The sequence below is a fragment of the Pteropus medius genome, unplaced genomic scaffold (genome assembly GCF_902729225.1).
Source record: "Pteropus medius unplaced genomic scaffold, Ma_sr-lr_union100, whole genome shotgun sequence".
NCBI classification, from domain to species: Eukaryota; Metazoa; Chordata; class Mammalia; order Chiroptera; family Pteropodidae; genus Pteropus; species Pteropus medius.
Genome location: NW_024349797.1, coordinates 4,625,138 through 4,696,175, shown reverse-complemented (window position 1 = coordinate 4,696,175; position 71,038 = coordinate 4,625,138). Strand labels below are relative to the sequence as shown.

At 46.7% G+C, this 71,038-nt stretch overlaps 1 protein-coding gene and 1 long non-coding RNA gene across 6 annotated transcripts; both read right to left on the bottom strand.

Annotated features, from left to right (window-relative positions):
* Positions 1-13,869: 13,869 nt before the first annotated feature.
* On the bottom strand, positions 13,870-29,394 carry CIPC (CLOCK interacting pacemaker). Of its 4 annotated transcripts, none has more exons than XM_039883894.1 (4): positions 29,244-29,394; positions 24,367-24,554; positions 20,508-20,677; positions 16,465-17,358 (listed from the first exon to the last, which is right to left on the bottom strand). In XM_039883894.1, exons 2-4 carry the CDS (start codon positions 24,500-24,502, stop codon positions 16,465-16,467), a joined length of 1,200 nt encoding a protein of 399 aa, XP_039739828.1. In that variant the 5' UTR covers positions 24,503-24,554; positions 29,244-29,394. The 4 variants fall into 4 exon arrangements, with proteins under 4 accessions (XP_039739827.1, XP_039739828.1, XP_039739829.1 ...); XM_039883895.1 differs by lacking the exon at positions 29,244-29,394 and adding an exon at positions 29,043-29,212; XM_039883896.1 differs by lacking the exon at positions 29,244-29,394 and adding an exon at positions 26,711-26,817.
* Positions 29,395-57,737: 28,343 nt separating this feature from the next.
* On the bottom strand, positions 57,738-62,102 carry LOC120619541 (uncharacterized). Of its 2 annotated transcripts, XR_005657542.1 has the most exons (5): positions 62,021-62,100; positions 61,694-61,832; positions 59,822-60,055; positions 59,602-59,713; positions 57,738-58,920 (listed from the first exon to the last, which is right to left on the bottom strand). It is a non-coding gene; the product is annotated as an uncharacterized LOC120619541 (long non-coding RNA). The 2 variants fall into 2 exon arrangements; XR_005657543.1 differs by lacking the exon at positions 61,694-61,832 and having other exon boundaries at positions 62,021-62,102.
* Positions 62,103-71,038: the final 8,936 nt, after the last annotated feature.

Sequence of the window (71,038 nt, the reverse complement as noted above, 5' to 3'; positions counted from 1 at the left end):
ATCCCAAGATTCTAGTGTCTTCTTCATGATTGTCAGGTCCAGAAGCAAGATCTGTAGGGATGCTTATTATTTGCTTTTATGGAGGGTGGGCTGGTCATGGAGGGGTCTGAAAATCATGATGCAAACTTTCAGGACCCTACCAGCCACCGAAGAGAGAGTCTCTAAAGAGACAGGACTACCCGGGTGTTATTCCTAGTTGAAGGGGCTGGCATTTGAGGACAGGCAAATGGAGCAGTATGAGGGGCAGGTGGGGGCAGTGGTGGAGAGAACAGAACTAGAAGGTCATGCTCAACTCTGAAGGGTGAGATTGGTAGAGCTGAGGCTGTGGAATGAGGGAAACCAGAACATAGAGGTGCAATTGGCAGACCCGCTTATCTGACTGGCTCTGAATAGGAGCACTGTTACGTGTTCTGAAACACAGAGGACCAGCCTCCTGGGGCATATGAAGGAGTGAGTACAACACAAGTGCCCTTTCCTGACACAAGTCTGCTATCCATGCAGACAGCAGAGCTGAAGCCCACACCCTACAGTGTCCTGCTGGTGGCCACAGCTAGCCCAGCTGTTGCCACACTACGTCCTGAGTTCTTGTGCAGAGCTTGAAAGGCCTTTTCCTCGGTTCTACCTTCCTGCCCCCTAGAGGGCTAATGTAGTAATGGCTCTACCAGCTCATACTTCTCCCTCTCATATTCCTTCATTCAAATATGCTACATATATTTATTGAATGCCAACTATGTGCCCTTTCAGGCACTGGTTATACAGTGAACAAAACAATGAGGTTCCTGCCATCAGAGCATCTTGTCACTGCCTTCATGCACTGACTGTAACCCCCAGAAAAATGGTCACTCTGCCATCTTAGTGGTCAGCAGGGCAGGTTACTTGGAGGGAAAGGATGGGGCAGAGAGGGCTGAAAGAGAGACCAGGCTGCCTGGATGGTGGAGTCATTGGGCAACATCCTCACTCCCAGTTCTGGCCAAACCTAGGTAGTGGGAGTGGAAGGGGAAGGGGAGAAGCTGTGGGCGATCCAGGCCTTAGCTCTCTCCTGACCCCAAAGCTCAAGCTTGGAAGCCAGCCCAGCATTCCCAATCTCCTGGAGCCTTAGTACTACGAGGCAGGATGTTGAGGGAGAGAGCCAAATGGAGACCCACAGGGGTCAGCTCCTGGCAGATTGGGCAGTGGGGGGTAAAGGTGGGGAGGTTGCTAGATATGGGACTTGCATTTGTACACATGGCCCTGTACTGTCGATGAAGAACGTTAATAAAATATGTGGTTTTAAATTGGATTTGATGTGATTGTATGGGCACCGTGGTTGGCAGCAGGGCTAGAATGCACTGATGTAGTCATAATAGTTGTTAAAATATTTAAGGTAAGTATCAAAAATACTTCTGTTCAAGTAGGTATATCACCTTTGTCTAGACTGCTACTGCCTGCCCCAACTGCTCCTGCTCCTCCCCTGGGCCCCCTGGCTCACTTGGTAATCCAGCAATTACAAAGGCATCTGTGTGGGACCCCTAGGACCCTGCTCCAGTATTTCAGCCAGTGTCCATTGTGATGGGTCAGCATTATGCTGTGTGGTTGGTAAATGTGTGGATATCACCCCTGGTCAGCAGCACTGGGATCTGTGGACACACGAGACCAGGGATGGACCTGGGAACTCTTTTCCTCTTCTCCCGCCTCTTTCCATTCCAGAGGACAGGTGGGGAGAGGATGAAGGGGGTAATACACCTGCTCCTCCATCACAGCCAGAGATGACCACCCCAAGGATCATCCAGGCCCCTTGTTCTTTCAGCCCCTACAACATCTAGAGAACTTGGGCTGCCCAGCCCTGGGGACAGCCAGAGGGGTTTGAGCCTTGCAGGGGGTGGTCCCCGAGCAAGTGAATGAGCATGACCTCTGATGCATCCTAAAGATGTGCAGGCCTGGTCCGATGGAGAACCAGAGACCCCTACACCTCTCTCTCTGGGCCCATAGAGGGGCTCCTGGGAGCTCCCCATCAGTCTTTCCTGCCCATGCAGCTGCAAAGTGCTGATTCTACTTGGGCTGTTGAAGAAGCTTCAGCCTATGCCAGTGTTGTATGTGGGTCTGCATTCCCTGGACACAGGTCAATGGGCGGCAGCCCCCAAATGTGCAGGGAGGTGGGGAGGGGATGAATGGAAATGTGGCTAATCCCTTCATACTCAGCTAATGCTTACACATTCTAGAACATGGGCTGTCTACATGCCGCAGTGAAGACACACCTGCAGGGAGTCGTCCCTGTATCCTGGATACAAAGGCAGATAGGAGGTGCTCAATAAATACTGACTGAACGAATGTACCAATTTTGTGCTGATCTACCCAGCACTGTGCTCTGCACATTGTGAGGCTAGAAGACAGATGAGACAACTCTGTTCTCAAGGGGCTCACTTCCTGGGAGAAGTTACCGAGAGTACTCAGAGGACAAGAGCATGTCTAGCTTCCTTTTGAGCAAGGAAGGATGGATGAGGTCTCAGCAGATGGAGATTGACAGGGAGGGCTTTCCAGGTAGAAGACACTGGTCTGAGCCTTGGAACGGTGAGCATAGAGGACACCATAGAGAAGCAAGAGAGTTAAGGCGAACAGTTAGAACCTGAGCAGCGGGGCTTTGAATGCTAAGCTGAGGTCAGGATTGAATCTGGCAGGTAATAGAGAAAATCGTGACCAAGAGAGCTACATGATTTGAACTAGATTTCAGAAAATGGAGCCTACAGGTGGACTGGAAGTGGTAGGGACCCAATAAGAGGCATTTGCTATGATCTAAGTGTGACGTACCCAGAGTTTGGGTGGGAATACTGGCTGTGGGCTGGTCAGGAGGGGAAGAAATCAGAGCCACTTCACAGATGTGGAATGTGACTAGAAGGGTGCTGAGGAGAGGGCCCAATGTGATCCTGAAGGTTGAGACAGAGAAGTAAGAGTGACCTCAAAGGACAGGCCATCAGGAGCTCTGGGATAGGGAGCATGACCCTCGGGTTTAGGATCACCTAAAGCACTCTCCTCTGACACTGGTCCATTGGTTGGCCGTTGATAGTTTCCTTCCTAACTAACCACTCTGCCACCTCACGAGGAGGAAGGGATCAGGGCAGTCTGCGTGTCATGCTTTGCAGCACAACACTCTGGCCCCCAAAGCCGAGGTGAATCATCTGTCTGTGAGAGTCTAAGTCATGGGTCCTCTGGCCCACATATCCGCGCCAGATAGAGGGAGACACTTGGCTTCCCAGTGCCTCGATATTCCCATCTGGAAAGTGGGCATTCTGCTTTGGCTTATGTTCTAGTGTTGGGTTAGGCAAAATATGAACCGCCTCACTCTGGGGTTCAAGAACCAAAGGAGCTTAGGAAAGAGGATGAGCTCAGAGGAACTTCGATCACACCCCTACTCTTCGATAATGAGGCAACCAATTCTTAGGTCCCAAGGCTCATCTTCTAGACAGTCTCCTTTCCTAAGGATATGGTTGTCCCTGCCACTCATGCATTTGTCTGCCAAGTGCTCTGGTTCCTCTCTGTACCCTGTGTCCTCCAACTGGCCTCATTTTTCCCCTTATTCCCCTCCTGCCCATCCCTGGGTGTGCTTTCATGGATGCTTGGGAGGCAGCCCCTCCTGTCAGGGGGAAAAGGAGAGGGATGAGCAGGGAACAAGGATGCCTTGTTGTGCCCTGTCTGAGATGCTTTAGAGGTGAGGCATCAGCTAGGGTGGTCACCAGCTAAGGTGGACCTGGTCACCAGCTAGGGTGGGCCTACTGGTGGAGCTCAGGGTGTCTTCCTTGACGTTGGCCTCTGCCCTCGTTTCCCTCTCTGTAGATGATGCTGACCCAGGTCCTCTATTCATTCCTCAAACAGTCATTGATGCCGACTAGATGCCAGGCATGATGCCAAGAACCAGGAATGCAAAGATGAGCGAGACCCATTACCTGACTTTGGGGAGCTCACAGGGAAAAGGACCAATTGTACACTGTGTGACTCAGTTGCTGATGAGAAAGAGAAGGACTGGGTGCTAAGAAAGCCCAGAGGAGAGCACACACTTGGCTGTGGGTAGGCTGGAAGACTTCCCAGAGGGAGCAACATCGGGGTTATGCAGGATGAATAGGAGTTGGCCAGGCAGAAAAGCAGGGCCATGGGTGAAAGTGGGGATAGGACAGACTGTGCAGAGGCAGGGATTCCAGGTGATTTCTGGGATTTGGAGTCTCCATTTAGAAGTGATGAGGCATGAATATACATACTGCAACCATAGTTGGAGGAGATTTCAGTCCTCAGGCCACACTTCCCATCGACTCTTCTTCCTCTTTCTGATCACTACTTACCAAACCCTGACTCACCCTAGTTCAAGGGCGTTCCTCTTAGGTGAGTCAAGCACAGACTGACCTCTAGTTTTTCTAATAGTCAGCAGGGTCTTCCAGGTTGGAGACCACAGGTAGAGTCACATTCATTTCCCAGGGAATCAGTTCTACGCACATCAGAGACCCCTACACCTCTCTCTCTGGGCCCATAGAGGGGCTCCTGGGAGCTCCCCATCAGTCTTTCCTGCCCACACAGCTTTAGCAAATGGGGTTAGAAGGAAACCATTTCTACCAAGATGGCGTCCAAAAACAAAGATAGAATTGAAAAGGCTAGAGACCCTGAAATGTAGGGATGACCTTTCATGATGTGCAATCCACCCACCCTGACTGGTGCGGCCTGCATCCCCTTCATGGCCCTCTACACCCAGATGGGCATTTCCCGACCCCTCATAACCTAGTGGTCCCAACATGCCTCTTCCTTCAGCCTAGGCCTCTCCCAGACTCTGTACATCCCACGTCTCCAAGGGCCTTTCCTAGTGAGGTCCGGCCCCAGGGGGAGTCGTCCTCTACACTCAGCAGTGATCCATTGCTCTGACTCCTTCCCCACTGTGTGGGTTTTATCTCTCTGTTCTACTGTAAACCTTGGAGGGCAGGAATGGCAGTGGCGGAGTCCTCTGGGTTCCCGTATACCTACAACATAGTGAAGGGCATGACACTATCCTTGATGCTGTAATTCTACCATGAGTAATAATGACTGACATTTCCTGAACATTCACTTCATGCCAGGCCCTTGTCATATACACACTTTATCTGTATTAACTATTTATTCTCATGGCAACCCTTGAGGTATGCTTTATTACTACCTGTTTTTTTCCCGGTGAAGAAACTGAGGCACAGAAAGGTTATATAACTTGCCCAAAGCCTTGTGGGTAGTAATGGGCAGAGCTAGGATTACTGCCTGCTTCTGAATTTATCATTTGAACCCAGACACCGGACTATCTTTCTATTGAGGACTATTGTAGACACTCAATCAATCCCCTGCTGAAAAGTAATAAGAAGTCAAGTTTTCATTCATGAATTGATTCATTCATTTAACACATTTATTGAGCACCTACCATACAGTAGGAATTGGTGGAGACAGAGAAAAGAACTAGGCTCAGCCTCCGCAGCTTTCTCAGAGCTGACAGTCAGCTGCTGAAGGTGACTCTGCAGGTGAAAACAGGCTGGCTTCAGGACCTACAAGGTATATCTGGTCCCTCACAGGCTGATAATCATGAACAAATTGCCCTGCATGAAAAGTTTCTTTTGGAAGATGATTGTGGAGGTCTGTGTGAAGACAGCCCAGGCTCGGGACCCTACCCCGGAGCTCAATGACGATGCCTAGACAGGAAAAAAGACCTGAGCTATATCTGGGCTGCTGCCCTCCTGGGCAGTGTCAGGGTGCCTGCAAGAGGGGACCAGACACTATCAGAGGACTGAGCACGGCTGAGCATGGCTCCACACTCACTCCCTCCTGGAATCTAGGGAAGGGAGGCACCAAAGACCCTAAAATGGAGTGGGCTCTGAGAAGAAAACATCTGCCAAAGATCCTCCAGGACATGTGGGTAAAGAGAAGCCTCCAGAGGGGCCAAAGGGATGGCTGGTACAGCAGGGGACACGTTAGTGTCCTCCCCACTGAAGGCAGCATTAGCGCCAAGCTCTGCAGGCTGCGATCAGGGTGCTGACCTGGAACCCTGAGTCCAGAGCAGCAGAGGGCTGGTGCTGTGAGGCTTTCCGGAGAGGCAGCAGTCCCTGTGTGGGCTCCTCCCCGAGTCCCTGTTCCTGAATGCCCCCTTTCTGGCCTGCTTGTGATGGCCGAAAGCCCCACCGTTAATATTTTCTTTAAAATAGCAACTTACCCTTTCAAATTCTGGGAGGGATTTGCTTGAGTTGCCTTCTTTTGCTGCCTGACACCTGAGAGTTGGGCCAGTAGCGGTCCAAATGGGGAGTTTTAGATAGAGAAGAGGGGAGAGTGGCATCCAAGGCATTAGGGACTCTGAGGGAGAGGGCGTCCGCACATGAGTAGTGGGAGTGGTGCCAGCCTGGGTAACTCCTCCAGCAAGGGGCAGGAACTAGGCCTCTAACGGGCAGAACTGAGTAGCGGGGCTCACATACCTCATCTAGTAAGTGGCATCTTGGAAAGATCATCACAGTGTGAGACCAGAGTGCCCAGTAAGTAGTTCTGCTACTGAGTCCTTGTGTGACTCTGGGCAAGTTGCTACCATCCTTGGACACTGGACTCACTCTTAGACTTATCGAGAATTGGACACGCTTGGAGCACATTATTTGAGTGACCCCCAAAGGGGCAAGCGTGTTCTATTTTGCCACAGACTCCACCCCTCCCCACTGTCCAACACAGAACTACGCACACTCTTCCCCTGCCCGTTTGGTCCCTGTAGGCTTCGGAATCTGTGATCCCTGAGAGGCTAAGCTTCAGGAGATCTGAGTTCTAGTTTCACTGTGCTCTAGATATGCTGTGTGACTTTTCACAAGCCACTGGGGCCCAGTCTGGTAAACCTGCTGAGGGCACTGTGCTGTGGACTTTAAGGGGGAAGGTAGGAATGGTGCTAAAGCGAAAAAGCAGTGAGGGGTATAATTTCAGAGTTGGAAAGGCAGAGGAGGTGAAATGACATTCGATTTTGATGAATTTGGAGCCAGCAGAGGTCACCAGCTGCAGGGGAGCGGCCCGGGGGTGGGAGGGAAGGTGGGGAAAGGCTGTTCCTGCTTTTACTCAGCCTATGAGGCTTGCTTGCCTGGTCCAGGTGCAAGGAGAGGGCTAAAACCCAAACAGGCAGCGAGGCCCACCCACCTGAGCACGCCTGGCAGCTGAGGCCCAGAAGTCCCTCGCACGTGCTGGGTAATAAATACACAGAGGAGCCGAGGGAGAGGGGACAACGGCTCACCGGAGAAAGGATTTAATTAGCAACGCTTTCAGAAGAGAAAATTAAATTACAGGAAACAAGGATGCCCTCTGAGGAACACGAACCCCCTAAACTGATTCTTCAGACCCCCACGCGCGTCAGGGCCTCAATTCGACTGCCGAGGCCCCACCCGGTGGGACAAGGGCCGCGCGGCGCTGGGGCTCAGCTGCACCTCGGGCTGCGCTTCCCTGTAGCACGTGGTGCCCCGGCACCCTCCAGAGCCCGCTGCCCTGGCTCGCTCCGCCGGAAGGGGGCGCAGCCGGGCCGTGCGCCCGGCTCTCCAGGCACGCGCGCATCCCTGGCAAAAGTTGGGGCACGGGAGGACCTGGGGCGAATTCAAGCCTGGCTTGGAGAAGCTGCTGGGTTTCTTGCCTCGCAGAGCCACAAAGAGCTTCGAGGCACAAAGGGCAAGATTGGAACCCCAGGCTCCACTAATATGCTCTGACCCCAGACTTCAGAAAAGTGGAGAACCGGCCTGATCTAGGGAAATAGGGTCAGGGAGGGCGAAGACAGAGCAGTCTTGTCTACACGCCGGTTCCCGTCATTCACCCCCGTGCATCACCTTCTGGGAGGTCTTCAGAGCTCACAGCCTCACTTCCATCCCTGCAGCCCCTCCGCAGGTACTACGGCGGCAGGTGGCGGAGGCGGGGTGTCCCCCCACTCCACTTTCTCCCTACCACCGGAGAATATTTTTATTTGTAACAATAACTACCATTCTTAAGCTCCTGCTAGATCCAGGCTCCGTGGTGAGTACCTGGCCTAGGGAAATTCATTGAATCATGACCGCAGCCCTGTGCATGTGACTAGCCCAGATCTGCGGAAGATGAAACTGGAGCTCAGAGAGGCTGAAGAAGTCGCCCAGGAACTCTCAACCGGTAAGTGCTGACGTTGACATTCACATCGCTCTCCTCCAGCAGGAAGTGCCCATTTTTGATCCCTAGCTCGGAGCCTCTCACGTAGTAGGTGCTCGGTAGGGTTTGCTGAATGGATGGCAGGTGGTTCTTTGTTGATGAGAGAGAATATTAATAGCTGAGAGGCAGTGAGGATGAAATGAGATGGTGTGTGTAAAACACCTGGTACTGCACTTGGACCACTGTGAGCATCTAATAAAAGCTGGGCCAGTGCTTCTCAAACTTGGTAGTGCATGGGAATCACCTGGGGATCTGGTAAAAAAAAGCAGACTCTGAATCTGGGACCTATGATTCTGCATTTCTAACAAGCTCCACCAGGGATAGTGATGCTACTGATTATTGTGTGGCCTAGTCCCTCCCTTCTCTCTCCTCCCTTCCCCTGCTCTCCATCCCAAACTTTTGCGGTAGTTCTACAAGTTGAAGTAGTCTGCATATTTGCAGTCATCTGAGGTGTTTTAAAAATTACTGATGGGGTGAGGGAGGGGGGAGGTCTTACCTCCCAGAGAATCTGATAGACTTAGTCTGGGCGTGGCCTGGACATGGGGATTTTAAGATCTCCCCAGAAGCTTTCACTGTGCAGCCAAGGCTAGAACTGCAGCTACAGAGGTGCCTGAGGAGCGCAGTAAGAGGATTGAGGAAGTTCACCTGATACAGGTGTGGAGGACAGATCGCATGGGAGACTGGGCCAGGTGTGAGATTAAGGATCCTGGCTAGGGTGGGGCTTGATCCTCAATAGCTCCCCATCCCCTGGCTCTATAGCCCTGAAGAGGGGTGAGGCCTGGGACGCACTGGGGAGCATGCTTGCCAAGTATTCTGTAGGGTGTGTACTAAGGAGGGGCTCTGTTCTGGGTGCAGCAGGGTGTGGGAGGCAGGCAGGGAGCTGGGCTGGTTTGCTGCTCACTGCCTGTAAGTACAAAGTGAAATAGTGACCTTGGACTGAGGCCAGCTTAGCTGGCCCCATCCTCACTCCTCAAATGGCTGCAATAACAATCTTATGATTACTGTTTACTGAGCACTCACCATGTGAGGCCGCTGTACTAGACACTTTACAGGTTATGGCACAGTCATCTTTTAGAGTCGGTAGTAACCTAACAAATGAGGAAACAAGGCCCAGAGAGGTTATGTAACTTGTTGGGATCACACAGAAACTAGATCCAGATCCAAAGCCCTGATATTTCCATCTCACCGTGATGCCTCTGCTTACGTTCTTTGGCTAAAATGCTGCTCCCCTTCCTCTCAACTTATCTAAACTCCACCATCTGCTAAGGCTGAGCTCAAATCTCAACTCACCTTGAGCTCCTTTCAAGGCCTTGGAGCGGTCCTGTAACTCTGATCTGGAGCTGGCACTGGGCACCAGGCTACACTACCTTGTGTCGTTACTTTCCCTGTGAGTCTAGTCTCCTGGCTCAGCAGTGAGGGCTCCAAGGCTGGGACCACATGTGATCTTCTGTAGGTCTGGGGCCTCAGTAAGGGTCTGGTGCTGCCAAGCCCAGGACTAGTGTGAGGCAAGCAAGGTGCCTACTGCAAAACTTCAGGTGCTTATGCTTGGGGTCGTGTGAATACTTCTGCTGGCAGTAGCTGGGAGAAGCCCAAGGAAAGCAGATGCAGGTGTTGCTGTGAGTGAGCTCAGAAGTCTGAAGGTGAGTCACCAAACAGGATAATCTACTTTCAAGAACTCCCTCCTAGTGTGTTTGGGTGTTAGGGCGAACTTACCAACTAATTAATATATTGTGCCTATATCAACACTTATGCTCTCAACTAGAAATTTAACATTAAGGACTCTTGCCTAATCGAAGGATGCTAAACCCAAAGGTTATCAAAATGTTAACTTTAAAATGAAAGTAGAAGTGATTAAGATGTGTCACCTTAACCAGGCTTACGTGCCCAACTTTGGATGTATAAGACCCAGTGAGACCCAAGACATTAAAGCAGTGATTGACTAGTCAGTCAGTGGTCAATGCTACTCTCCCACTAGAATATAAGTAGGGGCCATGTCTGTTTCATTTACCATTTTGTGCCTTACAAGTAAGTAGGTCAGCACCTGGGACATAAATGTGTTGACAACTTTATGTATTTGTTAGCCTGAAGTAACAGTGACAATGACAACGTTTAGTTAGGAAGCATTAAAGTTTTCAGGAACAGTGAAAATGATCAGGGTTTGAGAATAATATAAATTTGAGGTGTGTGCATATGTGAAAAACCAAGTAATGAGGACCAAATATTTGAGGGTTTTTAAAAGTCCCTAAAGTGGTCCCTACCCTGAGGCTGACTGGTGCTATCAGGTCACATTTCCCAGTCCCTTGCAGCTGGCGGACCAGGAGGCCACTCCTCTCACTGCGACCCAACCTGACTAATACCACCAGCAGCATGAGGAACTTATTAGCTAACTAGTAACTAGTTAGGGGCTTTGTAGCCCAACTGGGGCTTGGAAAATGCTTCAAGAATGAAAGGAGCACATTCTTCCAAATACATCTTAACTCGACAAGCATTGACTTAGAAACTTTTAAAAAGGCTTTCACCTTACCTATCCTGGCCCCCTCGGCCTGCCAGAGTGCCAGGGCCACTCGTGAAAGCTTGCTGTCTATACCATGTTTGTAACTTTGTTGTCAGCTGTGGGTATCTGGGCTGCTGGTTTTGGCAGTTCACTGCTCTACCCCTGTGTGTTTTGCTTAAGTGAGCACTCATTTGCCTTTCCGGAGCAATCCAGTGACACTCGAAGAGAAGCCCAGAAGCCTTGCTGGTAGTGGACTCGAGCATCCACTAGGACCATCACATGTCAGAACCAGGCTTTCCAGCATTTGTTCAATGTGATGCAGGGGAAGGTTGTCTATACCACTGAGGGTAAGGTTTTTTATTTGTGGGTATCTTTAAGCTTCTTCTCGTCCTTGACTTTGGGGCAGCTTATTAATTGTATAAGGAAATGATGATTTCAACACAGCTCTCTGTAGGGGTATTATTACGGTTTTACTATCTACGTGTACTAGCAAGTCTTGGTTTTCCTGCCGCTCTCTCAGCCCCAAATGAAGGGCAGGATCCAGGCCAACCACTCCCATCTGCCCACCCAGTGACATTTATCACAACTAGCGAGCACTCCTCCAAAGCCGGTACAACTGAGTCTAGGAAAATTAGAGGCAGCTATTTTTACTCATGCTCTCAAGCCACTGTGAGGCCTCGCTCCACACACTAATCATGGAGCCTGACAGGGGCCCTCATGCGGACTGGCCTCGGATGTTGCTTTCAGTTTTTATTCCCCTTCATTCCTAACAGCTTCCACCCACTCACTGTGTTAACTTCGTACTCCACAGGCTTTTCTCTGTCTTGCTCATCTCCTCCAGCTGCTGTAATTTGAGGCAGGAACCATACAGATTGTTCTTTCAAGTAATTCTCTAATGCCTTGCATAACCATCCTTGAGAGAAAGAGAGGAAAGCCATGTGGTTCTAAGAAAAAGAGGAATTCTGAGAAGAAAAAGCCAAAGTGGTTGGACACACAGAATATCTCCTTTTAGGAAACCAGTCAAAGCACGCGTTGAGATTTGCTCTCTTCCAATTAGCTGTAAATGAGGTTTTGGTAAAAGATAGTCTCATTTATTCCAAGCAAGTGACAACCTTTAAGGTGCAGAATGCCATCACTTGAATTCCATCGCTGGGTTTGTGGGCAGGGAGGCGGCCTTGCTCTGTGGAGCCATTTTAAAATACCTTAGAGACATCGCCTTTTGCACCTCACCATAAGCTCTGGATGTGAAGTGGACAGCAAGTATTACTCCCCTCCTCTTATGATAAAGGAAACTGAGGTAGCAGAGATAAAGCTGCTTCCTGCTGCCTCTTTCTCCCCAGCCATTCTGATCACACTGTGTCTCTCAGGCAGACCTCTTTTCATCTCTAATCTCTCTTCCCATGTGGATGTGACACCCAGAAGGCTGGGGCCAGAATACAGTCCTCACAAGGTACCGCCGCATTTACATAGGCTATGACTATATTTACCTTAGAGATAATGTTAAATCAACCTAAGAATTTCCTTATTATCACATGTAGGAACATCCTCCCTGGTTGTAGGGAGAGACATCAGGAAGGAAATAAAAGCTAAGTGACATACTCTCCAAAACATAAAACCAGTTATATCCTTCATCTCAGATGAAAGAGCTGTTTGCAAATGAGTGACTAGGAAAGGCCATGCTTTGGTTTAACCTCAAGTTATTCTCCTTGGGGGCTAATAATTTTGTGTTTAAGAGTAGTCTTTTAAAGGAGAATTAGTGAGTCCATGTTAGCTGTAACCGGGTAATCATAAAGACAAAACCAATGCAGACTGGCAAAACGCTTCTTCCAGAGTCACCTGTAATAAGTTAAAAATCTGACAGAACACCAATATAAAACCATCTTACCAGAGCACTACCTTACCAGGAACCTACCCTGTAGGCACCCCAGATTTAAAAAAAAAAATTTAATTATTAATCTTAAGGCTCACCTGCAACAGCTAGAGATATTACAAATGGTTAGAGCCAGGAAGAACCATAGAGAGAACCAGTCCCAATTCCTTATTATTCAGCTGAGAGGAGTGACACCTAGAGAGGTTCAAGTGACTTATCCAAAGTCACCTAGTTAATGAGTAACAGATGTGGCAGGTGCATGTAGGTCTTTAGACCCCATTACACCAGGTATGATCTGCAAGGATGCCATAAAAGATGTCGACATGTTCACAAACAGGCATCCTAGGTGAACATTATCTCCACGTACGGGAACCATGCTGAGGGGCTAGGGGCTACACACTAAATAACTGCTCTCCTCAGTGTCGCAGGAGTCACTTTGTGTGCTGGCACTTCTCTAGATTTCAAAAGGTACTAAGAAAATTGTGTAGGACAGAAATAATGCTTAAGAATTACATTATGGCAACCCAGTAGGCCTTTAAATGAGGATAAGCTTTTTATTTTTCTAGTGTTTTATAAATCCCAGGAGAGGCATCTTGACTGGCCTAGGGAAGCAGGAAGGACACCACACATCTCCCTGTTGAGACTCTCTACGTCAGCGGTCCCCAACCTTTTTGGCACCAGGGACCGGTGCTCCTATGAAAATCTAATGCCTGATGATCTGAGGTGGAGCTGAGGTGGTGAGGCTAGCGCTGGGGAGCGGCTGCAAATACAAATGAAGCTTCGCTCACTCACCCAATGCTCACCTCCTGCTGTGTGGCCCGGTTCCTAAGAGGCCATGTAATGGTACCAGTCTGAGGCCCAGGGGTTGGGGACCCCCACCCTAGGTGGACCTTGAGGAGGAGAGCGTCAGGAATCAACTCCAAGAAGCGTGGAGGAGGGCTTGGAGCTGTACTTGCTAAAGATTTCTCTCTCATGAAAGAACTTCACTTAATGTGGCTTTAGTTTATCCCGGTAAACAACTGTAGTAGTCTTGTCATTTAAAAATTCTATTTGCTAAAGTATCAGATCGGATGGAAGAAATCATTAAATTGTATTCTCCTCTCACTTCTTCCAGCCTACACTATACAAACCTCCAAGACTCTAGGGAACACTGGACGATTCATTTGCCTTAAGCTTGCCTGCATTTCCTTTTAAATTCACACTGGTGAAGCTGAATGATGAATTTCCACAAGTTCAGTATCTAATCCCAACATGCCCAAATGACATAAATACATGTTTGAAACTTAATTTAAATATTTACTCTTAGGTTTCACTTAGTATTTTTAAGCAATTATAGAGCAAAAAGGCCAAATAGTTTTCAAGTAAGTGCTTTTATTATTCTCTGACATTTCACAGTCAATTTCTACAAAACTTCATACTTCAAGAGAATTCACATTTGGTAAATAAATCTCTACCCTAGAATTCATAGCTGGAAAACACTTCAATATATGCACGAGAGTTACTTTTCTGCTGAAGGAATCAGAGTAAAGTCAGACAATACCATAATCAATAAAAAGCAATGAGAGTGTAATAAATTACAATGTCATCAAACTCCATTCCCATAATCCATTCAATCAGTAGCTTTTTCTAGATGTTTCAATACAGCCAGCAAAATCTGCCAAAAGCTCTCTTAATGGTTTGAGCTAAGTATTGCTTCTCACTTTCAGAAAACAGTAGCTCTGCCACAGTACTTCACACCAGATCAAATCATGCATTGCTAAGACCATTACTACTTACAGCCTTGTGCAACCAACGAAGATCTTTCTGGTCAACTTCAAGTTTCCTCCATTTGTCGATCTGGCTTTCGGCCCCAAATGTCTGCTAGCTTCAGTGAATTTTCCAAGATTTGGCTTCTCTACTTGGCTTCACCTGCTTACAGCTCCACTAGGGAAGGAACACCCATGCTTAGAGCCTAGAGAGGCTTTCAGCACTAAGTATAAGATCAAAGAAGAGCTGGGGGTGGTGCTGTTTCTCCCTGCCACTCAGCAGTGAGGATCAATGATGGCTTTCATCATCTTTTACTGTGACAGGAAGGGAAATGCAAACCTTAATCTAGGAAGAAGAGTCCAAGAGGCATATAGCTCCACACAGGGTTTTTCCGATGGAATAAATCTGGTTCTCAGCAAGTGTGTTCATATTTTTGACACTCAGTAAGACTCATGACTGGTGCCCAGGCTGTTCTGAATGCACCTGTCTCTATGGCTTTGCTGCCAAACATATTCTGCCAAAAAGGAAGCTTCCTAGCATGGTGCACAGAGCAGAGCTGCTGTAGTACCACACAAATTCAGGGGAGGCAAAGGGAGTGGGCCAAGAGACAATTATTCAAAGGAGCTGAGTCTGCTTAAAGACACATTTGCTCTAATTTTGAAACTCAAAGCAAATAGCAGGTAATAATTCTGCACTGATTAGGAGAGTCCAGAGATTCTACCAAGTTGTTTATTTCTAAATTAGTCATATCTAACTCACACATGTTCGAGACCAAAGTATAGGCGATCTGAAGCTATATTAGAGTTACAGCTACCTATGAACATTATCCTCTGGCCTTGGTAAAACGTCAAGATTTTCCTTGCAGAAAAGACGAAGCTGAAGCTGGTCATCCAGAACTTATTTAGGTTTTCAAGAGGATGAAATTTTTAAATGAGAGTAAAAAATATTTGAAACTTTACACCTTAGAAATCTAGTTTACCTTTACAAGGAAGTTGAAAGAATGTGTATTCTCTGTAAATTCTCATCACACCCTCCATTCCTAGATGAGCTTTATATAACCAACACTACACCTCTGGGTTTGCAGCCAATATTCAATACACAGAAGACTCCGCTCCACAATCACTCCATGTCACTGTGTGACACATGTGACAAATGAAAACTTTGGAGGTGAAAATTGGTAAGAATGTTTTCCAATTTTTGTGGGTGTATATTTCATAACCGCAGGATGATTTTAATTCCAAGTCTATCCGGCTTAATAATCACTTTTTCTTCTTTTATGGAAACAAAAGAAAAAAGTAAAGGTGGCAGCAGAGGGTTAACTTACACTACACTCTCAGGAACCATGAGGCTGTCTTTAAGATTTTCACACACAAAACAGGTTGCATTGTTTCAAAAGGAGAGAGGAAGAGAGGAAAAAGCAAATTACCAGAATCTTCCAGCTCCTGACCAAGAGATGTAGGCCATATCTACTTTCTTCAAACTCTAAGTCAAAAAAGCAATTCATCAACTGTAATTCCAGATGGTACTGAGCCTGTTCCATACTTTAAAAATTTGAAGTTTTCACCTACCAGTTTAAGTGAAAAGAAACCTAGCTTGTGATGAAAGTGTAAGAGTTAAATGGTACTACCTTTCCCCTTGACTTTAAGAAAACAAAGCTCTAAGTGATTAAGTGCTTGCACCCTAGGCCTAATCTGTGCCTAAAAGGCACAGGATGCCCCCAGGGAATGCAAACACAGTCCTCTTATTTTTCTCTGTGGCTAAAATATTCAAGGGAGATCTGTGAAGGGATCCTTGTCACCTACTTCCTGGCTTGACAGGTGTCACTCTATTCACTCATCAATGTCACTGCACCTTGATCACAGTGAGTGGGATTGTGGGAGGTGACAGCTAGAAGAGCCCCACACAATCATCTCTCCTGCTTTGCCCCACGATCCTTCTAAGTGCCTGCAGGATAAGGAAGAGGGACTCAAGGACGCCCTGAATCTGAGGTCCTCAGGGGAAGAGAAACCTATGTAAACTGTGCATAGACCACAGGTTAAGACAGCAGCCAGGTATGGGCATGTGGCTTCATAACTGAACCGCTGAACAGTTTGAATTTAGAAGGAAAATCTCTTATGTAAGCTTTGGGAAACAGGAGTAAGATAACAGCAAAAAGAGTTAAAAAGAACCACTCAAGTAACAGGAAAAAATGCCTTCTGTGCTATATGTCTGGGGGATCAGAGAATGCTTCTAAGTCACCGCCAGTATAACCAGAGCCTGATGCTAAAGATGCCTGCAGCTTGGCCCAGGCCTGCGGAGCCCGGCTCTTGGTGGCCTCTATGAACAGCTGGGTCTGCTCCTTTAGCTGATCTAGCTCCACCTGAGTTGCCTGGTTCTGACGAATCAATTCCTTGGTTTTCAAAGTGATCTCCAGCAAGCCGGACTTGTGTAGGACCACCAGGGTATTCTGAAAGCGCCTATGCTTGCTCTGCCGCTGCTCTGCGAAGAGATCTGGGCTGCAGCAGAGGTGCTCTGCCGCCCATAAAGGTGAGCTATAATTAGCTGACAGTGGTGAAAGCGGGGAGTTGCTCTCTAGCCCATGCAGAGTACTGTCTGATGCGCAGACAGGACTGGCAGGGGAAGCAAAGGTTAGACTGGGAGCTTTAGCCACGTGGCTGCTGGACACTGGCTGAAGAGTCTGTGGACTTCCGCCTGCCACCAGGGAGGGCACACCCTGCAGAGCGGAGTCCTCGGCAAGCTTGGTGCTGGGGGGTGCTGGGGTTGGGGGACTAGATGGCACAGCACCAGTCTTGGTCGGCTCATTGGCAGACAAGCTTGGCTCAAGTCTCTCGGTACAGATTTTCTTCTGCATTCCATTTTCTCCTCTTTCTTTTGGACTGAGAGAAAGGCCCCTTTTGCCTGGGTGTGGGGCTATTTTGGTATAAGAATTCAGAATGGGCAAGTAGTTCCTGGAGTCTGACTTTTTCTCACCAGCGTGACATGGGCTGACAGGAGATGGTACAGGTGGATGAAGGAACAGGAGCTGTGGTTGTGCCGAGATCACTTCGAAGGAGGGCTGAACAGTCCATGACTGGAGCTGGGATGAGCTGCTGCCCTGAAAGAGAAGGAAAAGAGCAGCATACTACTCATAACCTACTGAAAGGATAGATGCTCAAAGCTTCTGTCAAAGAGCAGAGATATTTATAACAATTTCAAGTACAGAGCTTCTCTCACATATAGGGTAGCCATTCTCAAAAATGTGAATGGAGAAGTGGCTTGAAAATCCATTTGGGTATGATATCTCTCTCTCTCTCTCTCTCTCTCGCACAACACACAATGTACCAGAATACCTATCAATATCATTTACTTTCCCTAAGGGAAAACTGGAGGAAATATCTATTTTTATTCAAGTGTTCTCTCTCAGAAAAAGAAATTGTAGGTAGGTAAAGTAATGACATAGTTAAGGTCACAACTGGGGCAATAAAAATATGGATTACTACAATTTCATGGCATCAGTTACAATGTGCTAATCTCAAGACTATAAATATGACTTTACGCCAAAGTCTATCTTTGTTTAGTTACACGTAGAACCTCTTTTACCTGAAAACAACTTTTGATTAAAAGGTTATGTATCATCGGGAGTCCATGGGCCCCTTTTTAAAGCAGTGATACCCAGCAACCATAAAACCAAGATAACAGAGTGACATACCATGTATTGGTGCTTACCACAGGCTAGCACTGTGTGTGATGTTTTACATGGGTTGTCTCCATAACAACCCCATGAGGTAGTTGTCATTTGCCTTCACAAATAGGAAACTGGGGTGTAGAAAGTTGAAATAACTTGCTTTAAGTCAACAAGCTACTAAGTGATAGAGCTGGGATCCCATCCTGACTCTAAAAGCCATCCTAACCATTCTGCTATATTGCCTTTATTACATTACTCCTCAATTATACATTTTTATTTTTTAATTAAAGTACTGATTCAGATGGAAATCTAATAAAGGAGGGCATGGCTACCTATTTCTAACATTTAAAAGCCAGCCAGTTCCAACCTGGCCCAAATATATGAGTATTGAGGATAGGTAGAGATAGGGCCTGGCAGAGGTTCTTCTCCTTGGTGGGGTTCATTGGATTTGGCTGAAGAAAGCTATCTTCCCACCTGTGCATACTGTTTTGCATACATTTTAGCTCCCTGGATGCCTGGTTAGGAAGTTTGGGTCAGCTAAAGCTCATCTCCTGTGAAAGGGTAGGACGACCCGGAGAGTCCATTCTGGAGCCCTCTTGGTGTTCAAATATACTCTGGGATGTATGTAAGTAAGCAATGTGAGGCCTAGCAACCACACTTCCCTGTCAGAGGAGATCCAAAATCAGGGGTCTTTCTTAGTAGAGATGGCTTAGTCCAGCTCAATCAGAAGCAAAACGTCAGGCTATCCCCCTACCCAGTCCTGCCCTAAGGGTGAACCCAGGAGGCAAACAGATCCAGAAAATATCTAATCCACTGCTTTCCTAAGATGATTTCACTAAATTATTCCTAATGTTGCTGTTAAGCCCATTGCACTAATAGATACTTAGCTTACTTGTTCTAATTATTAGATTTTACAGTATGTTATTCAGGTTGAAATTATCTGAGGGAATATGGGATAAGACTTTAGGGTCTCAGAATCATTTCACATAAAGCCTTCGTGCTGAAGATGAGGAAACTGAATTCCATGGTGGTTAAGTAATTGTGTGAAAAATCACAGTTGAGTGGCAGAATTGGAATCAGATCCTCACAAAAAAAATACCTAAAACCAAGCAGCAATAATCAAGATGTTACACAATAAGCAGATATTTTAAAAAGTATATCATTATTTTAATTTAGGAATATGCTAGATGTTAGCATGTGTGAAAAACTAAGATGAAACTCCTAGACTACTCCATCAGGTCAGCCTGCCCCCAATGAAGCCCAAAAGCCTTCCCAGCAGGTCTCTGTCCTGAAGAATGCAGCTCTGCTGGAAAAGCCTACTCACTCCTCAACCGTGGGCTGTTCTCAGCCCTTTGGAGCTGCCAGCCTTGCCTACAACAAAGAAAGCATAAACACAGATGCATAAGGAAGAGTGACAAGGGAGCCAGAGAGGAAGGCAGGGAGAAAAAGAGCCAGGAGAAAGGAAGCCCTCAGAGGCATCACAGCGCTGGTGGGGCCCCGACGAGCTCATTTGGGCTCCATTATGTCTTTATTCTCTCACTTCCTTTCAATAAGCAGAGCTGTGCTTCCCGCTGAGATGTGATTTGCTAAGCAAAAATTTTTGAATTCTTTTTCCAAACTCACCAGGCTGCCTTATGGAAAATCAGTTTGTATTCCTCAGAAATAACTAGGTAATAGTTAAGATGTTAAGGTTTCCTGTCAGGCTACAGCCATGTATAATCTTCTACCTAAGATGGGAAGGTCAACAACATAAAGCCAGATTTCAAATGTCACTAGTTTCAAGCAGCCTTATCAGTGGACCCATGTGAGAACTGATATATTTTAGAGCAAAGCAGACTAAGGTCAAATGTTCTTTAACCCAGTTCACATGACTAAGTTCTGTTCCAAATACAGGGGCTTAGCTTAGATTTTCATCTAATTAAATCTTTTCTTTCACGTCTAGACAATAACCACGTATTACGCAAAGTTATGTAATAAAGCCTGAAACAGGGTATGTTTCAACTCCACAGCAATGCTGTGTGGACTCTGCTGGGACAGTCACACCTAAACCAAAGTGCTGCTTTCTCACTGATGACATGGCTTTGGCTGATTACTAAGAAATGCTCAGAATGTACCATGAGAAACATGAAGACTGCCTCAACTTCTGAAACAAATAAATGCATCCCATACCTCTAAATTCCCAGGGCATTTAAAATTAGAGATTCTTCTGTTTCTACTCTAAATTCTGCCATGTATTAGAATGGCACTATAAAAGTTATGACCTTTCTGCTTGATTCCTTTATACATGACTAAAGAATTCCAGATACAAAACAAGGGATACAACAGATACAAAACAAGGGATACGAAAACTGTCTTACTGTTTAGAAAACAAGAACACATGTCACAACTCTTGTAGTCCTTTTTAAAACACTGTCTGTAGTAGAAAAGAAACATCTTCTCCCCAGGACAGAAGGACATATCGGTGTGGTTCTAATGGTCTGCTTCTAAAATCTCTCCAGGGCAGGGAGGGAGAACTCCTTACACAGGAAGCTCAGAAACTTTAAATGGCAAACGCGTCAGGAGATATCAGTTCTCCTCACCTGTTTGACCAACACGTTCTTCATGACCACCATGGGGGACAGTGTAGGGAAGGCACTGCTTGCAGTCTTGGAGTTCTGCCTCGGCCTCTCTTCCCGGCTCCAGCCTAAGGCGCTCAGCATGTCCTCAGACTCCATCTGCTCTGCCGAGCTCAGACATTCCGAGCTCCCATCTGGTGGGCAGAAGAATGGTCAGTGCACTCAGGCTCTAGGCTAGGGACTCTTAAGCAGGGCAGCCATTACCCTTCAAAACTAAATGGGACATATGTGAGATGGGTTTTTGTGAATTTTTCTGAGTTCTTTAGCTTTCACTGGATTCTCAGTAGGATCCAGAGTTATCACTCCCACCCCTAAAGATTAAGAATCACTGCCCTAAGACTTCCTTTCTAACTCTCTTACAGACAGAAGCCTGTATCTATTTGGTTCGTGTGAAAGTAAATCATCACCAATTTATAGGAGAAATGTGTTGAAGGCTTCAAAGTCAGTTCATTACTTTCAAGAATCTGTTGTTGTAAAGGGAGGGGAGTGTGTGTGTGACCTGGGGCATGGTTATGACTGTTAACAGTCTCTGGGCACTATAAGATGCAATTATAATAAAAACACCACCAATCTGTAAACCTCAAAACTTACGTCCATGCTGAAATTAAAACAGCTTCATCCTAAGTTTTTTAATTGTAAATTCTGGATAAGTTCATCAAAAGTAAATTTTAAATGTGTCCATTTTTGTTATTCCTTCCACCTGGGTAAGCATTTCCTTTGTTGGTGTCCTAAATGCACCTGCTGTGTGCCTATTGGGGATCTTGCAAAATGGGTGACAGAATTTCTCCGAGGCAAAGCAAATAAGGTTACCCTATGTGAAATCCATACAAAAAGGACTTAATTAGCTACCTGCTGGAGCAAACCCAGAGACTACTATAACCCTGCTACTGAGGAGTCTGGGAACACCCTAAATGTTCATCAAGAATCTCAAAGTAATCTGGATGAGGCAGACTGGAATGTGACTTTAAACAAACAAGTACAACTGTCAACACTTGTATTTAAATCAAAATCTCCAGTGACACTTTTTAGAAATTACAGATGTTGGAGTCCTCCCCTCAATTTACTGAACTCATTTATCTGGTGCCCAGGGAGACATACTTTCACAAAGCACCACAAGTAATCCAAATGTGCACCTCTAGTTAAGAACCATTAGGCCAGAAACAAAGACTGCAGGAGTAAAGTGCATACCTAGACCTGGATCTTGGTTTCTGAATGCTGTCCTGCACGAGAAGGAAACCAGGGCTCCTTGGATTCTAAGTCTTCGGCAGAGAAGGTACATGATGAACCTGGACATCTTATTGTCCCACAAAGCAAGGAGGTACTCAAACACAAATGGGGACATGTCAGAAAGACACAAGAGCTATCTAGAAGGGACTTCCATTGGCCATATCTGGGACAGTTTGAGTATCAAAAAGAATAATGGATCGATAAACTTAGTTACAAAAGAATTTCATGTATCCACAATGATACTCAAAAAAGGAGGTGGAGGAGGGAAAGTGCTTCTTTACAGAAGAATGTCAGCTAATAACATGTACAAGGAATAATAGAATTAGATCACCATTTTCAAACCACAAATGTAGTAACTGATTCAAGCAAGAATCACCAATGGATGCTAAAACCACTAGTCATGTTTGTTGGGGAATATGACAGTCACACAGTCTCAAAGATTGGTCCCATAAATTGTTTAAAATCACAAAGAGAAAAGGGTACTTTTACAATAAAGAAATCTGGTATATACTTACTACCTTAACCAAGTGATCAACCAGAGCATCAAGTACAAGACAAACTCAAGTGTCTCCTTATGTGTGCAATAAGGCTAAACCATCAAAAATGTAAAATTACAGTTAAAAAAAAAAGTTTATCCTGATTCTAATAACAAGAAAGCTACCAAAAATCCAGTGTGTGGGACATGCTATAAAACAGGCTTAATTCATTCAAAGATGATGTCAAAGAAAAAAAAAAGGAAACGACATTAAAGGAAAGATGAGGGAGCTGTGTTAGACTAAATACGACTAAAAGATAGGACAACTAAATGAAATGTACAGTCTTCAATTGGACCCTGGATCCAAAACAAAAAGATGAAAAGATTCATGGCTGTAAAGGATACCATTGCAACAACGGGAAAACTCTGAATATGTACTGTAGCTAATTAATAATTGCAGATTACATCATACTCCAAGGTAACTGGAATAATAAGTTGGACATTTACGAAATCACTGGCACCTGGCTTAGACATGGCTAGAGGCATTCACTGGGGTCACTATTGGGGACATAAAGAGTTTGATGAGTTTTAATATTGCCTTATGTCTGGACAGCACAATACTTCTTAAAGCACTTACTTCTACATTGAGAATAAGAAAACGATGAGAAACAGTATCTAGACTTTGGGACACACTACAAAACAACTGGCCTGACAAAGTTGAAGTTGTTGGAAGGAGAAATACCAAAATGTCAACAGTATTAGGAATAATAGGTGGTGGGATTATGGACGTTTATTTTCTTCTTTGCACATTTCTAAATTTCTAAGTTTCTATAATGAACACCTGTTACCTCCATGATATAAAAAACAAACATGATGTTAAAAGAAAAAACAAAGACATTAGGCCTGCGATGTTTCCCAAACCTATCTGATAACGTGAACCACCAGAGACACTTAAAAGAAAATAAAACCCACATTCCAGGCCCTCATCCCTGACCCTCGATGTCACAATCTCCAGGAGAGGGGTCTGGTGAGTAGTATTTTAAACAAAAGCCTCAGAAGAGCCTTATGATGAGGCAAGCCTGGGAAACAATGCCAACAGAGAGAGAAGAAAAGGGGCTACACTTCAGTCCTCCCTTCCCTGGATTGTCCTTATTCTAATTCCTTTGTCGGTAGGTGCTCTGTTTCTCTCTGAGCAACAGTCTATTTATAATTTGGCTTCTCACACAGCATGCTTACAGGGAGAAAATACACCAATCTACGGATGAGGCAGTTCTAGTGTTCCTAACAGCTGCATTTCTCACTCTAAGTTAACAAAATCAACAGGGTGGATTGATTAATTTCTGTGAGGCTGGATAACAAATCTTCCTCTAGGGGTGGGCTCCCATCCCAAGATGCTGACCCGGCTAGAATCCCCTGGCATCACTCCGCTGCATTCCCTGGACCAGAATGTTGACACTAAAGCCATAGTCAAGGCACTACCCCAAGACCCAGAAATTAAAAAAAGAGCCTCAGCACAACTGCAGCTAGCCCTTTCAGGTAAAGTTTCAGACAAACTCATAAGGAAAACTGTTCTACTTCCTTGTCTCTAATAAACACCCAAGTTTGGAATTGGGCCAGGGTGCTCATAGTCCAAATGCAAAACGCACAGATACTGGGAGGATGGGTTGAAGAGGGGAAATGCTTTTAAACATAGCAAAATTACTTTTTTAGCAAAAAGTTATCTTAACAAATTATACACTGTTGTTGTTTAATTTGTTACATGGTAACAACATGCAGAATTTTTTTTCCCTGCAATGTAACTATTCCTATGAAAAAGGAGCTAGGACAACAGAATTATGAGTGTATAAATATTTTTCCCAGTAACCATTTGCAACAGTCAGAAATGTAAGATTTAAAGTTGAGAGTCAGTTGAAAAAAAAGAATGTCAAATCATTCCTTCAGAACCCCATGGTGACTCTGATGAGTGTCCTGCCTTATGGCATCAGAATTACCATTTTAAAATATCAGATAGTTATTTATTCTGTGAAAGCTTCCTATCCTTATTGCACAGATGAATTTTAGGGAGGATATTTTTCAGGCAAATCAATCATTTCAATGTAGAAAGAATAAGGTGTTTTTAACCTGAAAATCCAGAGTCCTTATCTGACTCGGCAGCTGCCATGCCGAGTTGACGAGTCACTTTTTTCATCTCTGTGCCTTTGCCTAGTTTGGCCGAGAGTCTTCTTGGGCTCTCTCTGGATGAGTTTTTCCTCTCCATGTTTTACTAGGCTGGAAGTGGATTCACCAGTACTCTTTTCATCTGGATTGCCCTGTGAAAAACAATTACATAAGAAGTCATTGCCTGGGGAGCGGAAACAGGTGATCCAAATGGTGACTAAAGTAGGGGCAAAGAACACTGGCCTCGCCCACTTCCTCTGCATCTTTTCAGAGGTTTCACCTGAAAAGATTTCAAGTTTACTGAACAGTATTAAGTGTTTCTGCCCAAAAGAAGTTTTGCTGTCCTTTCTGTGCCCTCTAATTCCATTACAAATTCAAAGCACACAAACCACATTCAGTGGAGGCTTTGTAAACGGCTCACAAAGGCACATTTGATTAGGTTTCTGGAATGGGTAACTCACCCCGCTCCCTGAAGGAGAGGAGAGGGAATGCCCACCTCGGACAAGGCTTGCTTTCCCAGGATATATTTGCAGGCTCCTGACTTACTGCCATCTCCCATTGTGTGGTTTCTCAAATAAACTTTTCACTTCTTTGGATGAAGTACTGAATGGAGTAAAAACAACTCTTTATATATGCAAGCTACTTTTTGGCTTAAAAAGCACTTTTATGCGCAAATAAGATCATATTTAATAGTGCTTTGCTTCTATAAAAACCCATAACATTATTGCTGTTTTACTCTCACTTGAGCCTCATAACATCCTCCTCTGTTGCTATCCCATAGAGGAAGTGGAGGGTCAGATAAGTTACATTTAGTCATTTAAAAAATACTTATCAAGTGCCCACTGTGAACCAGGCATTGGGCTAGGAACTTACAGTCTAGAGAGAGAGGCAGACATTAATCAAATGTTTACACAATTAATTACTATTTTGACAACAGCTATGAAGGGGAGAACTCATAGTCTGGGGGGAGAGGGAAGGGAAGGTTTTCCTGAGGAAATGACACGTAACTGGGATCTGGAGGATGAGCCAGTTAGTGAGAGTAAACCAGGGGAAGGGGGTTAGGGTGTGGGGTGGAAGTGTGAAGGCCCTAAGGGAGCAAGGAGGCTGACACATTCAAAGAGCTGAAAGGCCAGGGAGGCCAGAGCACAGTGCAGAGGAGTAGAAGGCCATGCCCTGATGCGAGAAGGGTTGGTGAGGGCCCGACAGGCAGTGCCTTACAACTCAAGATGTAAAGCCTTTGGATATTAAGAGCAATGGGAAGTCATGGGAAGGTTTTAACAAGCATAGGAGGGATTCAAAATAAAAAGAGAAGACAGAGGTGCTATGAGCATCCCTGAGCAACCTTCTTGTTCATCCTTTTGCATACAGTAGATGTGGGTAAAGTGGATTAAAGGGAACACATGCCGATCTGAATGAGACTGAATTTTAAGCACAAGTCCAAGTAAAAATTATTTTGTACCATGTCGAACTCATTTAAGGAAACTGGTTTCCCATTCAATCCATGTCAAACCAAGCACTCTTTTGACAGGTACAGGTTTAGTCCAATGTGCATAAAAGATAAACAATGGCACTGTCACATCTTGTATAGCACTATGCAAAAGCAACATCTCTCTACTGGATGGCCATGAAGTTTGACAGCATGGACAATGCAGTTTAAAAAATAGACTAAAATGTAAAAGTGTATCTCTAATTAAATCAGGATTCTTTTGTATGAAACTCAACAAATGTGCATGGTTTCATTTCCCCAATATAATACTGTCTGAAAGTGAATAGGAGGCTTCTTCAAAATGGAATTAGATATAGCTAGTGGATGGGCAATCAGACTTATTCAAGTCTGACCCTGCTGTTGACTTAGATTAGGAAGGCAGCTAATTAAGAATTTGACAAAGTTTCATATTATCTTATTAAATATGGATTTTTTTTTTTACATTTATTTCAAATAAAGCATCCCAATTTAGTCTGCTACAATCCTTGTGATGAGACAGGTCTTGTTGCAGTTGTTAAAGTGTAGTCAATGGAGCTACAAAATATACACAGGAATTTAATCTGGCCCATCAAGAATATGCAGGACAATATTGATTGTATAATCAAAATACTGAAACATTGACAAATTGGTTAAAAGGAGAATGGATGCCAAAATTAAGAACATATAATGTACTTTAGAATAGTAAGTTAGCTACTTTTGATGGGAGAGTGACTAAAAAATATGAAAGCCTCTGTCCTAAGTAAAGTTCTCTATAAGCAGCAGAAAGCCTTAGTGTCCCAGGACGTTAAAGTGGGATGGAGAATGAAGGAGGGCTACATCCACCTTAATCTCTTCTCTGAGGAGAGGCAGTTCCTTTCCAGAAGTGATACTGAGGACACCAATTAGCCGGTGAACAATAGACCCACTCATACACAGCACCAGATGAAGCTCTCGACAGAAGAGAAGCAAAAGTGATGGTATTTACCACAGGTGTACTTAAAGCCAGGGCCACGCAAATGGCAACGTCTGAAAAACTCAAGGTTTTTTTCTTTCTCGGTATTATTTTGTAATAAAGCTAGATGCTCATAACTAGGGGTTGAAAATGGGTTACCAAGCTCTTATGCTGTGCCATCTCTACTTCCTGGCACAGACTGGAAACCACTAAGGCTGTTTTATAAACATATCAGATCATCAGGTGCCTGACTCTGCATTAAAAGGCCTCCAACTTAAGCTCCCCAGTCAGAATTGACCCTCACTGGACCTCTTATGACTGCATATGTAACAATGTCCAAAAATTCCAAGAGAAAATACACATTAAAACTTATAATGGAAAATGAATATAAATAGAGGTTTATATAAACAGGTATAAAATTCTAACAAATGCTCCTTTATATAAACAGGTATAAAATTCTAACAAATGCTCCTTTATATAAACAGGTATAAAATTCTAACAAGTGCTCCATAGCACTTGGCCCTTCTATTTTTGTACTTCTTAGAGTCTAATTATTTGTCCCTTCAACCTCAAGAGTTGTTTTTTTTCATCTTTGCAACCTCAGCCCCCAACAATATGTGAGGTACTCAACAGAATAATAAATTCCTACGAGTCTTCTATCCTGCTGAATCTCGCTGACAGCCCTAGCAATTTAGCTGTTGTTGAAAAACTTGCACAGCTTGAAGGCCAAGATTCTGCGTTTCCAAACACCACCGTCACCTCAAGAACTAACTTCCAGGTCTGGTCTCCTGCAGGAAGCAGAGATCTCATCTACTCCTTATTCTAAGATGAAACTTCAGGGATAAATCCACCAGCCAAATTAAAGGTTGGTCTAATCCATAATCAATCTCTATGATGATTTAGGCTTATGATATAAAGGAGACCCAAGGTTTACAAAGAAAGGATCTGAAATGCTGCTCTCAGATCTCTCCCTTTATAGGTACTTGGCAACTTTCCTGAGAGCTCAAGTTCCCTTTAAAAGTGTCACGTGTATAACACGCATGCATGGACAAAGGTGTGAGGAGAAAGCCCAACAGAAGCTTAAATACAATAAAGAGACATGGCCATAAAAAATTAAGACCCTTTTCATCAATCAACTAACATGAACTATTATTAAACATATTAAAAAATTAAAACCTCATTCCCCAGAAAACTATGAGTAAACCCAATTAGAATTATAAAAACATTACTTGGGTGAGGTTTTCTCTGAAGTCGTTTTCTCTTGGTCTGCATATTTGGAGATACCATTCCAGGGGAACGTCTGTGTATTTTAACAGAGAACACCTCCCCCAACCCCACCACCACTCTACCTAAATCTCTAATATTCTTCTCCTTTACATTCATTTCCATTTTTCAACTTGGCTGCAAATTCATGTCAAAGATCCTGAACCGCGATTCCACACAATGTCTCTGGAACCAGGTAGAACTCAATTCGCTCTCCTCTTCCAAAGAGGAGATAAGATTAGATAGAGAAGAACCCTCAAATTCCCTGCTTCCAGAAGGGTTCACAGTAACTGCCCACCTCCCGTTTCGCACCGGCCCACGCTGCATCTGTGCCAGACAGCAGGAGTACCCTACAGGCATCCATCAGCCTGCCAGCTCAGCAGGGCAGAACTGGGCAGACCCTAGGACTGTGCTGTGACTGGCATGCCACCAGCCTCCCAGGGCAAACACCCAGGCGATGCATACTGCCAGAACTTGGGCAATAACAGAGAGCCTGACTACGGCTTGTGACCTGGGCCTGGATCAGAGCTTCCCCCAATCCGACACTAACCACAAACTCCTTACTTGGCACTGCCCACCTTCTTTCCCACCTCCCCACCTCCCTGGCACCATGCCTGGCCAGCTTGCCAACCAGGGGAAACAATCGGCAAACTGGGTGACAGCAGGTCTCTGGAAAGGGCAGCACACCTGTGCCCCAGGCCCAGAACAGGGCGCTATCCCCACCCTCAAACTGGAGTCCCAGGACTCGCGCCGGGTTACCAGCTTCCGCACCCACTCACCAGCCCCAGTCCCTGTCCCTCTGCTTACGGTCCACCAGGCCTCCAGGCTCCCCTCCCCTCCCCCGCCTGGAAGCCCAGTGTGCTGTTGCCCCCAGGACTAGACCTGGACCCTCCCGCCCTAAAGGTTTTCCCCCACTGGCTTCTCACACAAGCTCCCTCCCGATACAAAGCCCCTCCCCACCCGCGATTCCCTCTCCCACGCAGTCCCACTCCTCACGGCCAAATCACCCAAATGGGGGGAGGAACACACATTTGGCCGTCTGTCTTCCGAAAGTCCCGGTTCTCCCGCTTCCCTACCTCGCGTCCTTCTCTACTCCCACCTCCTTCCCTCACGCTCCTCACTCAAACGCTCTACCACAGTGCTCAGCCCTCCCTTTCTCACCTATGGCCGGGGTCGCCGATCCACAACCGACCCCGCGGTTCAGGTGGCGCATGCGCGAGCCCGGCCCCGCGGCTCCATGACAACCCCGTGGTCGCCGGGTATCGAGCTATCCCACCGGCTTCCCGCCCCTTTCTCCTCCCCACGCCTCCGCAGCAGCTTCCTCCAGGCACGTGACCCGCCTTGGAGGACCCGGCACCATGGAGACTGTTCGCTGTTTCCCTAGAAAGGCCCTTAGAGGCGCACTCTGTTCCCGCCTCCGCCGGAAGGCGAGCCCCGCAAGCCTCTCAGAGGGCGTGGACGTCCCCGAAGAGGCCGGCGCTTTCTCCGCGGACGGCGGACGTCTCTATGGTTGCTTCCCCAAGCCTCGCCGCCATTTTGTAGGGCGGGATCTTGAATCTGGAGCGGCTGGAGCAGGGTTTCGAGGCGGAGTTTTGAGAACCTGGGTTCTAACAGACATGGCAGGAGGCGTGATTCTCCTGCGGGAGTGGGTGGAGGTTGGCCGGGGGGAAACAATGTACGCCGGGACCCCGTTACGGTCGGGACCCCAGACCGGCCATGCTTGCTGGTGCGCGAGCCCCAAGCGGCGGCGGCGGCGTGGGAGGGCAGGCGGAGAGCTTTGCCGCCGCCTGCGCCTGACGGGGGCGTGTCCGGACCGCCCAGCGCGGCCGCTCACGTTTTCGCCACGCCTGTCGCGGCTGTCGCTTTGCGTTCCCTACTACCTCCTCTAGTCCGTGCTCCACGAGGCCGCAGTCACTATTTTTGTTGGCTGATTTCATGTCACTTGATGGATGACTCACTTTGCCTCGTGCGACTGCCTGAGATACTACTAGGTTATATATGGATGCTGTTTCTAATGCCAGCTTCTGGTGAAGCGTCACTTTGAACAATCCTGCAAGAGCTAAAGAATAAAAGGGGTTGGGAATCATTGAAGTTGTGCCAGTGAGGGTTACTTCTTAGATTAGAAAATATTTCTCCACCGGTGAAAAAGGGGGCATGGTTGAGGGTAGCCATTAATCACTAGGAGGTATTGAATTAATTAAAATGAAAAAATTCAGTTTCTCAGTCCTACTAGCCACATTTCAAAGTCTTCAGTAACCACATATTGCTGATGGCTGCTTTATTGGACAGCCCAGATTACTGCACGTTGTAAGCATCGCAGGACGTTAACGCACAGTGCTGATCTAGATGGGGCAGGGGGAACTCGGGGTTCTGGTAATCCAAGCCTTTCTAACCGCTGCTAGGTCATATTAATCATATTAAGTCCTTCAAACACAGATAGTACTAATGTGTTGCTAGGTATGAATGTATTTATTAGCATAAGCTCTACCAAGAAAGAATTGAAACCCTGTGATATAAGCCTTTAGGGAATGTAGGGAGTAAAAACAATAGTGAACAATTATCAGGTAATTAAGAGCGAGGCAGCTTTACATGCAGTGTCTTATGATGCCTCTATAAACGTGAGGTCGGTGCTTTTATCATTTTTAGTTTATAGTTGAGGGCAGGAAGTGACACAACTACTAAGCCTGGGATCTTGACCTTTAAGCCCTATTGCCTCTTCCTGAGGCAGAATGAGGCAGACTCTTCCTTCAAATACCTTAGAATCTGATATGGGCAATAAAGACACGCTATAATAAATAGTATGAGAATGTAATAAAATCAAGGGAATAAAAACTAACATTCAGATTGTCTTTTGTTGTTGGGGAAGGATAGATAAAAGATTTACAGTAATGGAAGTGAATGAGAGCATAATGCATACCAGGCAAAAGAGAATAAATGAAGTAGGCAAAAGCGTGAGGATTATTCTAGTCCTCAAAGGTGCAAACAAGTCAGACTTCCCCGATTTTACCTATTTTATGAGCAAACAGCCATGCTGTATCTATAACTTAAATTTCAAAGACAAGTTTAGTAATGGAACCAAATGAATTAGACCAATTTACTGATAGGCATGATTTTTTATTGAGCTACTGTATGGTTCTGTATAATTAGATAAGTAGAAAGAGCAATTCAAGAAAAAATATTTTCACATAGCCAAACCAATGGAAAAAATTTTTTTCCTTTCTTTGTTAATTCACCAGGGTTTGAAATCAGCATCTCTGCTGATAGTTTCCTGGTGCCATGAATTCTTTAATCTTTGCAGTCAGCTGCTTATTTAGGCTGAGGTTCTTACGAGGGAGTTTCAGAGCACCACTTCTTGCTCTAGAGTCCTTTCCAATTTGAGTCCTCAAAACTAGTTATGGTTCATTTTGCCACCACCACTGCCAGCAGGGGGAGACCTGCTCCCTTGGATGCTACACTTAAGGATTTGTAAGTAGACTTCCTTTCTTTTTTCCTGTCAGGGAGCGCCACAGACTAGGTTGGAAACTGCACCTCCCCCAGCCTATTTCATTAAGTTGTTGCCTGCCCTGGTCATGTCAGGATTTCAGTTTTCAGTCCTGCATAGGATGCCATGAAGAGTTAGCCTTATGCTGAGTTTTATTTGAAGAGTATATTGAAAGTATACAATATAAATAATCGTTTAACATATTGTAATATTTAAAGTTGAACTTAAAATTAGCTATTTTAAAATTATTTAAAAGTAATTAAAATAGTGTAATAGCGGTGAAAGTATTCAAAAGATCTAATTTCAAATCCTAGCTCCTATAAATATCATTTTATAAAAGAAGGAGCATTTCAACATCTCCCCCTACGTATACACAGGAAGGAATATGGGCCACAATCTTATAATTTAAGAATTGAATAATTTCTGCTTTATGAAAAACTCATTGCATTATTCTTATATTTTCAGTTTTGCTGAGGACCTGTGAAAACATCATCACAAGAATTGGCATCAGTTCTTGGACCAGCATTTGAGAACCATCTATTTTATTTTTCTGAACCTTAACTTGGCCATCTGTAAAACAGTTGTCTTCTAGTCTGGATCTAGCATGATTAGTGATAGCAACTTTATAGTTTTTTAAGAGGATTTGTGGGATGATAGGTATGTGTATGCTCCAGAGTCCCAGAGCCATGAGTCGGTGAGAGGAGAGTGGCTCTGACCTGTATGTGGACAGAGGTACCTACAGGTGCCAGGCTGGCAGAGGCAGAAGTGGGTGATAGCAGGATGTATGATCCTTTTTTCTTTAGGTGACTGGGCCCCCTAAGATTGGTTCTTGGTGCATATTCTTAGGGGATATCGGGAAGGAACAGTAAAAGGATAACTTTAAGGTTACAGTTAGGATGCTGATATGTAGGCACAGGTTTAATTTCAGGAACAATGGAAACCCCTCCCAAAGAGCTCTCCATCTTTTTGCCAAAACCTGAAATTCCTTTCAGTATAATTGCTCTACATGCAAATGCTCTAGAACCAAAGACAAACTCTTTCCTAACCACTAACAGAGTGCTTACTCTGCCAGACACTGTCCCAAGTGATTTGTCCAGATTTACTCATTTAATCTTCACAGTCCTATGAGATGTTTGTGATATCATTATTCTTGTTTTATAGAGGGGGAAACTAAGAAAAGAGGCCACTTGCCAAGGTCACTGGTGGTAGGTGTTGGAGCCAGGATTTGAATTCCAGAATCCTTACTTTTAGCCACCCTGCGAGACTGCCTCCGTGTTAAAGTGGAAATGGTACTACCACACCCTTTCCTGCTGTGCTGAGGTCAGTGGAGAGCCGGAAGGCACTGGGCACAAGCACTGTGTGGGAAAGGATGCCAGGAATGAGCAGAAAACACCTTCATCTGGTCTTTTTCTTTTACTCTGCATATGGTAGAGTATGTGTTGTGTGTGTGGGTATATGCTGATTTCAAACCATTCAGCAGCTGCCTTTTACTTGTAGGAAAGATTTTAAAAGTGTCATCTCCCCGCACTGAATAAGAAGTCTTTGATTTAAACTCACAACTTCTCTTTCTCTAGATGACCCAGAAAGCTGTCTAGTTGCTTCTCTGTGTGGAACCGTATATTTGATTTATAGGTTCTCCTTGGCCTCATATCGTGCCTTATAGACATCCTTCCCTCTGTAAACAGCCTTCAGATCCTGGCTGGATTACCCAGCATAGGATCACCAAAAGGCAGGGAACACAGGTCACCACAACAGAAAGCCAAATGGAGCTCGAGCTCTTTAGTGGAATCTGACACTTCGGAGATAGGAAGCTGGCTACAAAGCCCAAGATCAGGGGTAACCGCCACACAGGTGTTAATCATTACCCAGATTGAACACTTTCTGTGTCTTACGACTTGATCCAGACTGGTTTACACTATAATTTCATGGGCACTTAAATGTCTTTCCCATTGGAGTCAAAATCCCTTCAGGGCAGGGATTATATCTAATGTTTTTTTCCCTCAAAGCAAATTCTACATAGTGAGTGTTCAACCAGTTTGACATCAAAGAGACCCCAGCTTCATGAAAATTTTAAGTGGGGTGACACATCACTGACAGGACTCCAGAGAAGGAAGATGCCACCAAAATTGGGTGAGTGGTCACTTCCAGGGCTGCTGGTGCAAGGGCAGACTGAAGATCTTTTGTCAGTTCCCTGACTGCTCTCTCCCCGCTCCAGGACTTTCGCACGCAACTCTATGTGTCATTGGGGAGTACTGAAAGAGTGAAGTGAAGATAGTTGCTGACAGGTTTTACACTACACTAATTTCAGTCAAGGAAACTCCAGAGCCTTGTTGCTCTGCCCACTCTGACCTACCCCAGACCACCCCAGCCCACTGCCCCCAACCAGTCATTGGAGGGTCTTTACATTTAGAGCATTTGCTCAATGCCCTTGAATTCTCCTCCCTAATATTTTATTTGGCTCCTGACTGACTCTATTGGAATTCCATGAAGAACCTTATAAAACCTGGTAGTCAGTAGAGATCATGGCTATAGTGGCTTTACTTGGCAGACAGACATGCCCAGGAACTTAGAACACCAGCACGGGATAGGCAGGGCTGGGGCTTTTGACAGGCTTCACTCCACAGGGCTGGCCAGCTTGTTTAAGTCAGCATTACAACAGGTTGGATAAATGGGCACCAGATGTTGAGTTGAAGCCCTGCCCAGTTGTTCATCAAAACTACCTGGTTGATTTTGTTTGGAGTCAGAATCTGCTTTCTTTATAACTGACCGCCTGATCCCAGTGTCCAAAATTTCAAAGTTAAATAAGAGACTGTAAAGCAAGTGATTTCAGAAGAAGACTTAAATATAATATTTGTGGGAGTAGAAAGTGGGCAAATATTCTTTATTTTTTAAAAATTTTAGGGGGAGTCCTTTTGGAAATTCATGTGAAAAATATGAATCCTCTTAGCCTCCTCAATTTGAAGTGATATATAAAATATTTAAGTTTTCTTTTTCTTAATGTCAGAGAAGGTTTGAGACAGCCCTTATTCGTTCTCTAGTGCTTTATTGTGTTTTCAGCCTATTTCAAAGACAACGGATGTCAATACCTAAAGTGGAGTGGAGTCTTTACAAGGCAGCTCATTTGCCTAAAATGTCTGGGAATTTACAAAGAAATTACTAAGAGCATTTACTTCAGGTATAAAAGAGTGTGGTTTATTCACCCAGAACTTGGGTTTCTTTGAGATGTTGAGTGTCCCTTTTAAGATTAAAAAGGCTGCTTTTATCTGGTAAAATTTCATCCTAGATGGAGTCATGGGACACGCAGATCTGGGGTCCTTGTTGAATTGACAGCCACCGGCACACAGAACTACGTGCTTTAGGTATCCTGCTTTGTGGACAGGGATACAGGATAACACACAGGATTTACCCACAGGGTAAATGCAAGAAAATTCACCAGAATGTCTCAGAGCTAATAGTTTAATGAAAATTTCCCTCCAGCACTTTCTGATAGGGCATGGGGATTTTCTCCATTGTCACCACACTTCAGGAGTGATTGTGTCATCCAGGTGAAGGTGTTCTTGGCTGTTCTTTACCAGTTGTCTCTTCATGTCAGATATAGCCAAGAAAGCAGATGACAGGTTCATCTCTATTACACAGGGAATTACCAAGTGGTTGCCTAGCAACTCACACAGCAAAATCGACACGGTCTCTGTTGCGGAATGTAGAGCAGTTGGCTTGCCTTCAAGAATGGCTATATTTGCATATTTCTTTTGGGCTTCTAGAAAAATAGGTAAGCTTTTCTGGATTTGAGGCTATGAAAACGGCATTTCGTATTGCTTCACTGTAGTATTCATACACCCATTATCATGAAAAATGACAATTACCTAATCAGATCATTAATACAGCAATTGCTTCAACTAAATTCAATTCTGTAATTATCTTTTATGTGCAGAGACCTTGCTAGATACTGTAAGGTGTCATAAGGATGAACAGTGTGATTCTTGTCTCAGGGAACTTATATGTTTAATAGATGGATATAAGTCATTTGCACATGTGAAACAGCCAGCTATGATGTTTATGTAAAATAAAGGTATTTTTATTTGGAAGAATTCCTTTGTGTTTGATCAAATGATTTTTCACTTTTATTTAGATTTCTTCCTTTATAGCTCACAGCTGCAATCAGTTCAAAAAGCTGTAATCAGTTCAAAATTACTTTTAAGATATAGCTCTTACTGGAATCTCAGTAATTAGCAGCTCTTTAACAGCTCTTGTTGGAGTATGACACTGTCGGTGTTGTCAGATAGGAGGGTGCTGCCCATGTCTATACTGTACGTAGTCTTTCTGCATACTTGTTGTGGAGGTGTTCACATCCTCCCCGCCTCTATTTTACACATTCCAGCTTAAAAGAAGTCCCTTGCCTTTCTTTGTCTACTATGCGACAATGCCCTCAGCCTCTCTCCACTGAAGGAGAGACTTTTGAATGCTCTAGATCTTGAATTGGGCAGTCTTTTGATCACTTGAGCTAAGTTCTTCTCCATTGAAGAGAAGGTTGCTAGACAGTCTGGGGTTTGACTAGCTCTTGTCCCTTGAGTTGATATATGTCTGGTGGATTGGTTTGGCATCTTTTCTTCCTCACAAAGTGCCAGGGCGTGGTGTGAAGTAACTGTTCCTGACAGCATTGGTACTCATTAGATGCCCCCCCGCCCAAGTGGGCTATATCAGGAATCCACAAAGAAAAGAGGGAGCTCTTATGGGTAGTTGTACTGTGGCACCAGAATTCTCCCCTGCACACACACCCTTTTTTTTTTAACCACACTTCATTTTCTCTGCTTGCTCTCCCAGATTCTGAGCTCCTGCATCTGCTCATTTTCTTCACCATCCACCATTCTTAAGAAATCATTCAGACCTCTTGTCTTCACACAGAGCACCTGACCTTTGCTTCCAGACCCAATGTCAGGCAGAAGAAGGGGACAAAGGGAAGAAGGGGACTCTACGAGACCAGACACTGCATAGATTGTTTTCCTTGGGCTTCCTCATTTTATCCTCATAACTTCTACGAGGTGCCTCACAATTCATTCCACAGATAAAGCTCAAAAGTGCTAACACGCATTGCTCTAATGAGTGCTAACATATTCTCCTGTCTTGAGGTGGCTTTCCACTTATGATCGAATCAACCAATATATACTGTGTACTAGGACACAGGAAAGAATAAGACACAGCTTCTACCCCTAAGAAGCTCACAGATCAGTTTTGTCCAATGCTGTAAGGAATATGAGGGAACACACGACAGATCGATGAATTCAGGCAAAGGGTGAGCATTCAGGAAAAGATATGGAAAGAGCCATTTAAACTAAATCTGGGAGGCTGGCAGACAGGGGAGGCTTCTTATTTTACCTTTATAAATGGGCCTAGAGAAGAGAATCTGTTTCCCTTTGATACTGGGAAATCCTTTATTGCTCTAGTCTAAATTCTTTATGCTGCAGTTGAAATAGCAAAAATTTTTGCCTAAAAACCTAGTCACAAAAACCTTTAGCAAATCATATTTGGTGTTCTACCCTAACATAAAAAGACTGTTTTCTTCCCACCTCCAAGCCCTAGGTAGACATCTCCGGCTGCTGCACTAGGAACAGTTTCTGAGAGGTTCTCCTTCATAAGGGCCCCCCAGGAAAGGTGATGGGAGGCAGGGCGATCAGCTGGTGGGAGGCCCGTCCCAGATAATTGCACTGGGAAAGAGTCTGCAGTGTAAGTATCTTTCATGGCATCTTCACGAAAGACAGGATTTTTGAAGTCGAATGCCATATGGAAGAGAAGATAAAGTACAGTGTTTCACAATACCGCACTGCCGAACCCCACCTTCCTGTGGGTGCCCATTAGGTTATATTGACACCCAGGCCCAAATTTCTTTAACTCTGAGCCCCTCTTGAATGTCTGTAGGACTTTCTACTCCCCACCCCTGCCCCTGCCAACTCTTCCTTAGTTATTTCTGGAGGCCCCTGAGGAAGGTCCCTGAGGTTCGTGGGCAGACCCACTATATTTCTGCACTGCACCCTCCTCATTGGTGGTTTAGTCTTTACAGCCCCTTAAAGGGGGCACCTCATTAGCACGTGTGTCCTCTGTAAGAACAGAGTTCTCACAATGGTCACTTGTGTTGCCTTGCTGGGCACAATATTCTCTTCCAGGGCCATTCGAAGCAACCAACTTGCCCAAGTGGAGGGTGGGATGAAGCAGTGATGAACAAATTATTGGCTGTACACACTGGCTGCACTTGGTTACCTGTTTTTGTCAGTTTAGTCCCAGAGCAAAACTGCTTGTATCTTGCGTTACTCAGAGCTTACATGATTACTCTTTCTGTTATCGCCCTAACGCTTCCCTCACTCTGGCCGGGACGGGAATGCAGCTCATCAGTTCCTTCTATTACTCTTATCTTTCTCCCTGGGGAGCTCTGCACCCAAACAGCTCCCACAAAATAAAACAAAATAAAACCACTTCAATAAAAGAAAGCGTGTCAATTGATGAAAATAGATACTAATACTCAGTTGTGAACATCATCCAATAATTCACAAGACTCAGGAGTATTGAGGGTTTCTTGTATAATTTGAAAATAAGGTAAAGACTACCCCCCACACTCTTAAAGGCACCTCTTGTTTCCATTAGGAGTATAAGCCATGAAAGTTCCCATCTCATGGGTAATCTGTGAGAATGCCATTTTAAGAGAAATTACAATGGTTGCAGTTCGAAACTTGACATCATTGTCAAACAGCATTCTTATCTATAAGAATTTTCTTTGTAAATTCTAAGACTCTAATCCATCCTCCCCACCCTGCCCCGCCCAAATAACAACCAATACAAAACTGTCTAGATCTAGATAATGCAAAAGACAGAAATAGATGGGATTGCCCTAAAAGTAGACTTCAGGATATGGCAGACAGAGCTCAGGGTGTGTCATTTAAAGATCTCAGTCAAAGCCAGGCTCTGTCTCTTACAATCTGGGGTCCCCTGACAAAGCGAGTCTCTTTACTTCTCTGAGCTGCTATTTCTCATTTCTGAAAGAAGGATAATAATGTCTGCCCTCCTTTCCAGGTCGTGAGAGTGGGGTGGGATTGTGCAGGTGAAAGTGCTTTGTAAACTAAAGTCTTTATTGTTCTCTAAAGGTAAGCTGGAAGAAATCACAGCAGCTCTGTCACATTCAAGCGGACTTTATGGGCTGGTAGGGTTTTTCTTAAGGGTGGCTCTGTGCACACACATCGTGCAACTTTGTGTCTCTGGCACAAATGTGAGGCTTGGAACTGAAAGATTCCATCCTGATATACTACCTTGTCTTAAGGCACAATGGAAAACAATCCAGTCTGGTGAGGCCATTCTTAAAAGGAGAGAGAATGGGAATGACTGTGACTAGATGAATGTGTATGTGCTCACTGACAATGAGCATCGAATCCCCTTTTCCACCAGAGACCAACTCTTCTGAACTACTTTTCATCTCAAAATCATTGCTGTGTTTTCCCCAACAATATCATCCTTCATGCCAAGAGCATTGATGGTGCAACATATCTTAAAAGAGTAGTTCACTGTTATCGCTGGGAGTTTTTCCAAGCCATGGGCACTCTTCCTTCAAGTTTCATATTGGCACTTTCTTGATTTTAGCAGAAAAATCCTGCACATGCAGGAAGTGACAAATACCAGTATTGCTGAACCCAGGAAAAGCAGAGCCCCTGTCCCTGCCTGGAGCCCACTTACCACTGTCACAGAAATTTATTATCATAAAAAAAAGGATGTTATATCACTTCATATCCTTGGCAAGTCCAGCCTTTTTCACCAAATGGTCATGACTTTGGTCATGTCTGGCCTCTACCAAAGACCCACCCACAGCAGCAAAGGCTACTCTCAGTCTAAGCATCCCTCACTCATCTCCCAAACTTTGGGTCAGATCCATAAACCTAAGTTGGAGAGCTTTGAAGCTCTCTATATTGAATGACAATTGAAGTTATAGTAGCAGAAGGACTGGCTTCTTTGTTGTTGTTAAGGATTGGCCTTAAATTGATTTTGATATAAAGGCTCTATTAATGTGGGACCTTGTCCCATTTTCCACTCAGAATTTTGTTCCTTTTGCTATTTCTGTACACTATTTGTCCTACACATCTTCTGGCTTGTTGCTCACCTGTTCAGGGCTCCTTTGCTGGCCACCTGGCTGGTGGTCTTGCAGCAGCCCCTGACTTCCCAATTGTGCCTGCTCAGAGATGGCGGCCTCCACACTCTCTAGGACCTAAGTAAGGGTTGATGGCAGCAGGCATGGGATACTCTGTTGCATGGAAGACGGGACTCTTCAGTAATAAGACCTGCCCAAGGTCTGGAAAATAAGTCAGTAACTCACTTTACGCCTTCTTCAGATGATGAAAGAAACTGTAGAAACTGGCTTCTGTGGTCTAAGTTTATTCTAACTTCAAAACCAAGTGTTCTGTTACCACTGTTACTTGTTTCAAAATCCCTCTTTCAACATTAGCTTTGGCCAACAAGGATATCGGGGACCGGAAACACATAGGATCTCTATCAAATGAACGCAAAACATCACTTGCACACAATATGCAATTCCTAGAATGGAGACAAAGCCTCAGACTTCAAACAAGCGATAGGATGCAACAAAAGCAAGTAAAGGCTGAAATAGAACATCTGCACAGTGTTCTTAAAAGAATGTCGTGTTCAATGGTTAGTCAACATAATGATGTGTTGCTATTGTTTTCTTATGGTGAGAGATAAATTATGAAGAGATGGATTCTAGAGCTAAACAAAGGATGGTGCTTAGTCACAAGGAATAATCTTCATGCACATTGATTGGACAATAAATACATAAGCAGCTCATTGCTAAATCACTATACCTCACATGCACTTGTGAATTTTGTAATGTGTTAATTTTAAACTGATTTGTCCATATAGACAGGAGCCCCATAAAAATAGTTTCCTGAGGTCTGACTTGTGGTGGCCCCTGATGACCACTGCCTGAGCAATGGTGTGATAGATTGCAGAGATAGAATATGAAAAAAACCCTGCATCTTAAGAGTTGAAATGCAACAATTTAGCAGCTTAAAAAGGACAGAGACAGCAATTTCTTTCTTTTTCACTGGAGGTACTCATTCCAGGCTGGAAGGAGCCTCTGCTTCACATGGTCATTCAGAGATCCAGGTTCCTTGCATCTTCCTCTGTCATCCCCTAGGGCATCATTCCCACTTGCACGATCAAAGCTCGATCTAAGGCAAGTTCATGTTCTGGTTCAAGGAAAGAGAGTGGATGAGACAGACCCACTATCTTAAGGCACGGGTCTGGTCACCTCTTCTGTTCAGATAGTGCAAACTTAATCACATGGTCACATCTAAGAAATGCTGTCCCCAGCTTGGCAGCTATGGGCCCAACTACAAGTGTTACTACACAAAAAGGGAAGGAAGAGTCTTGGTGAAACTCTAATAGCCTTTATTTCAGGAACCTATTAGAATGAACCATCTTGGTTGCTAGTTTATTTTAGAGACACATAACAGAGCTTTTGTTTGTCACTGGAGGTTGTTTTGGACAATCATGGCATAGGCTTCGTACTGCCATTCAGCTAAGTCCTCCTTACGCTGTTACCTCTCACCTTGACAGATTTAATAGCAATGAGCTTTTTCTTAGTAGAAAGATTGTGGTAGCGATTTGTTGCTTTTTGTCATCCAGAATCCTTTCATCTGTCCTTTGGCAGTTGTACTCTGACTTTATTCTTGGAAATCCCACTTTTCCAACTTCAGTGTGCTGCACTCAGAGTTGACTCTGCTCCCAGATCCAGAGATAGGCATGTGAATACAGCCTGGCCAATTAGGCCACCATATTCCCCAGCCATGGTGTTTTGCTTGGTGATGGACCCATGAACAAATCAGAGCCAGTGAGACTTTTGCTAGGACAGCAAAAAAACAAAAACAAAAACAAAAACAAAAAAACGCTTTGCACTGTTTCCTCCACAGTCTGAAATGTGGGAAGATATAGTACTATAGTGCTGGAATCCATCTTGCCTTTGTAAGAAGTGACTACGGAGATGAGCAGAATCAAGAGATAAGATGAAACCAAGTCTCAGGGTTATTGTTTGATCTTGGGCCAGGCCAGGCCTGACCAGCGCTATGCCTTCATCCCTGGTCTTCTCAGTTACATGAGACAGCACCCAGCTCCCTTTTAAGTCATTTGGAGTTGAATTTTCTGTCAGTGCAGCCAAGAGAGCACTTACCGATGCAAGGGCCACATAGGCTTGGTCTTTTTTTGCATGGTGTACAAATTCCCTTGGGCTATGTGTGGCCCAGCTCTATCTTGGATCTCCTTAGTTGTCTAGTCATGGATGGGCACTGCTCCTGGCCAGTGGTTCTCAACCGGGAATGATTTCGCCCCCAGGGATATCTGGCAATCTCTGGAGGAGTTTTGATTGTCACAATTATGGGGGAGGGGAGGGAAGGGATGCTACTGGCATCTTGTGGACGAAGGCCGGACATGATCCTAACCTCCTGCAAAGCATAGAGCAGCCCCCACAATGAAGAATTATCCAACCCCAAAATGTCATTAGTGCTGAAGTTGAGAAGCCCTGCTCACTCTGTGCAGAGCTCAGGCTCTAGGCTCTCTGCAGTTACTGCCCTGGAAAACCCGAGGCTCCCTGAAAGGACTGTATTCTCACCAGGGAAGGCCTCATGCTGAGACTCTCCCAGGCTTGTAACAGCTCCAGGCAGAGTGACAGCAACTTGTTCATGATTAAGCTCTTTGGGAAACTGATCCAAGAGTGCCGTCATTGCCTGGTTGGGGTTGTGACTGCTTTTTGGCACCGGGGTCTGGGAGAGAGAAATGGGTGGCCTAGTGACAAAGAGATTTTATTTAGAGCCTAGCATCTTTTAAAGAGTGTTGGGAGCCCTCTCTCCATCAGACCGAAAAACCAGGCTTGTTTAGGTCCTGAAATACCACTGTCACATTAGCACAGTAAATGCTTTTTACTAAAATATAGAGAACCAGGGGCTCTACTCCCTAAAGACTTTGTGCTGGAGAAGGCGAGCTTTTCTAGAGGCTATGACTATGGAATGCCCCTGATTTCCAGGCTCACATCTCCACTTGTACTCCAGCCCACACCTCTGCTCAGCTGGGTTCTTGCTGGGAGCTTCCTGGGCTGTCTGATCAGTAGACCAATGCTTTGAAGATCCTAGACTCTTTTCTTTGCAGAGCCCCAGCTCCAGCCTAGTCCTAGTGCCTTTTCTCAAGGGTGGCCCTTCTTTACAAAGCCTGATTCCTAAAAAAGGACGGAGCTAGTCCCAAGCTTGGTGCAAGGACAACGAGAGAGAGGAGACTCAGAGGCAGCCTGCTCTATCCTAGCTTTGCCCAGACCCCTCCCCCGCTTAGTTGACTTTGCATAAAGCTTTCAAAAAACAGCTAGTGTTCCCAGGCCCTGTATCCTCCCATGAACCTTTCTTCCAGCACGTGCAGCTGCTGACCTCATGCCTTGCCTCCCCTCCTGGGGTGAAGTCAGGCCAAGACAAGGCGAAGAGTTTAGAGGGTGTGGGTGTTTCTCATGGAGACAAGTAGTCCTTTTTGTTGTTGTTGTTGTTGTTCTTGGTGTTATTTCCAGAAGAAAGAAATAGTAAACATTCTTCAATTCTGGACAAGACTGAGACAGAATTTGCTGGGAATGTGGGTAGGGGTGGGGTAGGGAATATAAAGCCCAACTTCCCCTGAGAGAGCTTGAGCTCAGTGAAACCAATCTGCCGAATGTGGGACACAATCAAAATGCAACTCAATTTTTTGCTTCTCACTGTTGATTTGAACTATTCAGCAAGGGAGGTATTTTCCCTGCCCCTGGATGAAAGCCCAGCCACCCCCATATCTCTTCTGGTCAGGTTCAGGTAGGTTATTTTATATCACAAAATCCAAGATTGATTTAGAGGTTTAAAGTGCCTACCTATAGATATGAAATGACACTACTCTTCCTTCAGATGAAATCTGTTTCTTTCTGCCCTGCTCAGGTCTGTGGTTGGGGCTGTGGGCCTTCAGGGACTAGGCTGTGGTAGGGTATGCTTTTGTCTGTATTCTCACCTGAACCTCTCCCCACTAGTTCCTGATTGCTTTCAGGATCCAAGTTGGGAACAAGGTGATGGGGCAATTCTTATTTGACCACCGAGCTGCCATCTCTGGACCTGGCAGATGGTGAATGCAGGTCCCTGGAAGATCTTCTGGGTTCTTTTGAGATCCCCATCTCTGAAGCTTCTCTTTAGGGTCCCCATCTGCATCTTCTTATCAGGCAATAACTTTTGTCTCCACCTTCAGCCCCCAGGAATCCAGCATTCCCCTCCAACTTGTTCTGGCTGAGATCCCTTTGCCCCACTAAGAGGAGCTACAGGACTTAAAAAAAAAAAATCGCCCTATGCTGGACCTCTGTCCCCCAGGGCCACATCTCGTCCATAGGAAGCACTCACGTGGCTCCTGCCCCAATCTCAGTGCAGCCCCTTCTCCTGACGGGGACTCTGGGGGTCCACAGCTCCAAATGGCTTCACAGAAACCCCTTCACAAAGCTTGAGATAGAGGTGGTATGGAGCTCACGGCATAGCTTTACTCTCTCAGTTTTTTTTCTATATCCAAACCCTCCCATTCTCCGTACTCTGACCCTTTCTTGGTAGGCTGAGGGGCCCAAGTGCTATGCAACGGGTTCTCCATGGATTTCTTTGTAAATACTGCATGTAGGGTCAGTCTCATGCTCAGTTTGCTGCCTTATGTTGTGTAGCCAGACTCCAACATGGCCCCCAGTTAGCTTCACGTCCTGATACTCACACCCTGTGTGGTCTCCTCCCATCCTGAACAGGGCTGAACCTTGTGAACACTTGCTATAGCAGAAATGATAATATGTGATTTTTGAGGCTAGGTCATTGTTGGTAGTTCAATTACATACCCCCCAAAAAGATATGTTGAAGTCCTAACCCCCAGTACCTTATTCGGGAATAGAGTCTGTGCAGATGTAATCGGGGGTCCTATTGAATTAAGGTTGGCCCTGAACCCAATGATTGGTATCTTCATAAGGAGAGAGAGACACACAGAGCAGACAGACATAGGGAAGAAGGCCATGTGAAGACAGAGGCAAAGTTTGGAGTTATGCTGCCAAAAGCCAAGGAACATCTGTGGCTACCAGAAACTGGGAGAATTTTCTCCCCTAGATCCTTTGGAGGGAGTGTGGCCCTATTGACACCTTGATTTCAGATTTCTGGCCTCTAGAACTGTGATAGAGTAAATACCTGTTGTTTCAAGCCACACTGTTGGTGTTCGTTAAGGCAGCCCTAAGAAACGAATCTAGGCATAGAGACATTGTGAATTCTTCTTTGCTCTCTCTTGAATCTGGAGGAGGCCACCTGCCGCGTCATGAGGCTACCCAAGCAGATCTCTGGAGAGGTCCACATGGCAAGGAACTGAGGATTCTTGTCAACAGCCAGCACCAACTTGCCACTATGTGAATAAGCAGATCCTACAGCCCCAGTCAAGGCTTCAGATGACTGCGACCCTAGGTGACATTTGACTGCCACCTCCTAAGAAATGGTGAGCCAGAGCACCCAGTTAAGCCATTCTCTAGTTCCTGACCCACAAAAACGGTGAAATAATAAATGTTTATTATTGTTTTAAGCTACTAAGTATTGAAGTAATCTGTTATGCAGCAATAGATAACTAATACGGATATCTACCATACTGGTGCCCCAGTGTAACCTGAAATGGGAAGAGGGGAATTTTATGATCCTCATACAGCACTTAGAGTGGTTAGGGACCTCAGTGCCATTCTCTCTAGGAATGTTTCCAGTAATGGGCTCCACAGCCATTTGTTGTGAGGTATTCTACTTATTTATTCTCCAATGAGCACCTTGCACATGCCAGACGCTGTCTTAGGAGCTGGAGCTGGAGCGGTGAGCAGTTCTGTTCATGGCTGGTTGCCATTATGGCCATTCCTCTGCTAGTAGACAGATGTGGGCAAGAAAGACTGTACTAATTTGCAGAGGAAGGAGGAGGAAGGGGTGTTGAAATGCCAAGAAGAGAAGTCTTCATTGGTGTGACCCTGCAGAGGTGGGAAAAAAAACCAAGTTCAAGGGTCCAGAGATCAGGGGGAGATAGAGCTGGAACTAGAATCTAGACTCCCACCTTTTGTCTTGGATTTGTGCTTCCTGAACTACATGAGGCTGGTTCATGGAATCAGAGTCCCTGCAGATACCTGGAGGCATGGCCTTGACTCCAGCTGGGGCACTGACCTTTGGGTATTTATTAGTGTCTCTGTAGAAAAATAGAGGCCCAAAGTCCCACGGTCTTATTTCTGCTCTGTCAATCTGGCCAAGTCGTACTTGCAGATTCTTAGAACTACCAAAGGACACATCGACATCTCCCTCTGAAACAACACATGCCTAAAGGTAAGAAGGCTGGCCTTGATCTCTTTCTGAGTCCCAACCCTTCTTAGTGGTGGTGTTTTCTCAAGAGACTGGGTAAGAATTTGACACCTATGGAAATCTACCAGACTGGCCCCTCCCAAGGTCAACTGGCACACCTTGCAGATAATAATAGCCATCATTTCTGTAAGATTTACTCATCGGTAAGTGATGTCTCTATTCTTCACAGCACCCCCTGAAACAAGGGATTATTATCCTTATTTGGCAGTTCAGGAGGGTGGGATTCAAGACCAAGCCCAAGGTCACATAACTAAGATGGGGCAGAGCTGAGACTCCAACTTAGGCCTGTCAAACCCTAAAGTCTCCTGTGTCTACCTGCCTCTGGCTGCCATAGAGGGTAATCCAGGGCATTCAGTCTGGGGATTAAAGCCAGTGCCCCAGGACCTGGGATTGTCATGAGCAGGAGGTGGGGAGACACTGGAGGCAGTAAGGTTGCAGAGAGTGCTGGTTAAAGAGATTGAGTTCTGATGCCAGACAGCCAAACATAGCTTCCCCTCATGCTCCAAGTCTCAGATCCTTTTCTGAAAATTGGGGATGAGAACATATATCCTTCTGGGTTTTGGGGAAGATTAAACAAGATAATGCATGAAATTCATAGCAAGAGTAAAAGTCCATTACATTTTTCTTCTATTAATATTATATCTGACTCTTCTTTCAGGTCAATATTTGAAAAGGGATACATTTACATGAAACAGGTATATAACTGGAGACTGATAGAAATTTGTGGCTAGAAGGTTGTTTTCTGTTTTTGGAGGGTTTCCAGCTCTAAGACAGCTCCCTATGTAAGGTGATGTGTGTGATTAATTGCAATCAGCTCCTTTCCACATAATGAGGAAAGCTGGATGTCATCCTGTGGCTTCTATCCAGGTGGGTGCAGTTATGCATTGTATCCACAGGATGTCGCTGTCACTCACGCATGAACAACCTGCTGCCAAATCAAGACAGATACTCAGGGCATGCAACTCATTACCAGACTCCCTTTCAGGGAGGAGGTGATGTGAGGAGCTGAGCATTCAACAGCAACGCCCTTTGAAAATCTTGACACCACAACACTGTGTAAGTAGAAGGACGGCGTGATGGCAAGGAGTGAGTCAGCCTAGGTGACCCAGGTGGTTAGGTGCAGAGCCGGGAGAGTACCAGTCTCCTGCTGCCCAGTTAGGTGCACCAATCCCACATCCTGCATGTATAAGAGGCCTGATGGGGATGTGAGCCTGGTTTCTGGGTCTCTAGGGATGGCTACATCAGAGAATATGATTTAAAGATGGCAGTTCAAGGTGACATCAAAGATTTTCTCGACTTAATTCCCTGGAATCCTAGGTTCTGCTGGGTTGCAGGCCAGCTGTCCAGGCTCTCTAGACTGCCTTTCTGATGACTGCTGTTCTAATGGCAGAATAGTAACCTTCATCATTAACCTGGGAGATGCTCCGAAAGCCAGCCCCTTGGAAGAATGCTTGGTCTAGCCCTGGTTCCTGACCAGAGGGGTCTAAGACAAGGGAGGAGAAGACACTGCCAGCCAATATGAATTTCTCCATCCAGAGTCATTTTTTTAGGAGCCTACTCTGATTTTAGATAAAACACCCAGAGATGCAAGAAGCTAAGGGCCAGGTGCCTCCAGGCCTCAGCTGCCTTGCCTGTACAAAGGGACGGTGTTCTGAGGGGAGAGAGAGTGTCTGTGGAGGGTCCACCGTCCCGATACAGTAGATGCTCAGGAAGCCCTGTTCCCATCTCCTTCCTAGTCTCCTCAGAACCTTCTGGAAAGAACCAGCCTAGCCCTGTCCTGGGGCACTGCTCTTTCTTCTCTGATGATGAGTGGCTTCTGTGATTTCTCTCTCCTCACTCTTGATTTTGCCATAATTGCCTCTCAGCAGCAGAGCCACTTACCCTGGGGCTCCAATCAGTGACCAGAAGGACCTTGCCTCTGAGCTCCTTTGCCTCAACCTGCAGAAGCAAACAATGCCGTAGAAAGCAGAACACAGTCTCCGCTGTGAGAGCACAGCCAGGGCCTCTCCACACTGTGCGTTTGGACAGAGGCAGGTCAGTGAGGAAAGGACCAAGGGTACAGCCTTCAGCTCCCGTTGGTCAGGGGAAGGCTTCCTGCAGCAGGTAGGACCTCCCAACCCACCACAAGATGTGGAAATGACAGGAGGGAAGAGAAGGGAAGGCCCAGGAATGTGCAACTCTTGATTTTTTTTTTTTTTTTTTGAGAGCTGTTGGGAGTAGGATAGAGGGCAAGGAGGTATAATCAAGTCTGGGATTATTTCTTTTATTGCTTTTAAATATCGTGTGAATAATCCATGTTCATCACACACACACACACACACACACACACACACACACACAGATAAGCCAAAAAAGGACAACAAAGATCATCTATTAACATCTTGGCCAATACCCTTTTTCTATACTTAGATACGTGGACAATACTTTTATTTCATCTCTAAAATGTTTTTTTACTGTACACAGCTTTAAAACCTTCTCCTTTTTTCTTTCTTTCTTTTTTTTTTTTAACTGAACAATATACTAGGATGTTTTTTCAAGCTAACAGATAAGTACACTTCCCCTCCATTGATGTTATTGGCTCTGTGGTGTTTATCTGGTGGTTGGGAATTTCTTGGTCTTCCTGCTGCCCTCTACTCGGCAGCAACAATGACCCAAGCACCTCCACCAGGCCTGGAGCCGGATGTCGGTCCTTGGGAAGCTGGGGCAGGTCGGCGAGGGAAGGACGAAGGGTACAGTTTGGAGACCAGCAAGGCACAAATATGGACACACCATTCCAGCAGACCCCTGATGACTTTGACCTCCTGGGTCCCCAGCAGATACAGCACCAGTAAGGGGGGAGATGAACAGAAGGCAAAGACATGTGAAGGGAGGGTGCATGTGCCCAGATGCTTGCCACCCTCTGTGCCTCCCTGAGTGGTGAGAAGTAGATAGGAGGCTGGGGCAGTGGGTGGTTAGGGTTCTGGGGTCAAATACAATTCTAGCTCTGTCACTCACCAGCTGGGGCATTTGAACAGATGACCAAGCCTTGGATTATCATCTATAAAACTAGTAATAGCTACTAATCATGTTGATGTAAATGCAAGGATTAAATGAGAGAATTTATAAGTTAAAAAAGTTCTACATGCTAGCTACCATCATTATTATTATTATTATTATTATTATTATTACCATTATTAGTTTGGTTACTATTGCTGTTAGTGTTCTCTAAGTACTGCAGAAGGCTCCGTCCTTCTCCACCACACCCTCCCCCCTCTTCCTGTACTTCTGATTTCTCTGACCTTCCCACTTCTACCTTTCTCTGCCCTTCCCTCCTACCACGTAGAGCCCAAGCCTGGCAGCTGCAGCAGGAGGGAGGGAGGAGGAAGTTGCAGTAGTCACGGCAACAGGCCACACGAGGGCAGCAAGCCCCTCTGGAATGGGGCGCTGCCTCGTCTCCCACCTCCCAGCCTGCAGACCTGGGAAGCCCAGAAGAAAGGAACCAGTCCACTGCTCAGAGTGGTTCCTTAGCCCTCAGGCTGAGCTGGCCAGGCCCCCTGCAACCAGAGCGAGTGACAGTTACAAGAGTTCCCCCAAGAGGCAGGGTGGTCTGCAGGCCTTGCTGGCCTGAAGCGGGGCCGGATCTGCTAAGGAGAGTCAGAGAATCTAGAAGAGGGCAGAGCAGATGTGAAGGTCTGTCCTCTGCTAGGAGCCCACACAAGCCTGGGGACCAGAAGGGGCAGCCCCAGGAAACCGGCCATTTCATCCTGGTCCTTGGGACAGCCCAGAAGGGGAATGAAGGGAAGGACGTGGAGCGGGGTAGCACAATGGTTCCGCCTACAAGCTCTGAGTTTGATGGAACCTGGCTTCCCACCCTGGCTCTGGCACTTAAGCTGGGTGACCTGGATCAAGTCATTTAACCTCTCTGAGCCTCCATTTCCCTACCTGTAAACCACATGCTACCTACCTTATAGACTGTGAAAATTGAGTCAGATAATACACATCAAGCACTTGGCGCCCTGCACTGGGAGTGCCCAATCAATGGTAGCTGGAGTTATTTTTATCATGATCAGGTAAGTTGGCCTGAAGAACTGGGAGACAGCTTCATATAGAAAATGAACATGTGTTTCCCCAAGTTTATAGCTATGGCTGGGTTTTCTGTGAAGAGCCAGGTGTGGGTGTGGGTGGCTGGGACCTAGAGAAGAAGGAATGTGGGCTAGGGGATGAATGGAGGGTGAGGACATAGAAACCTAGCTGCCTTTGAAACCAAGTAAAGGCTCTAGTCACCCTCTTGGGTAAGGAACCTGCTGGATTTGTCCACATCGCACCTCCCCACCCCCATATTGCCCTCAAAGAGGCCCCCTTCCTCCCTGGGTTGTGGGACAAGTGTCTCAAGCTGGATTATAAGAACTGAGGCAGAGGGGCCTACAGCTGTGTTTGTGCAGGGGCGAGAGGAGGGTTATATTCACTTAGAGGAACCATTGGCCTGAGGAGGAGGAGAAGGGTCAGTGGAGGGCTGCTGATTGCCTGCCAGACAGAAGGGGGCAGGTAGAGGAGAAAGGGGGCTCCATGACCTTGAGCAGCTAAGGGCCTGATGGTCATCTGAGTCCACTCTCCAAGAAGCAGGTGCCCCCCTGCTGGTCTTCTTACCTGCACACCTGCAGCTGGGGTCCTGGACCAGGTCTCCCTCTTCCCATCTTTTCCGATAATGAGGAGCGGCTTCTCCAAGGGCAGAGGGCTACACTCTGGCAGGTGGACTGGTGGTGGGTGATGGACAATGAGAATGCGTCTGCCTATGTTCTTTTAACTTCTCCAGCAGGGTCACCAAGGTGTCTCCATTACGAGTGGTCTGGAGCCCAGTATGGTTCTCTCCTGCAGTTTAATCTACTCCCTGGATGGCCTCCAGCGTGTGAGCCGCTGACAATTGCCAGTCTTTGCAATTTATTTCCTGGAAGCAACCAGCCCAGCCAGCAGCCACTTGATGGATATGTGCTAGGGGGACTGGTACAGCCCAGTGTACCAGGAGGCCTGGGTGAGGATGCTGGCTGCAGAATTGTTTTCATGGAGAAAACTTGGAGATGCCTTATCTGTCTGTGATGGAAGGGGACTGTCACCTTCTGAATGTGGATGGCATCCCCTGGAACAGTGCTGAGGGTCTATTTATCCCAAAAGCCTTTTGACCCATGCTCCCTAGAACAGGGTGAGTAACAAGGTCCCTGATGAGGGCGAGAGTGAAAGGGGGAGTGGTTAAATCGACTGTTACATCCACACGTGCAATATTATGCAGAAGTTTTAAAAAAATAAAAATAAACAAGAATGCTCCTATGTGCTGACATGAGAAAATGTCCAGGATACACATTGTAAGGAGAAATATGGTCAGCATGATTCCATTGATGTAAAAGCAAAGAAAAACAAAGATCCCAGCATCATACGCATTGTGTGTGTGTGTGTGTGTGTGTGTGTGTGTGTAAATACCCAGAAAAAGTCTGGGATGATATATGATACACAGCCAACTACTAATATAGGTTACTGCTAGGAAACTGGTGATATTGATCGAAGATGGGAATAAAAAGAACTTTTCGCTTTTTCTCTCTTTACTTCTGTATTCACACTATTTTTTATGGAAAGAAAAAAAATGAGTGTAAAAAAAAAAACCTGCCCTCCTTTCCTCTGTGCTTCTTGCCAGCCCCGTCTTCCACCACAGCCATTTCCAAATTCCCATCCTTTACCGTGCTTCTTGGGAGAGCAGGTCCTTTCCAAGTCCCTTAGTTTTTTCTCTTGAAGGAGAAATCCTGGATAGGATAGCTAGACATTACATTAAACCCATCGAAAGGCCCCTGTGACATGGGAGGGGACCAAAAGCTGCCCAACGTCCGTCCTGGACCCGAGTCCCACGTGGCGATGGCCGTGGTGTTCAGGAGACGCTGCAGAGACAGCCTGCGGGGGAGCGAAGCCGCAATGCGGGTCTGGAGCAGGGGAGATACATGTAAGAACCCAGTAAGGCCCAGGGTCTGGAGGGCAGAGCCGTGTCAATGAAAACTCCTTTTTCTAGGGAGACACCCCCCCCGGCCCCCGCCACTGCCACTGCCAGCCGATCCCTCCATCCCAGGGGATGGTGGCAAGGAGGAGGGAACAGCTTAGCCTCCTGCCTCAGATCCCACCGGGATGCTGGGAACCTTCCGCCTGTGAGACTAGGTCACAGCCGCCACACTGGCCCCCGGATCTGAGCGACTTTGCTGCTAAGGGAGTCAGGGTACTACTGTCCCTGATGCCAGGCCAGGGCCCCTCGACTCTCTACCTGGCCTGGCACTGCCCACCTCGTCCCACCAGGCCTGAGCAAGGGCTGTGGCCTTCCGGGGCTCTGCTCTGAGATAGGAGCCCTTTTGTCCTTGAGTGAGTGTCTGTCTGGCCTACTGTAAGACCAGCCCCAATTTCCCTAGGAGCCTTTGCTTCCTCCTTCCTTGTTCTATAAGGAAGAACATGAAATGGGAGCGGGACACCTGGGCCACACACCTCTTCTGTGCCAGGAGCCTACCTGGGTTCTTGACACTTAGCTCATTCACACCTCTTAACTGTGCCACCCTGTAGATGAGGCCCACAGACATGGGGGTGGGGGTGACTTGGCCACACAGCCACTCAGCAAACATAGAGCTGAGATTTGTGCCCAAGTCCCTCTGGTCCAAAGGGCAGCTTACTCCCACCACCCCGAGGGCAAGCTCACTGTTGGTGGGCTTCAGGGAAAGTATGCTTGACATTTACACCTGGAGAGCAGAGAAAATAGTGATGGAGGAGTCGGCAGTAAGGACCTAAGCTCGGCAAGGAACCCAAGGGGGAAACCAGCCTCCAGGGTCTCCTGAGGGCTCCCAGCCTCTCCCTGACCAGCTCTCCGAGGGGGCTGCTTTCGGGGTCCTCCTGGTTTTCCAGTGCCCCGCTCAGCCTGGCTTTACTTACTGAGCTTGGAAACCTGCTCTGCTGGAGGTGGGTTCAGCCAGGCCTTGTCCCTCCTCATGAATTTATTGGCCTTTTCTCTGGCATCCACCTCTCCTAGGCAGACGGGTGAGATCCCCTTTTTCTAAACTCTCACCCCCTCCTGCCAACATCTTTTAGCCAAGATTGGGTTTTCCATGTTGGCAAATCAGCAAAGTCCGATGCTTCATATGGCTCGGATCCCAAGTCTGCCATCACTAGCCAATTGACCTTAAGAAGTCTCTGAATATCTCTGCGTGTCAGTTTCTCCCTCTGTAAAATAGGGGCGATGAGAGCACTCCTCTCAGAGCTGTTACGAGCGTCACCCCACATACAGAACCAGACAACTGCCGGCTTGTGGTTGGCGCTGCACATGTCTCTGCGGGCACTGCTGTTTCTTTCTCCACATGCCTCATGAAGGCTGGGTCACTCTGCAGACCCGCGGCTGGAAGGAAATCAGAGTGGGCTGGATGGAAACGAGCCCATGGGCCTGATGAAACTGCCAGATGGTGCTTTTCTCAGAGCCGTATAAGGGAAGAACAAGTTCACATGACAGCTGGGGAGGTGGGGGAGACCAAGAAGGGAAATAACAGGGACATGTTTAAAATGCTCTTTTTTTTTTTTTTTTTTTTTGTTCCCCACCTTCCCCAGAGCTTGTGGCTTCCAGGACTCGCTGTTAGGTTTGCGAGACACCACACCGGGAGGGAAGATGGTGGTGCCTTTTCTCTCAGCAGATGCAGGAGTTTCCCAAGCATCTTGTGAAAAAGCCCCATGGAGACGTGGGGCAGCTGGGAAGGGAGGAGGCATTGGACACTGGCCACCCCATCCTTAGGGAGATGCAAAGGGTCTGGGGCACTGATGAGCTCAACCAGCACCAGGCCCTACAATAATATTTAATAGTAACTGTGGGCAAAGCCACTGTGGATATCTCTAGCAGACTGCATTTTCTCTTTCTTTCTGCAAGGGACCCTTAAAGAGACAAAGTGTTTTTTTAATTAAAAAAAAATAAAAATAGCACTGAGAATCCTCATAGTTAGCCCGAAAACTTGGTGGCTACTTTTTTGAAACATTTGTATATGTCTGTCTTCCCCCCTAGGCTGCCCTGAGGGTGGTCCTTCTCACCACCGTGCCCTGATGCCCAGGCCAGAACAAATAATCAATATGTATCTACGGACAGAATGATGGGAGGAGGGCTCTGAGAGCTAACTCGCTGAGAGCTAACAGACGTGAAAGGGCCTTGTGCAATGTCTAGCACATGGCAGGGACTCTGTAAATGTCACTTGACTCCGAGTCCAGTGGGGGGCTGTTTAGTCATCACCAATTTTGATTTCTTTCTGGGCTAACACCATCGGGAAGCTGGTGCGACCACATCCGGCTCATCCAGGCTTAACGAGAGCACGTCATCCAGTCCTCCCCTGCAATGAACCTGGCTTCCACTGCTGGTGGTGTCAGCACCCAACTGGCTTTCTGCCCAGTAGGTAGTAGCCACCTCCTGCTGCCCGGGGTCTTTTACATATGCGTGGGGCCAGAGTTGCTTCCTGAGGAGTGTTGACACCTTCTCTAGTGACCCTCGGCTCAGCAATGAGTCTCCTTTGCTCGCAGGGGTCCCAGCGTCTTTCGAGAATAAGGAGTTTTCCTCCTAAGTTTTTTTCCCAGTGTCGAGGACTAAGGCACTTCCCTAGCAACAGGATTCATCATCTGACCAGTGCTTCCTAGAAACACTGGCAAGATCAGGTGACCAGGAGCCTCTGGAGGCCATTTGATGTAGCCACTCCTATTCTCTCACCTCGGCCAGCCTGGGCACTCTGGTGACTGGCTTCTCCTTGAGAGTCCCCAGGGCAGAGGGGCCCTCTGGCTGGGCTTCCTGGGGATGGGCCATGATGCAGGGCTGAGTGCCTAGGATGCCCACAAGGCCAAAGTGACCCAACCCCTGTCCAGCTCATCTCGGGCTGCTCTGTTCCCCCACCCCACGCCTCCTGCAGGCCTGCCTCCGGTTGCTCCAACACGCCTGCTCCTGCCCACCTCCGGGCCTTTGTAGAAGCCAGTGGTTCTCAAACACGAGCATGGTCAGAATCCCCTGGAAAGCTTGTCCAAACACAGATTTCTGGGCCTCGCCCCCAGGGTTCATAAATCAGTGCCGTGGGGTGAGGCCCATGAGTCTGCATTTCTGACAAGTTTTCTGGTGATACTCATGCTGCTGGTCTGGGGCCCACACCTTGAGAAGCACTGGTGTAAGCTATTCCCTCATCTGTCCCTTCCTCGAGAAGCCTCCTTGACCTCCCGAAAGAGGTGACCTCCCCCCGCTACATGCCTCCATGGGACCTAGTACTTCTCCTCTGTCATGGCACATCGTATTGTACCATTACTATAAATTTGCGAAAATATTAAATTGATGCCAGTGTCCCTCTTTAGCTCATGTGTTTGGTTTCCCATTGTCTCCTTGATGCCTAGTGCAGTGCCTTATACATAGTAGGTGCTCAACAAACAGTTGCTATATGAATGAATGAGTGAGCGAATGAATGAATACATGCAAAAGACACTTAGTAGTTTTCCATAATTACTACTATCTCAGGCGACTGAGCTCTAGCAGAGCGATGAGAGGCAGTGGAGGGGTGTGGTTCAGAGTGTGGCTGCTGGGGTTCAAACCCGGTCAGCTGTGTGACCTTGCATTGGGTACTTAACCTCTCTGTGCATCACCTTGCTCATCTGCACAATGGAAATAGTAATGTTACCCAGTTCGTAGGGTTGTATGAGGATTAAATGAGTAATATACCTGGAGTACATATGGGTACGCCTGCCACATGCTAAACATTATCTAAGGTTATGTCTTATTGTTATCAAAGGGTCTGGCAGTGAGGCTGCTCTTGCTTTAACCAGACTCTGTCTAGGGATCAGTTTCTGGAGAGTTCCCTCTGGAGAAGATCCAGACCCAAGAGAGTAATCCAGGGTTTGCATTTGGATGACTCTCTCAGAATTGGCCATCTCTACCTGCCTACCTGTCCGGGCTTCAGTGATGGTCACGTGCAGTGTGCGTTTGGGGGTGAGGGCATGGCTCCCGCCCCTCTGGCTGCTCCCCACATGCATTCAGCTGGCGTTTCTGGCCTTCTCTCGCTGCCTGCCTGGCACGGAGCTGACTCACCGCCAGGAGGAGGTGGCGATTAGTATGCAGGGCAGGTACTGGGAGGAAAGCTGTCTCCACACAACAGCTCTTGATGTGTTTCTCTGATTAATGTGGCAGAGAGAACATTGCAGCTTTTTCCTGAATGGTCGCCACGTGGAGCCGGAGTCATTAGCATCGTGTCCCCTGCTTGCCATGACCTGCTGACCACCCTAAGTAGATAAAAATGAAAATGGCTAAGACAGCTGCAAGGCTCAGATACAAACTGCCTGGTGGCTCAGCAGCCATGGGAGAGTCTTTCATGTGGAAGGTTTCTGGAACAGCCCTGCCGTCCCCAGTTCCTTACACCCCTGTAAAGCCATCCTTAAAGTTTGTCCTTCTGCAACTGCCGGTCCCCAGTGAAGGGAGACTCCTTTCTCAGGAATGGAGCCCTGGTATGAGCACAAGCATCGCTGCTTCCCCATAGGGCGTGGGCCCCGGGTGAAAGAAGATGGGAGGAGGGGAGTGGGGTTCCAGGCAGAGGGATCAGATTGGGCAAAGGAAGGATGAGAGGGGTCTGCACTGAGGCAGAGCGGGCAGGTGGGGTGGAGGGAGAAAGAAGACTGGCGACCCCGACTTTATCCTGGAGGCAAGAAGGAGTTACATGGGGTGAAGGGAGGTTATCTTGTGGGGACTAAGATAGGACACTATAAAGCTTGCTCCGTCTCTAGCGTGATGGATATTGGGGGCCCGCCGTGGAAGTGGGAGGAACAGTTAGGAGGCCATGGCCCTAATTCAGGTGGTGATGCTGCTGCCTTGAACTAACACCACCCGTCCCTCAGCGCACTTCCTCCCAACCCCGGGAGCTTGGCATACTTAGTTGTAACCTCTTGAGCACAAACACTACGTTGCTCAGGGAAACCGAGACAACCCGCGGTGACCTTAACAGCCTCCCAAGGATGCGAGTGATTCTGGGAGCGACCTCTTCTATATCTTTGCTCCTTCCTTGCCTCTGTAAAGTTGGTTTTGTGTTGCCATGCTGTTCTGTATTACTTTTGAATTTTCTGTATTAATTTTAAATTTTCATTTTTCTATTTTGCCACTTCTCTGGGTCTCAGTTTCCCCATTATGTAGTGGGGAGGGGCAGGGAGCTTGGAGAATGGCTCCTGGGGTTGCTGGCAAAAATGATGGCAAGACTGTCACAGGCAGCACCAGCTCACAGCAAACTAGAGCTCATGCCAGCTCTACACTCCACCACTGTGCCTCCACCCCCTCCCCCCGCACCACCATCACTGCCCTGTTTAGATGGTGGTCTTCAAAGCTGGCCCCACACCATCCACTTGCCAGAAAGCAGGCCTCTGAACTCAGCCCAGGCTGGAAGGGAATGAGCAAAGGTGCTGATTGCAGAGCTGGTAGGAGGCCACCGAGAGAGAAGGCAAGGAAAGAAGAAAAGAAAGAGAAAAGAGAAGAGAAGAGAGGAGGGGAGGGGAGGGGAGGAGGAGAGGGGAGGAGGAAGGAGGAGGAGAGAGGGAGGGAGAGAGAGAGAGAAATCATCTTGTGATGCGCCGATTACTGATCAGCTGGGACATAATTGCAGGGCTGCCATCCCGGCTGCTGGAGGTACCAGGTCTTCCTCTCGTTAATCAACGATAATCCAGAATTACGACCCTTAATGATTTGCAAAGACACTTATGCACACACACACACATGCTCTCATACAGACACAAGTAATTGATAATCAACCGTGTAATTTGAGGCAATAATTCTGTCCGAGCGGATGACAGGCTCCACCCTGCCAGCAGAAGAGAGCCCAGATCACAGCCGACCCCTGCCATGGGGGCAGCTTCTCGGGGCGAGGACGGGGGAGGGGAGGAAGGAGGGTCCTTCCCTGCTCTAGAGGGGGGCCACCAACAGTCTCCAGGCAGTAAGAGTATGGAGACTTTTTTGTTTCCCACTTTTACTTCTCTATATTTTCCATTTTTTGCACGTAGTTATCTGTAGCATTTAAAAACACCATTGTCATTGTCGTTGCTTATTCAGGGCCCTAAACCAATGGTCTCTAACTTCAGTGTACACTGAAATCACCTAGTGAGAGGGCTAAAATGTAGATTCCTGGGCCCCACCCCTAGAGAGTTAGGCTCAGAAACCTGATGTGGGGCCCAGGACTCCTCATATTTAATGAGTGCCTCAAGTGATTTGGGTGCCGACGGTCCACAGACCGCACTTTAAGGACTAATATCCTAAACCAGTGGCTCTCAACCCTGGCTGCACACTGAAATCACCCGAGGAGCTTTTAGAACAGTTGATGCCAGGGCTCAACCCCCAGAGACCCAAACTTAATTGACCTGGGTGCACCCTGGCCATCAGGATTTCTTGGGAAAGCACTGCAGGTGATTCTAACCATCGACCAGGGTGGAGACCCACGCCTTACCATCCTAGCACCTGTCTTCCCACACCGTTCCCATTCTTTTCACCTTGGAGACCTCCACCTCCGTTGTCCCAAACTTCCACATGCATGAAAGTCACCTGGGTATTTTTGAAAATGCAATTTATCATCCAGGAGGTGGGGGGTGGAGGGGGTATGTGTCCCAAACACATTCCCAGGTGATGATAATGATGCTAGTCCTGGAGGGATAAGACTCTTTCTTCATTCAAGGCCCAAGCATGTGAACTCAGGTGCCAGAAAGTCCTGTTTACAGATCTCATCTTCCGAGAAAGACCTGGTGCTGGTGCTGGGCTTGCGAAGATGAATCTGATACAGCCTTGTTCAGGTGGCTGACTGCCTGTGAGTCATGTGTTAGGTTCCTTTAAGTTCCTGAGAACAAGACATGCTCAGGCTAACTCAGGTGATGTGGCGTCAGGAAGTAGGAGAAAATGGTGCCTCCCCTTGAGAAAACAAGAAAAATTCTTGAGAAGCTGAGCCCAAAGCATGAAGAAGTTATTGAGCAGGAGGGCCAGGGAAGACAAAACACGGGTGCGCCCCCTTGTGGTGGGGGCCCAGATGGCTCTAGTGGGTTCCCAGAAACGAGAGCTTCCTGGGCTTAAGCCCAGGGCCTGGAAGAAAGGCTGGCGGTGAGGAGGCTGGGCTTGGTGGTCAGTCTCCCACTATGGCCACAGGCGTCGCCATCCCAGTGTGAGCATGCTGCTGCACCCATCAGGAGGAGGACTCTGTTTATCCTCTTCCCGAATCTGGCCTCCCCTTATGACTTGCTCTGACCAGTAGAATGTGGTGGCAATGACACTGTGCCAGCTCCACAGCTCATCCTGAGGAGACTGGTGACTTTTGCTTTCATTCCTTTGAAAGCCAGCCGCCATGTAAGAAATCCGACTACCCTGAAGCTGCCATGCTGGCCACGTGGAGAGGCCACGTAGAGAAACGCTGGGGTGCCAGGCACTCGAATAAAGTTTTCTTAGCCCTTCCCTCCCAGTCCAGCCACCAGCTGAATGCAGCCAAGTGAATGCCAGCTAATGCCATGTAGAGCAGAAAAACCAACCAGCTGAATCCCGCCCAAATTCCTGACTCACAAAATCATGAGAAATAATAAATTGACGTTTTAAGCCACTAACTTTTCAAGTCCATTGTTACGCAGCAACAGATAACTGGAACGCTTGAGTTCTCATCTCAGTTCTGACATGCACAGGCGAGAGCAATAATCTTGTCAGGCCTCAGTTTCCTGACCTGCAAAATGAGGATTAAATGAAATCTTGCATCTAAAACCCTGGGCACAGGACCTGGCACATCACACCCGCTCACACTGAGAATCTGTGATTATTAGCGAGGCAGTACCATGGTTCTTGTACCTGCGTTCCACTCTCCCTGACAGCCATTCAGATGATCTTGTCCTCAGGTGCTTGCATGAAAGGCCGTCATTCTCCTCTAATAGGGATGGCCTGTCACCATGGCAGCACTCTGGCTAAGGGTAGTGTGCTGAGCCAGAAGAGCGTGGACACAGCCCTTCTCTGCCAGTTTCTAGCTTTGTAATCTCAGTTATTTAATGTCACTGAGCCTTGGTTTCTTCACCTGCAAAGAGAGGAAGTCAGTCACATTCTTCCTCCAGGAAGCCCACCCTGATTAACCTCTCCCCACCACATTTCTCTAACTAGAACTTGGTTATGTCCTGCTTAAAAGATAAGCACTAATTTCTGAACTTTTAGAAGAGAGTTGAAATTACCTGTTTCGGTTGGGAAGAGGATGTAGGGGACCCTTGACCATACTTCATTAACAAAAATACTTCCTCTTTATCGAGTCCAAAGAGTTCGCTAAGTGCTTTGCAAGTATTGTCCTCACAACATGTCTCTGAGGGAAGTACTATTGTCACCATTCCCCCTGTAGGGAGACGGTCCTTGCCTTAGGCGGGGCCTGGCAGTGGACACTGTAATTCATTGCTGTGTCCAATGTGTTTGTGTGTAGGAATGCTAGTCCTTCTGCCTACATACCTTAGAGACTCATAGCAAAATATGCAAGAGCAATATTTATAGAAATCGAAACAGATGATTTCTTGTCTAACTCACCCCACCTGCCCTACCTTCAGAGTACATTTGGAAGTGAGTCTCTTCTCACTAACTTTGCCACCACCACCCTGGCCCCAGCCACCATCCCTTTGCCTGCACCCCTCCAATAGCACTGTTCCCCTGCTCTCTCACCCTTACCCCGGACAGAACAATCCTGTTCAAATGCAGGACGGACGATGCCACTTGTCTGCTCAGAACCCCATGATGGCTCCCATCTAGCTGAGAGTAAACACCAGTGTCCCCACGACAATCCTCAAAGCCTAACACCACCTGCCCCTCCCATGCCCTCTCTGACAGCTGTCCTATCCCTCTCCCCTGCTCCCTCCAGGACAGCCTCTCTGCCCTTGATGCTCCTGCCTCGGGCCCTTTACAACTGCCATTTCCTCTGCCTGGAACCCCCTTCTACCAAATACCTCCAAGCTCGCTCTCTCACCTCCTTGAGGCCTTTACTCAAATGTCATCTTTTTCATAAGAACTTTTCTGACCACTCCATTTAAGTTGCCCCTTTATCCTGGGGTAGCTGAACCTCTTTTTCTGCATTGGCTTTCTCCCTAGCATATTACCATCAAACGTCATGTTTATGCCACTTGCTTATATATTTTTCTGTCCTGTACCCCACTTCTCCACACACACTAGAATGTGTGGGTAACAGGCAAGGATTTGTGTCTGTTTTGTTCACCGCTATTGCCCCAATAGCTCAAAAAACTTTTTAACATAAATGAATGCAAAAGCACACATACACACAAGAGTATGAGATAATGCCACAGTCATCCTCAAAAAATAAGCTGGACTCAACTTGGGTTGTGTTTTATGTGGGTGTTAAGGCCTTTCTCTAGCAGTGAGGGTTTCCAACCTTTCCCTTTTGCTTTGTGTGTGCGTGTGTGTGTGTGTACATGTCTGTGTATGTACACGTACATGTATGCAGTAAAGGCCACTAGGAGTGGAAATCTGATTGTGGTAGTGGTGGTGGATGTTAATAAAAATTCATTGAGAACATATTTCTCTATCTCCTTGAAGCTCTTAAAGCCATACCAAGTGAGACACCGCCCAGTGGTCTGGCAGAGAACAGCGGTCCAGGAAGGCAAATGGCCCCCAGCAGACTGACACTGTGATGCTAAGGAGTCCAATCAATTGGAGGAGAACTAACCAGCCGGGTCCTGGAATGTGCAGTGTGGGAACTTGCCACGTGGACCGTCCCAGCACCGTCCGAAGAGCTTTCTGTTTGCACGATCCTCCCACGTCTACTCTGATGCCTTCTCATTAGAGGTTAGGACTCCATCATTATCCTGGAGTAGAAGGGCCCAGGGCCAGGGTCTGCCATGATGTCCGGTGGGTGGGAGAACCTGGGGACTCTGGCATGCCACAGGAGAGTGACAGCGTCCCTTCCAAATGAACCACACAAATGACAGCTCAGGTGCCAAGGGACAAGGTTTCCCTTGAGAAGAATGACTGTCGATGGTGACTTTCAACTCACCCCAAGTGACAGAGTTCTTGAGATCCACATTCAGAGTCTCTACCTTCTGGTTTAGGGGGATGGAGTAGAGAACACCTCCCTGTTACAGATGAGGAAACTGAAGCTCAGAAGCATTACAAGCTCTGTCCAAGGTCCCTCCACACACTGCAAATCCAAGACGAAGGAACTTTGCTCACTGCTGTATCCAACAGATGGTTTTGGGGGTGGTCTCTGGGCTTGAACCAATGCCTGGTTGACTCCAAAACTAATGTACTCCAAAAACCTAGCTTACTTGTCGCTCATTTTGCATCCCTTCCAAAGCCTGGCACGTGGCCAGGTGAGTGACATCTGGTGGGCATTCTGTGAACACTGGGTCACTCTACCAGGCAGTGGCAGGTTGTGCTAGTAAGGATCTCCCGGCATCGCCCCTGCCCCCGCAAGCCTATAAGCTTGCACTTTTGCTCCCAGACAGCAGGGGGCGTGCACACATTGTTTCTAGTGGGCTTCTCACCAGCCTCCCCAGAGCCTTTCACTATTCTCAGAACCCTCCTGTGATTGAGCCTGTGTTAGACATACAGGGGCCCTACTTAAACCAGCCCGTTTAATGTCAGGAGCCTTCAAACTGTGCAGTCTTCCCCAGAAGGCAGCCCTCTGGCAATGCATGCGGCCCAATATTTATCGAGCGGTTCTCACACCAGACACATGCTAGGCACTTCGCATGCATTATTTCATTTCCTCATCTGAGGTACTAAAATGATCAATTTTACAACAGAGAGTACTGTTTTTGCCTCATTTTAAAAATGAGGATACTAAGGTTTGGGGCTAAATAGCTTGTCACCCCTACCTTTAGGACCTTCCCAGTCTGCTCCCTGGTGGTGGGCATGGGCAGGGGGGACTGGCTGAGGCCTGGGCCTCCAGAGAGGGCTGGATTGGAAAGAACCCTTCTTAGAAAAGGAATCGTTCCTGCCCCGCTTCTGCCCAGGCTCCTGTCTCCTCATGTTTTTCACTGTTCCCCAAAGCTCTGGGCAGGCCCCCAGAGCCTGCCAGCTCTGTGCTCCTCTCATGGGGCACGCAAGGCCACTTCCTCCTGGTGTCAATTCCAGCCACTTGGCACACACTGCGAAGAGTTCTGGATGTTGACGTTGGTGATGGTGGTAGGGAGGTGAGGGCCAGCTTCATGGGAGGAGAGAAGGCGTCACAGTATGTCACAGTAGAACCGGCTAGCACATGCAAGGAAACAAAACTAGACAGGGGAGGCCACGGGCCCAAGGTCACCTAGCTTGTAATGGCAGAGCCAGGGCTGGAATCCAGGACTCTGAGCTGCCAGTCTTTCTTCAGGCTTTAGCTGATCATGTTCTCCGGGGCCTGGGATTGTCTCCGTCCCATCACCCAATTCCCCACCACACCCCAGCCATATTCTATGTCGAATCTTGCCCATCCTGTCCTGGGCCCAGCCTCATGCCCCTCTTCCACCCTTTCTCTCCCCGAGTTTGAACGATTGGCTCTCTTTAACTAGTCATAGCACACACATTCTATTCTGGGTTGATTTGCCTGAACTCTCCCAGCTGATCTGGGGAGCAAGTGCCAAGGGCTGGGGCCGTACAATGGATGCGGCACTGGGCCAAGTGGTCAGACACTAACTTGCAGTGCGTCTCAGGGAGGTCACTTCACTTCTCCGGGCCTCAGTTTTCCCTCTGGTCTAGATCGGGGCTTTTCAGACCCGATCCATGGAGTCTGTCTCTTGCCAGAGTGGACAAAGTCTGGCCCGTGTCCCCTGGATTCAACAGCAGCAGTCTCATGCTTTCTTTTTCTTAAATATTTGGGATTTGGGGCATGGATGAAGGATAGGTTCTGAGGCTGAGAGAAATCTGAAAACCATTTTGAGGATCTGTCCATTCTAATCTTGTGGTTTTTTGTATCTCATCTCCCAGTCGCTAGCTGGAGTAGGGCATCTTGCATAGAGTATTCTCAATAAATGTTTGGTGAACAGAATAGAATGTCAGTGCTGAATCTGGCTGGGCAGGGGAGGGGCACGCAGGAAGTAAACAGCCAGAAAGTAGGCACGAGAGAAAGGGGGCCCTGAAACTGGCTTCCAAGGTGAAGAGTGCCTTTGAAAAGGGGCTAAGGCTGCCTTGAGTCTGCAGCTTCTGCTCCTCACCTCCTCCGGGTTCCCTCCTGGCTTGCCCTGGAAGTGAGACTGCCTCTCTCACAACCCTGCTGCGGGGGGACCACAATGTCCTTGTACAAACCCTGCCCTGTCCCCTGTTGCCAGGGCCGCCCACGCACTGAGCAGACAAGAGTCTGGCAGACACTGGTGTGGCTGAGCTCTCCTGGAACAAGTTTCAGAAGGGCTGTGGGGTTGGCATGGAGGAAAACTCTGTGGCCTGGTCAGCTGGCCAAAAGCTAGGCAGTCCGCCAGGGCCCGGGGCCCCCAAATGCAGGCCTTTCTGAGCTGCGGATTTCTGCAGGGCTTGTCTGGGAGGGGACAGACTTTGTGCTTTTTTTGTCAGTTGCAGGCCTTGTTTTACGTTGTGTGGGTAGGTTAGTTCTGCTTCCAAATCTTAGCTCCTCCTGGAGCTACAAATTACATTCTAGCCTTCATCCCTTAGCAAGGCTTCCATGCCCCAGGGTAATCAGGGACCACCCCGACTGTGGCTGCCCACAATTAGAAAAGCCTGTGTCACGCAGTGTTTAACTCTGACCAGGGTAAGAAAAGGCCTAAGAAGAACAAAGGAGAACTATTGTTACAGCCCCAAGAAGTTCCATCAGACTCTTACTAACACAATGTTCGAATTTCATTGTCATCGTCATCTTCATTGTCATTCCAGCACCCACCCACCTCTGAAGTGCTCTAAATTATACTTTATTACTGTCTGCCACATTCTTTGGGTCACTCATTACAATCATTCATGCATTCACCTCAGACTGTCTCAGCAGGAAAGTCTTTAATCTTTAAGAACCTTCTATGTGCCAGGTACAGTGTTGGGAAGTTTGCAAACTTTATTTTATTTAGTCATCGCAACAACATTGTGAAGTTGATCTGTTAGCACGCTTTTTGGATCGAGCCAGTGGTCCCTCATTGAACAATGAAGGAACTGGTATCTCAGGAAATAGTTCAGAGGGGGGTGGCTTCAAGGCAGGATAACCCAGCCGCTGAATTACGCTACTGGGACCCAGGTTCTTGCCACATTTCCATTCTATCACCTTTAGCATGAGGGCTTGGTTCTCTGAGTAGTTGTCTTCATCACAGCAAAATGGCTGCCATGGCCCCAGCCATCACTCCAGACGTAATATCTGGCTGCAGGACAATTGTTTCTCTCATGGTTTAAGAGCAAGAGTATATTTCCTAGAACAACTCTCCACACACATGCCAAGAATATCCCTCCTTACGTCTCATTAGCCAGAACTGGGTCACAGATCCATCCCAAAAGAACACTGACTAGGGGAACATAAGATACCAAGATTAATTTAGACTAATTAAGATTTCTCCCTTCCCTACTCCAGGCACATAAAGGAGTGGGGGTACTTCTGAGAAAAAAATTCAGGGCACTAAGGAAGCAAGCAGTAGTGACTATTGGATGGCAATCAACAATGTCTGCCACATGGATATTTATTATTTCCATTTTACAAATGGGAAAACTGAGGCTAAGAGAGATGAAGTAATGATTTAAAGTCACAATCAGAGGCCAAGTTAGGATTCGAACCTAGAACTGTTTGACTCCAAAGCCTGGCTCTTTCTACTATCGGATGTACCAAGCACTATTCTCTCTCTGCTTATGAGTAAGGAAGATTCTTATATCCACATCTACCTCAAATTCTTGCTGAAACAAGGGTGGATATAAATAATAGACACATATACTCACATACTGTTTTACTGCCAGTAAAATTACATTATAAGAATTTACTTTCTAGTATGTTCATTTGACTAACATTTATTTGGGGCCTTCTAGGTGACTTTGGGGATAGGAGGTAAGCCCTAATTTTGAACTTCAACAAGTCACCAGTGTGCACAGATAACTACAATTCTGTGCTGTAAGCAGATTGCCATGGGAATATAGAGCCAGAAATGCTGGAGACCAGTTTCATAGGAAAGGTAAAAATGAATTGGATTTTGAAAGGTGCACAGAGTTTGCTCAAAGAAGGAGAGGAAGAAAACCTTTTTAGGCAGAGGAAAGAGCCCCAAAGGTGTGGGCTTGAAAATTTATATGACCTTAGAGGAACAAAGAGAGATTTAATGTGGTCAGAAAGTAACTGAGGGGCAGGAAGAGGCAGAAAGAGGGTTTGGAGGCAGTTTTCCAGGGGCCTTGTATCCAAGCAAAGGAGTTCGTCTTGAGTCAGCTAGGTGTTCGGAAGTTTTAAGCAGGACTATAAAGTGATCAGATCTGAATGATTTTGAAAACTTGGAAGCTCAAATGAACCCAAGTGAAGATGAGTGGGCAATGTAAGAGGGAGAAATCAGTGGCTCCGACACAGATGTGTGCTCCAGATGTGTGGATTCCAGCACAAGTTGAGAGAAGTCACCAAGAAGGAATGAGAAGTGTTCTCCCCAGCATCAGCAGCATGGCCAGCTTGGTGCCTATGTGCTCATACAGGGCTGAGCGGACCTTCCAAGGGTTTGAGAAGACCCACAAAGACTATGAATAACTTGGTTAATATATCCATACTGAATAAATACACTGACTCTGAGATTACTATTAAAAACTAGCATCTACTGAGTGCTTACTATATTGTAGGTACTTTGCTAAGTACTGTACATGCATTATCTTATTTAATTCTTACAACAATCTATTAAGGAAGGTTTAGGCTAAATTATGTGAAATTGCCAATGTGTGATGTGTTTAACTTAAGAAAACAGATCAGGAAGCCTGGAGGGTGGCACAGGTTACACAGTCACACATAGCAGACTCAGGAGTCAAACCCAGATCAGCCTGAGTAAGGCAACCCTGAGTTCTAACTGTGGCCACCACTTACTAGCTGTGTGTTCTACGGTGAGTTACTTACCCTTTCTGAACTTCTGTTTCTTCATCTATAAAATGGCAATAAACTGAACCCCCTTCAGTAGGTATGGATTAGAAGAGAGACTACATTAAAATACTTAGCACAATGCCATACATAGAATGTTAGCTATGCTTGTCATCATTGCTATTAATATTCCAAAGTCTGGCCTCTTAAGCATCTTCCCAACCTGTGGTGGGAGAGATGCTTTCCGGAGTCTGTGTGTCCCCTGGAAAAGGAACCATGACCAGTTCCAGCGTTAACTGGTAAATAGTCTGCCAACTCACAGGGTGAGGAGAGCCGGGAGCTGTGTCCTCTGGTTTCCGGCATTGCAGACCCCTGCTTGTTCCTTCCTCTCTTGAGGTCTTGGGTCCTCATGGCCATGGGGAATTTACCTGGTAGGGAGCAGCCTTTCCCATTGCAGAGCAGCTGGAGCAGCTCTGCTCTCACTCAGGGACATCTTTCTATAGAGCTATTTCTGCTTCCTTCTCCCATGAACCAGCCTGCAAAAGACAGTATTTCCGGGAAACCCTGGCTGTTGAGAGCCCCATCTATCAGTGAGGGGTCCTGCGAGTGTCCATTGCCCTCAGGCTTCATGTAAGTGCTTTCTGGTTTTGTGTCCAGATGTTTCTGATACATGTGTGCATGCAGCTGTGTGTGCGTTTGTTTCTGAGCCCAAGTGGAGCCATGTGGGCATGGGATGGGGGCTGGCATCACCCTTGGCAGCAACATCCCCAGGACACCTTAACATTCCATGCCTGGCGGGGGACGGGGGGTGGGCAGCCTGCTGGGTGAATGTTGACTCCTTACACTTCTCCATCTAAATTTTGGAATGTTCTTTAGGCAGAAATTACAAGTGCTGCTAACTTGAGAATAAAGTTAAAACCTTGGCCCCCAGCCGTTTTCAGCATTATCTCCTAGAGAAGGGTCCTCTGACTCACAGGCTGACATCCAGGCATCTGTACCAATAAAAGGCTGATAGAGGTCGAGAGCAGGCGGGCCAGCTAAACCACACCTTCGTTTCAGCGCTTTTGGATGCGCACAAATCTTTCCAGCACAGTCTGCCCTTTTGCTTGGCTGGACTCTTGCACAAGACCTGGCTGCCCTTAGCTCCAGTCTCTCTGAAAAACATGTTCAGCCCTCTCCAGAGAAACTCAAAACACAGACACTCCTTATGCATTTTCCTGGAAACATTCTATAGCTCCAGCCTGGGAAAGCTTCCAAAATTCGCCGAACCAAGAGATGATGATAATAATAATAATAATAACAAATAAAAAAGATATGGGAAGGAGAGCAGCTTGGGCAAACGCTCCTGTTGGTTAACGTTCAAGGGAACAGACTTGGATTGTAAGGAAAGGAAAAAGGAAGGGCTTTCCAGGTCAATTTAAACATTTGTGCTGTTTGTTTTAAAGGCAATTTCAAAATAGTTGGCCTCCCCAAAGCGATTTTTTGGAATCAACCCAGAGGGCAAAAACTCACTCTTCCTTCCCCCATCTGGAAAGTTTTCACACGAGAGGCCCCTCTCATTCCTGAGCTCTGGCTTTAGAAAGAAGGACTTTCCCAACCTTCCAAGATTCCCTGCCCTCCCTCACCCTGCTGACCCATAAGGAGTGATTTTTGCTCCACCCTGAAGCAGCTGCCTTCCAGCTGTGGTGCTATTATGAAATATTTAGGAATCCTCTGGCTGGAAAGGTAAATGAGGAATGTGTCTTAATGACACCTGAATGCTGGCAAAAAAAAAAAAAAAAAATCTGCAAACAGAAAAAGCACAAGGAATGAACTTGACTTAGGGTCTTGGTATCTCTACTGTGCAAGAGAGCCAGCTGCTAGGTTACAGAAAGTTTTCAGTGGTCATCCAGATAAAGTGCTGACCAGCCTGACTCCCACCCCCCCACCCCCCACCACCGTGAAATGCAAGAAACGAAATTCAAAAATATCTGTGAAGAGTCAAAAATATTTTCACTTACTCTGTGAGCTCTCACCTTTTTCATTAAGGTGCGGCAACTTGCTCAAAACAAGTCTTTGGAAAAACAGGGTAAACAGAACCTTAATTGTGGAATTTGCCAATTGATCTTGACTACTGTAGGTGGATTATAGCGGCAGTTTAGAGGCAGACAAGGATTCAGGTGGAGAGAGGACCTCAGAGACCAACGAGGATCCTTTAAATACATAGAAGTTGGCCAGACAGGGCAGGCCGGAGCAAATGGCTTTTTAGGCAGCTGAAGCCCTCAGCAGCTGTCAGAACAACTGCCACCAAGTCTCCCGGTCGCAGGAGTGCTGCAGCATTAACTGGGGCCTTTCCCCTCAGTCTCTTCACCATCATATTCTCTTCTAGGACTGCACTGTAGAGCTCAAGCTAATGAAAGCCCATCTCACTACCTGGTTTTAGAACGGCTGGCAGCAGCTGCCTAGCTACACACTATCTTATCCAAACTGCTTAATTCCCTGGCTCTTGAGATTCTGTACCTTTTCACCAGCATCATTGGCCACCCAGCCAGACAGGAACAATTAACGGCCCTAAGAATGCTTTGAGAAGCCAGTATCTAGGGTGAAGAACTCCATGAAGTCCTCCATTAATTCCCAGTGCTGAAAGCGGATATGGAAATTTAGTAGGGAAAGCTGGTGCCTGTGTCCCAAGGGACTACCCAGCTATTGTGAAAGCTTCCCTCTCTCCACTTCTTCCTGCCCCTGCTGTCCCACTTCAAATACTCCCTACCATCCACCTTTTAACACCTCCAATAGCTACCCCCCCCATTGGCCTAACAACCCACTTCTCACCCAGGTCCTTGCAGAGTGAAGCCAGCATAGTTGTGCTGGAGGCCCCCACCCCCCCACCTCCCCCACTACCTTTTGGGGCTTTGAGACCCTGGAAGGAAAGCATCAGGAAAGCCCAAAGCATTCTCCCTCCTGAAAACAATGGCTTCCAGGGTCTGTGCCAGACACACTCACAGCACCCGAAATAGACCCATTGTCTTCTTGTGCAATATCCAGGAATTTGGTGAAACTCATCATTTTTCAGGTTACCGATAATGCAAGTTTGGAAACTGAAACAGGAAGGAACACAGGCTGAAAAAGCTTTTATCCAGCCCACAGCATTTCTCTCTCCAGATGCAAGATAGTTTTTTTTTTTTTTTCCCCTGCAGTACTTTGGTGGGGTTAAAATTAGCTGGCAGCATTCTGGTCACATGCTAGACAGCAAAACAAAAGGGAGTTGTTCCGTGGCAGCTCCCAAGGCAGCCCTGACAGACCTTCCTAATCCATAAGCTTCAGGGAAGCTGGTTCTTCAAGGCTGGGTATAGAGGGGCCACATCACTGACGCCCCTCTGTTGTCGGCCTTCTGTGACAGGGCATAACATGGGCATCGTTGGGGCTGTTTGAGATCTTGGGGCTTGCCTCCATCTGGGAAGGCACTCAAAGGCTCCAAAATGGCTTTTGCAAATCTTCCCATTTAGGAGAGGAAGGCTGAAAAAAGGAAGAACTTTTGAAGCCAGCAAATAAGCAAACACCACAAGGACATGGAGAGAGAGGGGAAGGGTAGTGTCTGAAATGTGAATGTAGGCATCGCCTTCTGGGAAAATGGGCTGCTCTTGGCACAGTTAAAATGGAAAAATAATACATCTGAGCTATATGTAGCCAGCTCCGCAGACAGATTCTTTATCTCTGGACCCTGATAATAAGGGGCTCATCAAGATCTGCTTTGTTCTTTCAGCTTAAAACTGTCACCAGAAGCCCTGGATAAAAAAATACAGCCTCTGATTCATACACGCAGTCAGGAAACATCCCTTGCTCAGTACAGAAACATGTCGGTGAACCTGGGAAAGGAATCACCACCACGAAATATGCTTTGGCTTGCCAAAGCTTAGCAGCTCCTAGAGCCAAAAACCCAGCTGCCTGGATTGTCTGGGGAAGGTGGGGGCTGGAGGTTGGGGTGGGGGAAGGGTGCTGAAGAAAGAGGGGCTTTTTGAATCACCTGATTTCTGCCCCCAATTCTGTTCTGTTTAATTCCAAGCCAAAACCCACCTCCAGAGGTCTCAAGGGCCAATT

Excerpts from the sequence above, each read along its gene's own strand:
- CIPC (XM_039883893.1), bottom strand. The coding sequence starts at position 21,885 with ATGTCCCCATTTGTGTTTGAGTACCTCCTTGCTTTGTGGGACAATAAG. Across the intron at positions 20,678-21,731 it reads AAACCAAGATCCAGGTCTAG|ATGGGAGCTCGGAATGTCTG; the intron begins GTATGCACTTTA and ends TCTGCCCACCAG. Across the intron at positions 17,359-20,507 it reads AGAACGTGTTGGTCAAACAG|GGCAGCAGCTCATCCCAGCT; the intron begins GTGAGGAGAACT and ends CTTCTCTTTCAG.